The following is a 72,089-nucleotide window of genomic DNA, read 5'->3' as shown; positions in this document are numbered from 1 at the left end:
AATTTTATTTTATCCTTATATGTGCTATTAATAGTCCTGCTGGTATTTTTGAGATTTCAACAAAAGGTATTTCATGTTAGAACTATAAGCTTTGAAAGCATTTTTCCTAGAAGTGCTTCTAGTTCCATAGATGCCATCTCTTCCTGTCCAGTGGTGAGGGCTGAACACATATTCATATCCTAATAGGCCCTCTGGTCTTCCCATGCTGTGCTTCCTGGCCTGTGCAAAGCAGATGTAAGGGTTTTCTAGAAAGCTTGACTCTCTCCCAAAGGACAGCATGGCCCTAGAATGTGGGAAGAGTCTTAACTGATCAGGATAGACTTCTTACTCCAAATACACCAGTGTGGTGGACAGTGTTTGACCCTTCAGGAGCTCTGTCAAGGCCTTAGCCAGTGAGGGGATTACAATGTAAGCTTAGGCAGGGTGGCTGTAAACCTCTCCTTAGACTGTCCCCAGACACCTGCTCCCCACATTCTTATTTGGTCCTCATTTGTAGTCTGCATTTCTTAATTTGATATCACTTGGCCAAGAAGACCCTTCCTGAATGCCCAAGAACAGATTAGGTGGTCTCACCGGTTGTGGTGGCGCACGCCGGTAGGATTTGCTGAAGGAGGCAGATTAGGTGGTCTCCATGGCCCTCCAGCAGCACCCTGCCACCCTCTTTTGTGCCCTCATACTGCTTTGCCTCGCAGTACCTCTCTACTGGCCTCACTTCCCCAAATGAACTAGAAATAGCAGAAGGGACAAAGACTGAATTCCTTTATTATGGCATCTCCTGGCCTTACATCTTGCTTCAGGCAGCTCAGGTGGCAATGACATCCTGTCCCAGACAAGGTGGTTTGGACAACTCATATTTCTCACTGTTTTTGGGGCTGGGGATGTACAATCAGAGTGTGAGTATGGGTGACTTCCAGTGAGGGCTTTCTTTCTGGCTAGTGGATGGCCATTACAGCACTGTGTGTCACGTGGCCTTTTTGTGTGATGAGTGTGTGCCTGTGTGTCTTTGTATGAGTGTCTCAATGCATGTGTCTGTATTGTGTGCTTATCTGTGTACATGTGTATATTTGTGTATCTCGGTGTGCAAGTGTGTATGTCTATACATACGTATGTGTGTCTGTCTGTATGTGTGTATATGTGTGTATGCTTGTTCTGTGTGTCTATGTGCGTATGTGGATGTGTTGAGAAACAGAATGATGACAGTGAACACCAACTGTTGTATATTAAGGACATAAGGTCATACCTTCATCTAAACCCTCTTGTCTCCTGCTGTCTTTTGGCTGCCATTTGTTGCTACTGATATTCATGTTGACTGCTTTGTGAAAGGACTGTTCCTGGTCTCACTAGAGTGATTCATTTCCCACAAAAGCTAGTCATTTTGAAAGCATAAGCCAGCTTTGTCTTCTCTTTCTGCAGTGTGAATGATCAATAAAGGGGACTCTCTTAGGTTTCAACAACAAATGTTTGCAGTTGGTATCCACCAGAACAATGAGCCAAATATGCTCTTTTCTTTATACATGATACAACATTGCACATTCTATTATAGCAGCACAGAATAAACCGAGAGTAAATCCCTCCCTTCAAATGACTAACATTTGGGATTTGGGCTTTAATATGAATTTAAGGGCAGCATAAATCGAACTAAAATACGTGGTATCTGATATTCATACTAATTCTTAACTGTAAATTGAGTAAGAATGAGCAGATATTCTGATTATACCTAGAGCTCAGTCATCCCACTTGTTCTTCCTTTATATTCAGGCCTCCCTTTAACAAATATCTTGCAATAACCCCTCATTTAATTAAAATTTAATTTCTATCTTGGAAGTTTGTTCTTCCCAAACCTCTTAGTGTTTTAGCAGCTCCTCCCTGTCTTCTGCTGCCACGGCATCTTGAAGGCAGGCAGAGGCAATGGAATAAGGCCTTGTGTTCCACAAGGCTTCCTTCTAACCAAGACCCTTTGTTAGGATCTGCTTTAGAGTCCTCCTGGTATTTTCCCATATATGTCATTTGATCTTTCCCATAAAAGTTGACATGAAGCATTAGAGGAGTTATTTTGTACAACAGAATAGTGGGAGAGACATGTGTAAGAGGAGAAGAAAGGGGAGAAGAAAAAGAGGAGAAAGGAGAAAAATCCACTAAGTGAAAATGATTTAGCAAATGTCACACAAAAAAACCTAAGTAAAGTATGTGAACTTTTCAAATCACAGCTGGGAGTTTTCCATTAACCTATTCCTTTAAGGCAAGACAATGGGGTGCTACAATGGACACTATAGAATCTAATCTGCATTCTCAACTTGTCTAGATATGGAATCACCTAGGGCACATGTCTCTGGGGTTGACTGTGAGGGTGTTCCCAGAGAAGTCTAACTGAATCATGCATAAATATGATTGGTGCCATCCTGTGGGCTAAGTTCCCAAACTGAGTAAAAGGGGAAAAAAAGCTAGCTGAGTACCAACATGGACTGACCTATCTGCTTCCTGATGTACCATCTGCCTGATGCGCCTGTTACCATCAATAGATTCACTTACCCATACACGTTTCTGTCACAATGGGCCATACCCTAAAACTGAGTTGCAATAAACCTATCCTCCCTAAAGTTGCTTTTGTACTTTTGTTGGGTATTTTATTACAGCAACAAGGAAATCAAGTAATACAGCCATCATTTGTTTTCAGAATGGCTTAGAAATTGAAATGTCTGGTGAAGCTTTTTAGAGGAGGTAGGATTAGTTGAGCCCGAAGGTTTAGACAGGATTTGGATTTAGACAGGATTTTAGACAGGACACATTCCCTAGACAACAGGGAGAATCAAATCCTTGAAAGATGTTGGAATGCATGGTGAGCATACATGATCTGCCCCCTAAACCTTGCCTTTCCATATAGAGGAACACAAACGTGCCAAATTAGCAAACTACTCCATGCAAAACACGTACTTTCAAGTGAACAGATGTTCAAACTCTCTTCATCTTGTCTTTACCCCTCCCCCAAATGGCAAGTCCATGGTACAATACATTCTTATTGTTTTGTGGTGTATTCACAAATGGGGGAAGAGCAGACTGCTAACTCTGTACCCGAGCATAGCAGTGGCCTGCCCGCATTCCAAACAGAAGATGGAGCAACACAATCTGTAAGGATAGCTGAGGCTCCCAGTAGAGCTAAGAATTGCCTTGATGTTCCGGAGCATTTCCACCCCTTTGGGAAATCCTTCTAAGCCCCTGCCTCCCTGGTTTCCTGGTACAAGGTCTAATAAATCTGAACACTTGGCTGAAACTTAGTGCCAGGCCTCATAATGGAATGATTACATGTGCTTTGTGTGTCAGAGACCTGACAGAAAGATTATACAGCGCAGTGAAGCAATCTTTGGGGTTTTGGCAGTGGAAGAAGGAGATAAATATGTGTCCAGGGGAGAAAAAAAATGGTTGCTCATGGAATGTCACTCATTCATTCAGCACAAACATATTAAGTTTAGGTCAACAAACATTTATCAAGGGCTTCTGCTGTGGCAGGCATTGTGCTAGACACAGTGAGTATCGAAGCACGTGAGACACATCATTTTTCCTTGATGCTTACAGGAAAGCCCACTAGGAAGGACGGCTACATAAGGGATGCTCTCAACATAATTTGGCAAGTGCAATGATAGGGTTTGTGACAGAGGACAATGGTGGTACAGAAGAAGGACACTTGGCTCAGCCTTGTGTCTCAGAAGAGGGGCTTAAGAAGGATGATATAGAGGAACATTTAGTGTCAGTGGGGAGAGAAGTGAACTCCAAGATGAGAAAACAGCATGAACAACATAAAGAAGTAGAAGAGTGAGCTTCTGTGGTAGGGAAGAGAGGAAGAGGGCATGGATGTGAACTTGACGCAGCTTGGACATTTGAGTGAAAAAGAACTTTGATGTATTTGGAGAGGTATTAAAAGAATAAACATGTCTAGAAGGGACGCTATCATATAGTCAAATTCAAGCTGCCTTTAAAGGGATTGTAATATAAAATCTTTAGAAGACTCTAAGCCCAATCGATAAGTGACAAGTGTCAAAATGAGCTGGGGAAATGTTCAACACCCATTGGAAGTGAGGGGGTAGAAGTCAGCTTGTGACAGAAGCAAGTGATGCCTGAGGAGAAGTCAGTAGAGTGTGAGAAATTAAGAACAGCACAGAGTATTCTGTCAGTAAAAGAGAACTCTTTGATCAATGGCTCAGTGAGCGTGTGGACCCCAGTCACTGTCAGATTACATAGGAACTAAGACCATGTTATGAAAATTATTTTTTAAATATTTTAAAATATTATAAAAATGTTCAAAAGAAAAACTGGAGTCTTTGCATATGTGGTATTCTAGATTGGAGATGTATTTCCTTCAAAGGTCCATCTGGGAAAGGAACATGAATGCAGTGGTCACCTAATGACTGACTGAAAAATTACAAGGAAAATGTGATAGGTGATGTTCCTGTAACCCCAGCAGCAAGCCACAGTCAAAGATCAGCCCTTAAAAAAGGAGAGAAAACAACTGTGGCTCTGAATCTAAGAGGAACTAGAGAAATCTGCAACAAGAAGCCCAGTCACACATTAAAGTTCAGTGCAGCACCATTCACAACAGCTACATGTGGAACCAACCTAGATATCCAAAAACAGAGAATGGAGAAAGAACCCATAACTTTTATATACAATGGAAAGTTCCCCAGCCATAGAAAATAATGCAGCCGTGTCATTTACTAAAAAGTGGATGTAACTGGAGATAATTACATTAAGTGAATTAAACCAGTCTTGGTAAGACAAATATTATATGTGTTCTCTCATATGTGGTTCCTAGACTTTATATACATATATGTCATATATATATATATATATATATATATATATATATATATATATATATATATATATATATATATATATATATATGAAAGTAGAAATAACACTGTCTGGAAGAGCAGAGGACAAAGGGAGTAGGGGAGAAAGGGGAGGGTCCAGGAGAATGGGGAAATTGTGTTCAGTGTCTTTGGAAAAGTCTTTCTGAAGCCTAGTGCCCACTTAAAATGGAAATACTCAGTGAAAACTAAAATCTAAAAATGAAAACAATACAATTGGACATGTGTATGAAAATGTCACAGTGACACCTACTATGTTCTATGCCAACAGTTAATTTAAAATATGTAAAATGAAGCCTACTACATGCAGGCACATAAAGTTCTGCTTCTATAACCTATTCATTTGGAGCAATGTACTTTGAGTGGCTTTAAATTGATCATCAAAATCAGGAGAGTTTTGTCTGGGACAAATGCTAAATTAGACAAGATGCCAGGAAAACAAGGGTGAATGAGGACAATCACAGCAAACTGGGACATACAGTCCCTGTGACAGTCAGGATCTTGCCAGGAAAACAAGCCACACTGGGCATCTCAACAGAGAGAAATTGATCTACAAACTGACTTGATCAGATGATAGAGTTGTAGCACTGGGAAGGGGAGCAGGGAGGGCACCAATGTCAGCGTGAGGGAACAAAGGTATGGATTGGTGTTATCAGAACCTAAAAGGTGGAAGGTAGATACTGCAGAAACCATTAGACTGAGTCTTGTGGAGAGAAGAGGTTTTCAGAGCTTAGAGTAAAAAGTCTAGCAAGGTGGTGATGGCACACACCTGTAATCCCAGCACTCTGGGAGGCAGAGGCAGATGGATTTCTGAGTTTGAGGCTAGTCTGGTCTACAGAGTGAGTTCCAGGACAGCCAGAGCTATACAGAGAAACCCTGTCTCAAAAAAATCAAAAAGAAGGAGGAGGAGGAGGAGGAGGAGGAGGAGGAGGAGGAGGAGGAGGAGGAGGAGGAGGAGGAGGAGGAGGAGAAGGAGAAGGAGAAGGAGAAGGAGAAGGAGAAGGAGAAGGAGAAGGAGAAGGAGAAGGAGAAGGAGAAGGAGAAGGAGAAGGAGAAGGAGAAGGAGAAGGAGAAGGAGAAGGAGAAGGAGAAGGAGAAGAAGAAGAAGAAGAAGAAGAAGAAGAAGAAGAAGAAGAAGAAGAAGAAGAAGAAGAAGAAGAAGAAGAAGAAGAAGAAGAAGAAGAAGAAGAAGTCTATAGTGTCCAGAGCAAGGAATTGCCCACTAAGTGATAGTAATATAATGGGGCAAAGGAAGAAGTTGCAGACTGGAGCATGTTGTTGATGCTTGGTAAAGGCCCGTTGCTATAGCAACATGGACAGAAATGGGATCAAACTGCCTTCTAGTCTCCTCCTCATGCCCCCTTCTGCAAGTCTAAGAGTTTTCAGGACTCCAGTTATCAGAGAGCATATCTGAGCAGACTCGGTGTGCCTATATGTGTGTCTACAATATTTATCATCTATCTCTATCTCTATCTCTCTGTCTCTGTCTCTGTCTCTGTCTCTGTCCCTGTCCCTGTCCCTGTCCCTGTCCCTGTCCCTATCCTATCCCTATCCATATCCATATCATATCCATAACTGTGTGTCTGTGTGTGTGTATATATGTACACACGCACACACACACACACACACACACACGCACACACACACACACACACACACACATATATATATATACATATGTATATATATATATACGTATATATATATACATATGTATATATATATACGTATATATATATATATACATATGTGTATATATATATATGTACTAGCATCAGCCTTGGAAACAGTCCTGAATTTGAGAGTAAATTCCTCCCTAAACACTGGTTGAAGAGGTGAAGAAACTGGCATTGGAAGAAGCAGTCAATCTCTCTATACCAGAGGCTACAAATGCTGACTCATTTATTGCAACAAAACCATAGAACATGTGCATTTCCTATTTTGCAGATGGGAAATGGAAGTTTCAAATGGTTAACCAAGACCAAGCAGCAGAAAAAAGATGAGAATTTGTCCTACCCTGTGTCAAAGCCCAGTGTTTTCTACCACTTGTTGGTCTATAGGGAGGAAGTTGCCTCATCACATATGGAGGCTCTAGACAGAATGACTGTGTTTGGGCTAATCATGGAAGTCCAAGGCCAATGACTGCCTCTGACTAGTGGCCTCTTGAACACTTAGGTCTAGGAAGACATCCACCCTTTGTTTCCATGCAGCCAGATTCAATACCTAATGATTTATTTCTGTTGGAAATGGCTTCACTCCCATGGAAAAGAACCAGAACTTAGTCTGAATGAGCTCGCCATCTCTTGGAGGAAGCAGCTTGCTACAGCCACTCACAGCCCTGTTGTGCGAGGTGAAGGGTGTGTCTGTGTTTGTTTGTTCTTCCATGACTTCTGGTGTCTTTTAAAATCAACCTTTCTTGACAAGGTGACAATTTTTGGATAACAGGCCATTCAAAAGAAATTGCAAAGGCAAAAATGACTTTTTTTGGCTGAGTCAAGTCTCTGGGTTTAGCTGGAGATAGAAGCAAAATGTATTTTCTGGAAATGCTGACACTGAGATAGGACCTTATTGAGGAATTCTTCAAGGCCCAAGGGAGCTGAGAAGATAAATGCTACCAGGCGGCTGTGAGTTGAGTAGAATTCAAAAACAATACAATGTCAACTTGAGATCATAGGAGGCTGCGGTGAGTGTGACAGAAGGCAAGGGCAGCGACTTGGTCTCCAGACAAACGAGGATGTGGGTAATGGACGAAGGCAGTACAAATGCTTTGAACGAAGCCTGAAGGGAAGGAGTTGGCTCTCCCTGGCCTGCATCCCCAGCTCATCACCAAGGAAGATGCAAACACAGGCTTGGGTTTGGCAGTGTGCCCTCCCCAAACCTCTTGTACCCGACTTCACAAGGTTTCCAAAGAAGCTTGGGAGGGCCAGGTATGGGTTTCTTTTGCCATGTCAGTGTTCTTGAACAGACAGCTCTGGGGCCCTTTTGGTAAGTGACTTGGCTGGAGCCACACTCTTGCCAGCATGGCAGCTGTTACCACTTAGACCAAGAACATCTGGCCTGAAGATTGCAGTAAAAGCGACACTTGTCTACGGAAGAAAAATGTTGAAGTATACATTTTGGACATGAAGAAATAAGTAATGACATTTAATGTTTTCATAAAGCTGCTACAATGAACAGCAATCATCCAACCCCCAGGCGCAGGCATTCTTGCATCTGTGCATCCTTGGGTGCCTACAAGGAGCCCCTCACCAGAAGCACCAGTGCAGAACATGGTCTTGTCCTATACAAACAGAGTAAACAGAGGCCATTGGTGAGCCAGCCTCCCTTCAAGATTTAAATCACAAAGCTGGGGAGTATAATGAATTCAAAGACCACTCATCCATTTCAGGGAAAGCTGGTTTCCAGTTGCAGCTTTGTCATTGAATGAGTCATATTTTGGGCATCAAAATTCTCAACTTTGAAATGGGAATGTCAAAGATGATAAGTGTAAGCTTCCCCCTAACATTTTATATGCAGTGTTTTAATAGTGGGAATCCTACCATTTCTCTGTTTAAATGTGATTCTTTCCAGATACTCCTCTTAAAATGCGCAATCCCCTGATGTGTTGATGGTTGCCATCCCCACCACCCTCAATCTCCAAATAAGAAGGATGGTTAGAGAGAACCAGCTGAATACACCGGGCTCTCAGATGAGAAGATACACTCAGAGAAAGAGAGACAATGCCTTCTGGACTCTACCCAGCCCACAGTACCCTCAGACGCTTGCTTTGCATTGTTAGGCTCTCAGTTCTTTGCCCCAGTCTAGGCATCTTCTACATTTGATTGTAAAAATATGAGGTGAAAGAGATGGAATACACTCACTGTAACTGACTTCCTTTTTGTTGCTAGAACATCAACTGGCAGTGATATAATAAACACATTGAGTTTGACAGAGATCTGGAGCATCCAAGAGACAGCACATTTACAAACGTTGTGATTTCCAAGGCATCAATCCTTTGCATAATTTTAACACTGCTAATTACAATGCCTTTTAAATTTAAAAAATGGTACTATGCCAAGATTAGTATGATAGCCTTAACGATGCACAGGCATCATCAATGTCTTATATATAACTGCTAAGTGAGTGCTCCACCAAGAATCTATGAGCTGGTATGCTAGGATGCAGGAGGGTGAGGCAGGTCCCATTGCTACCCAGTACCACTGGGCTCAGGCTCCTCGTCTCTGGCCCCTACATTTGGGAATACAAGTTTAGAAGCCTACCCTTCCTCACATAGAAGCTTCTGGTCTTTCTCAGAGACTCTTTGCTCAGGCTACCTGAATTCCAGGTACCAGGGATGGGGACGGCCACTCATGAGAGCGCCAGTCAGGTTGATGGCCAATTGGCATTGACTTACGATAGGGTCAGAGTAGAAGTGTGAGAAGCTTTAGGAGTCGTGCTTCTCCAAGAACCTTTGCATTGTTTTTTCACAAGTGTTAATACTTTGCTTGATTTCTCCTTCTTACATTCTAGAAATGGACAGTAAAGCAGGACCCTGGGTCCGGTGAATGGAATGATGCGTACCGCAAATATCCGTGTGACTGCCTATGGCTACAACAGTTGTATTAGCATTCAGATTCTGGAAAAGTAGGTCTGAGATGAGGCTATGCTTATGCATTACTGCCATTCTGCCAGATAAAGCTAAATGTTCCTAGCCGACCACTGTGAGTCCAGGGTATTGCCACTAGGAACTTGGCTTTGGTATCAAACATACCTGGTTTGAGCCCTAACTGCAGATTTTCCTAGCTGTGGAACTGCAGGAAAAGCTGTATACTATCTCTTCTCAGATCCAAATGGAGAAGAACCACCATGCTGGCTTTCTTAATTTGTTTCAGAGAATTCATCAAGCTCATATAGGACTGGAGAGCCTGCCCAGCTCCTTAAAGGAGAGAGTAGGTGATAGCCCTATGTCTGGTTACTGCCCCCTAGTGCTTCACTCTACTTCCAGGAGCTGGCTTAGTCTTGGTCTAGACCTAGCTTCCACCACAGCCATAGCAGGAACCCTGATTCTCACTTGTTTGTCAGTAAGAAGGGGGTCACAGAAGGGTGACCTCCTGCTGCAAGCAACACACAGAAGAAACCTGTTTCCTCAAAGGACCTTGGCTCCTTTATGACCAAAGTCAGTCAGCAAGTGTTAAAGGCTGGACTCACAGGCATTTTCTGTTATACTGGGGTTCCTGGACAGCATCATCCAAGCCATCTTTGTAAACAGCACGATAAACACAGTGTGTGTGTGTGTGTGTTGTTGTTGTTGTTGTTGTTGTTGCTGTTGTTATCTATGTACACAACAGCTGACTAAAATTAAAAGCACAGAACAATTTATACTACTTGTAGAATTATAGGCATGGAAACTGTGATTTTTTCCCCAGATATTTGAATTTTATTTAATTCTAGATGGAATCAAGTTGACAGCCAAGAATAGCCATCACATACTGAAAATATGGAGGTATTCTCATAATATTATTCTCAATAACCAAGATGGGGAAAGAACTTTTCAACTTTTTGCTAAGGGAAACAATTAAAAACTATGATGTACTTGGGTGTCTTGAGAGCATATACCTTCCATCCCATCACAAGTTGCAAAGCATAAAGGCATCTGTTACAAAGTAAATGCTGCCCCTCAGAAAGCTGATGCAGGAAGATCATGGTCTGGGGTCATGTCTAGGCTAATTTTTAAGACTGTTTCAAAATTGAATTTTTTGTATAACTTTTTTCCTTTCTTTTATTCGATATATTTTTATTTACATTTCAAATGATTTCCCCTCTCATAGCCCCCCACTCCCCGAAAGTCCCATAGGCTCCCTTCACTCCCCCTGTTCTCCCACCCACCCCTTCCCACTTCCCCGTTCTGGTTTTGCTGAATACTGCTTCACTGAGTCTTTCCAGAACAAGGGGCCACTCTTCCTTTCTTCTTGTACCTCATTTGATGTGTAGATTATGTTTTGGGTATTTCAGGTTTCTAGGTTAATATCCACTGATTAGTGAGTGCATACCATGCATGATTCACCTTTTGAGTCTGGGTTACCTCACTTAGTATGATGTTCTCTAGCTCCATCCATTTGCCTAAGAATTTCATGAATTCATTGTTTCTGATGGCTGAATAGTACTCCATTGTGTAGATATACCATATTTTTTGCATCCACTCTTCTGTTGAGGGATACCTGGGTTCTTTCCAGCATCTGGCAATTATAAATAGGGCTGCTATGAACATAGTAGAGCATGTATCCTTATTACATGGTGGGGAATCCTCTGGGTATATGCCCAGGAGTGGTATAGCAGGATCTTCTGGAAGTGAGGTGCCCAGTTTTCTGAGGAACCGCCAGACTGATTTCCAGAGTGGTTGTACCAATTTGCAACCCCACCAGCAGTGGAGGAGTGTTCCTCTTTCTCCACATCCTCTCCAACACCTGCTGTCTCCTGAATTTTTAATCTTAGCCATTCTGACTGGTGTAAGATGAAATCTCAGGGTTGTTTTGGTTTGCATTTCCCTAATGACTAATAAAATTGAGCATTTTTTAAGATGCTTCTCTGCCATCCGAAGTTCTTCAGGTGAAAATTCTTTGTTTAACTCTGTACCCTATTTTTTAATAGGGTTATTTGGTTTTCTGGAGTCTAACTTCTTGAGTTCTTTATATATATTGGATATTAGCCCTCTATCTGATGTAGGGTTGGTGAAGATCTTTTCCCAATTTGTTGGCTGCCAATTTGTCCTTTTGATGGTGTTCTTTGCCTTACAGAAACTTTGTAATTTTATGAGGTCACATTTGTCAATTCTTGATCTTAGAGCATAAGCTATTGGTGTTCTGTTCAGGAACTTTCTCCCTGTACCGATGTCCTCAAGGGTCTTCCGGAAACTGGGATTTTATTAAAACAAAAATGGAAGCTACTATCAAAAGAAATGAGAAAGCTGGGTGGTGGTGGCACACACCTTTAATCCCAGCACTTGGGAGGCAGAGGCAGGCAGATTTCTGAGTTTGAGGCCAGCCTGGTCTACAAAGTGAGTTCCAGGACATCCAGGGCTACACAGAGAATCCCTGTCTTGAAAAATACCAAAAACCAAAAACCAAAAAAGAAAGAAAGAAAGAAAGAAAGAAAGAAGGAAAGAAAGAGAGAAAAAAGAAAGAAAGAAAAGAAAAAAATGAAAAATGAAAAATAAACAGATTTTAAAAGCAAAAAAATAAAAAATCTTTTTTTTAGTGCGTACCTTCCTGACTCCTGTTGACACAAGAGCATTAGCGAGCCCAGTGAGTCCGTTTGGCCGTACAGACTGTCTCTGTGCGGAGAGCTCTCTACCTATGAGAAAGTCTAAAATGTGCAGCATGAACGGACATATCTGCAGCTCCTCATTCAGCTGAAGGTAATTCCTCCATGCAGCTTCTGGGGATACACAGCAAGCTGCTAATAAAGGGGTGGGGGGGCGGGGAGGGGGAATACCTTTTGGATGATTTTAGAGATCAGAGTTTCTCTTGCAAACTGGGCATGCTTCCTGCTCGGAAAACTTGTATCTTCTGTCTCTTAGGTCACTATGTTTACCGCTAGTCTCCCGATTTTCTGAGATTCTAAGGGAGCTCCTTTACTCCTAGGGAAACGACTGTTCTGTTTTAAGCAGAGATGAGTATTTCTCTAAGACCTAAGAGAATGATGCATCCAGACAAACCCTACGTGTTGGCCACCAGGAGCCTTCTTTATTTGTTGTTTGTTTTATTTCGAGATAGGATTTCTCTGTGCAGAGAGTCTTCTTACGATGTGGCTAGAAACAAACCTGTGCATCTTCATCCTGCCTCTGAACAGCACTCTTCCACTAGTAGACAGTGGAGCTTTAGAGGTTAGGAACTTAAAACGCTTTTGGAGAAATCCATGTTCAACCTTTTTCCTTTATAGAGACAAGACCGAAGAGCCTTGCTTTGCTTTTGAATCGAGTTAACTTTTCAATCCTCAGGACTTTCTTTGGGAAGACCTGTGTGCCTGCAGAGATGTGGAGGACCAGTTCCAGGGACATTGCTGAGTGAGTGGGCAGTACTGTGCTTGGGTGCTTGGAAGTTGCTCTTCCTTTCTTTTTTTTTTTTAATTTTTTTTATTTTCATTATTCTTTGTTTACATTCAAAATGATTTTCCCTTTCCCGGTTCCCCCCTCCCCATAAGTTCCCTAAGCCATCTTCCCTCTGCCCATTCTCCTACCAACCCCCTCCTACTTCTCTGACCTGGTATTCCCCTATAATACTGGAACATGCATTTTCAGGACCAGGGACCTCTCTTTCCTCCTTCTTGGGAGTCATTTGATATGTGAATTGTGTCTTGGATATTCAGAGTTTCTGAGTTAATATCCACTTATCAGTGACTGTATTCCAAGTGTGTTCTTTTGTGATTGGGTTACCTCTTTCAATGTGTTTCCTCTAAAGACTTTTGTCAGAATCACCTGTGGTCTTTTTTCTTTTTTTAACGAGGCCGACTCCGGGCCTCTCTTAAATCAGAAGTGCTGAAGATGGCACTTGGGGATTTCATTTTGACAAATTCAGAGTGAGTGAGTTAGCAACATGAGATTCTGAGAAGCACTTTCACAAGTCTTTAACATTAGCTCTCAGTTACCACCCCAGATAAGTACTACTTCACTGAACTACTCTTGAGCTCAGAGGCCAGATGCTGGCCAATCACTCCTCATCCTTAGCTCATGCCTTTAGTGCCAGGTTAGTGAAGACTGGCACATCCTGTGTTAGACAGCATGTGCTGCGCACACCTCCAAACTGTGAGACTTTGCCACCAATGCAGTGTGAGCTCTTTTGACATCCATGTGAGCCTTGTGGTCTTTTACAACTCTCCCTGACTATGAGAAACATAAGATGAACAGTTCCCACTACAACACATGGTTATTTTTTGTTATATAAATCTCATAGGACATGTGTTATAGACTATCTAGAAAATGAAATTAACAATCCCATACCTCTTTTATCTCTAATATACCAGTTACAATAATTAGTTTTAAGTTTTTTCCCATTTCCTTCTTGTCAATCTATCACATGCAAGCTAATACTTAAATATACCCAAAAGAGCACAACTCATCCTTTTGGATTAAAGAAATAACACACGAGAGCATATTATCTTTCTTATATTTTGTATTTGCTCAAAGTGTTTGAGCAATGCTTTGCTCTCTAGTGAAAAGATTCTCTGTATGAAACTGGATTTATTATAAGCAAATGGATTTTCCTGGAGTCATCTGAGGAAAGAGGGCTGAGTTTGGAGCTGGTATTCTGGTACCAGTTTAAACCATAGAGAAAGGATGCTTGGTCTGTGTGGACGGTTAACATAATGGACTGTTTTTCTTGTTTGGTGCAGAAAGTCCACTGAGCTGTGAGATAACACATATTCATGTCCCTTCTTCGGATTTTATAGAAATCAGAAAGGCTATTCTTTTCTTCTAGCAGAGTGCTCCCCTCTCTGCAAGTTCTCTCTCTCTGGGTTAACCCCTTTATTCAGGGTTCACAGGTCTAACCTGATGCCCACAGCCACCCAAAGTTCATACTCAAGTCACATAGAAAGGATCATTTCCAAGTTTCAGAGGGCAGCAGCTTCTCTTTGTCCTGGGCCACCAAAGAGGCAGCCTGGCCCCTCCTGAATATGGCAGCATGGCCTACAGAAGTCTCCCTGTCACAAACACAAAGAAGACACAGACACGTGGCCCCCCTTCCATATTATTGAAGCACTTTGAGGCTTTGAATGACAGAGGCAAGAGCTGTGCATAGGATCATGTCCTGGGGGTGGAGAGATGGCTCAGCAGTTAAGAGCACTGACTGCTCTTCCAGGGGTTCTGAGTTCAAATCCCAGCAACCACATGGTGGCTCACAACCATCTGTAATGAGATCTGACTCCCTCTTCTGGAGTGTCTGAAGACAGCGACAGTGTACTTACATTTAATAAATAAAATAAATCTTTAAAAAAATAAAAATAAAAAAAAATAAAAAAGGATCATGTCCTGGACCATCTAGCTGAGGTCCATCCCCTCGACGCCCTTTACTGAGAGTTGAAGATGAGGATACATCCGACTCCTCAGTAGGGCAAAGGTAATGATAGATACCAGAAAGGATGGCATCTTCTTGGACTGGAGCAGGGTAGAACGTTGACCTTTTCCTTGTTAGAGACTTGTTCATCTCTGCAGTGTTGTTGTTGTTTCCATTGTTGATGTTGTTGTTGTTGGTGGTGGTGGTGTGTATCTCTCTCTCTCTCTCTCTCTCTCTCTCTCTCTCTCTCTCTCTGTGTGTGTGTGTGTGTGTGTGTGTGTGTGTGTGTGTGTGTGTGTGTGACTTTATGACTTTATCAATAATTTGCTCCAAGGAGTAAAGTGCTACCTGACTCTCGGCACCAGAGGACCAGAAGAAACAAATGAGTCTTTATCTAGAGATTTTGTTTTCGCATGTGGCTTGAAGCAAATTCAATCTATGTTTCTGTGGTCTGTCTAATTTCAACTGTGAACTTCCAAAAATACAGGAAAGTCCTGTTTTAAGGCCATGGATGGTGTCAAGGAGGAGAGAGAAGGGAGGAGGGAGGGAGGGAGGGAGGGAGAGAGAGAGAGAGAGAGAGAGAGAGAGAGAGAGAGAGAGAGAGAGAGAGAGAGAGAGAGAAGCCACTACCATGATCTCTTACACCTTAGACCTTTCATTTCTTTTGTAGCTTGGGGACTGTCCAGACAATTGTTTTCATGAAGAGTCTCAGAGTTTCTGTGTCCAGGTCTCTGTCAGAGATCCTGTGCACGGATAACAAGAAAAAGAGAAGGTCCCATAAAAATACTCTTAGAGAACTCAACAACAGAAAGGGAAGTGCAAATAGGAGAGACTAAAGCACAAGTAGCCTCAAGAATTTAGGGGAAATGGTTCACAGAAACAGATTCTCTTTCAATTCCTACGCTTCATCAGAGAGTCCAAAATGGATTTGTGAGGATAATGCGCTCCAGTGTGCACTGAGCCGTGAAGAGAGAGCAGGACCTCAGGGTGCCTGGACAGGAGACCTCAGGGTGCCTGGACAGGAGACCTCAGGGTGCCCGGCCAGTCCAGCCCTGAGAACCACAAACCTTCCCCCGGATCTTTGTTCATAGTGGCTCCCAAGATGAGAAGGCGCTGGAGGCAGAAAAATGCTAAGGACTTCAGATTATTAAAAAATAAAAAGTAAAATCAGAAATGTCTGATTTGATGCAAGGAAAACCACAAACCTTCAAAAGGGGTGGGGAAGAATTCTCCCTTCTTCTAGAAGAGTAAGAGTGCAAGTGCACGTGATTTGAAAGGAGTAATGGGAAATTCCTTAATTTAGTTAAGAAAAAAGAAAACATTTGAAAACCACTCGGGGAAAATAAAAAAAGGGATAGCTAGGTTCTTGGCTCTTCTAGGAAAGAATACTGAGAGATGCTGCTTCCTCTCCAGCAGGGGGCGCGTTTTCTTCATGATTGGGTCGGGGAACTTGGTTAAAAACTTCGCAGCCAGACGTGTTTAGAGCCCCTCAGCCGGAAATGGCTGTGCAGGTAACAGCTCTCCGGTGTCTGGAAATGTTTAATTTCCCCGAGCACTCCTTCCTTCGATGCCCCTTGCAGGTCCAGCACATAGCGCTGCGGGGTACGGTAGGTAATTCTAATCCAGGGTTCCATCCCAACTGCACACATTATAACAACTTTTTTCCATCTTCTCTTGCGTTATTAGACACTGGGTCTTTTCTGATGCGTTCTCTAGCTTCCCACCTTGGAGGAAAGAACATTTCAGTTCCACCAGTGCTCAGGTGGCTGTGTGTCAAAAATTGATTCTGGACACTCATTTTTTAAACCTCTACTGTGCCCTTCGCCCATATTTCGTACAAATCATTGTCTTTTCATTTTACTGAAGAGACTATGACCAGAGTTCGTGCAATCTCCTGTGTATATTCGTGTTTCCTTCAAACAGAAACAAAGACAACGGTACATACCCACGTAGATGTCATGTTATGTCATTTAATAGTTAGAAGATGCCCAGATGCTCACAAGGAACTTAGGATGCGGGAAAAGTCTGGGAAAATGGTCTTCACTTTCCCTTTCAGTTTGGGTATCGTAACTTGTCTGTCGCTGTCCCAACAATAAACATCTGCGGTAGCATGATCCACAGGCATCTATTCTCAGAACCCTGGCTAGCTTGTAGATTTTCAAAGGCATTAAGGTCCCAAACTTGTACATAGCTGTGTGTTGTCCACCTCTGAAATTTAACCCCTCCTCCTCCGAGCTGGATTTTGACCTGATTGACTAGAATGGTTCCAGAGGAACAATTGAGCCCTTACAATTCATCATCTCAATGAATACACAGGTAAAGCTTAATCCCCTCGATATTTGAAGGTTCCAATTTTGCATATGGAGGGAGTGTAAGGAGAAGACTCCCCCAAGATGTCCACAAAGTAGTTGTAGGAAAGTTTGCTGTAAAGCAATAGCTCGCAAATGTTAAGTAAATTCCACTTAGCAGGCAGAGATCACTTTTGTGTATCTGTGGAGAGGCAGAGGTTCAGGATTAAAATAAAAAAGCAGAGACCACCAAAATCATTTTTAACCCCAAGACAGGTTGAACCCTTTTCTTTCCTGATATGTAAAAAGGGGCTGGGGTTGGCTAAGCCTGGGGGGTGGGGGAAGGAGGGAGGGGAAGGCAGCAGGGACTCCAGCCGCTGCAGGGGGGAGGGGTGCTGAAAGGCTGCACTCCCTGTGGTCAAAGTTCAGAGAAGTCTCCCTGCAAGGCTGGGGATTCCGCTTGAGCTGCACTCTAACAGGACTGGGATGCAGTTTAGAAGCTGGGGGCAGGGGGGTGGGTCAGGGCTAGAACACTTCTGGAATGGGGATCCTTTCTCCAGGTGCTCAACTCCATAGAATCTGGAACCTCTTGGGCCTAGCATCAGGCAGTGGGCCAAAGGGAGAGAGTCAGAGAGGAGCCTTAGCTGCTGAATCTGGTCACCTGCTGCAGGCTCTGTGCGAGCCTAAACTATAGTCTCAGTCAGTGAAAGTTCTGAAAGGCAGAGTTTGTGGACCCCAGGAATGAGGCATGGGTGGCATAGGAGTTTCCTCATCTTCACTGGGCTCTTGGTCTGATGTGACCAACAGCACCTCTGGGTACAGACCATTTATGTCATGATATAGGTTTGAAACATGACATCCTAGAGACTTTTAAACGAATCCTGCCCTCTGTCCACTAGCTCCTGGCCAATTTAGGCTGGCCAATTTTCTCTTAAACAGATGGGAGAAAGATCCCAGCAGTTGCTCCCCTTAGCACAGAGTACTGAATGGTCCACAGCTTCTGGGGCTACTGGTACTTCTTCTCCCAAGTCACACCTAGAAGAAAACAGACACTGGATGGCCTCTAGTTTGTCTGGGGGCTACCTTTTGAGGTTGGGGAGTCTCTCACCAAGGAACTTAGAGTGGTAGAGAGCACTTCTCCTGGCTGACCTGAGAAACAGTCCCTTAGTAGCCAGGAATCTAAGCCCACCGTGGTAAGCTCTGTACTCAAGTACATAGTCATGCACAGTCCTGTCCTACTTTGTTAACCAACTCCCTGAAAAGATGTGAGAGCCAAAGCCTGTGGTCCCAACCTTGCTTAGTATGCCTTCCAAGTCCTCTCATTGGCAGGGCTTGCTTGAAGGCCAGGTCAGTTTTTCCAGGTAAAAGCAGAATTGAAATAAACCTGCTTGCATGTTCTTTGCCTAGAATCAGGGTACTGCTTCACCAATGCAGGTAACCTACTCTCTCTGTCTCTTTCTGTCTGTCTGTCTCTTTTACACACACACACACACACACACACACACACACACACACACACACACACACACACACACACCATGCCTGGTGGAGGAGATGGGCAGCAGTAAGTCTCCTTTTTTTGAGAAAGACAAAAAGAATGCTGAAATAGAAAACTGAGTTGTAATGACTCCCCAGGGAGGAAGGGGATGCCTGTATGTCTCAGGAGAGTCTCTACTTTTGATGTAGAGTTGCTCTTCTCAAGTGTGTATTAGCTAATAGCCAGAGGTTTTTATTTTGTTTAACTCTTTTGGGCAACTTTGGCCCTTAGTATGGAAATTCTCCAAGCTTTGCCTACTATGGGAACTGAGACTGGCACCTACAAACCCAGTCAGCCTAAGTGGAAGGAAGTCTGTCAAGTCCTGGAATGCCTGACTGGATTTTGTTTCTCCATTATCCTCAGCTCTTGGAAGAGGGTGATCTCAGCTCCCTCTGCTTCGAAGGTCAGCACTTTGGTGAGGATTCCGTTAGGACTGACAGCTGCTAAGATTCCAGGCACACTTATGTGGGTCTCCTTCTTGGACAGTAACCAGTGGCATACTGCTATGAGTAAAGTATAGCCCCTCTCTGCGCTAGCCAAAGTTAGCCAGAGTCTGGGAGCTATGTTCTGTTCTAAAAGCTTGTGAATGCCAATTCTGTTTCAGTTATGAAGGTGGGAGGAAGAATGTGGCTCATCCTCCATAATCTTGTCCTATGTTAGGAATCAAACTCCTGCTACCTCAAGACATTGCATTGGCTCAGTCCTGCAGAGTAAAGCTGGAGAGTGGGCGACTCTTCTAAAAGGATTGTTTCAATGTGTTAGAGTGGTACCCGGTCCCCAGGAAGCCGGATGTGTGCCTGTGCGTGTACGTGCATGCATGCGTGCGTGTGTGCGTGTGCGTGTGTGCGTGTGCGTGTGTGTGTGTGTGTGTGTGTGTAGCGTGCTTGCCACTCTGCAATAGTAACTCTGGGGCAAAGTCAGGAAGTCAGAAAACCTCACCATCTTCCATGAAGAAGCCAGGTCAGGCATTCCAGAAAGGTGGTAGGGAGGGATGACAGCCGACTAGGACCAGCTGTAGGTCAGTGTTAGGGATCAATACTAGAGAGGTGGTTGGGTCTTAAAGGGGTGCACATAAGGTACAGACTGCAAGGATGTAGTTGTTCTAGGCCAGAGTCCTGCCTCCTTTTACAAACTCCACCCAAGCCATCTCCCCAGGCCCAGGGGTCCCAGTGCCTCTAGCTGCTCTTTAAACTCCCATCCACTCTAAAAGGAATATATGACTAGAGAGTCAGAAAGGAATTCCAGGAAGGTCTGAGTTTCCGGAAACTAGTTCTTGTTCTCCCCATATACTCCGCCACGGATGTTTCTGTGGAACGCCACACCCCAGGGTCTGTGGTCAGCCATAGGCACTCAGATGTGTTATGGCTCACAGCAGTCAGTAATCTCTGTCCTTCCGCACCAGGAACTAGCCAGCTCTGCTAGAATCGCCGCCCAGGTCCCAAGCGCTGTTTGGTGTCAGAGAGCCGCTCCACACCAGGAGTCTGCCACTTCTAGGAGGACATTCTAAGAAGAGCAGCGACTTTGTCTGATTACATATTGCGTGTATGCCTAAGGTGCTGGTGTAGGGACACCCTGGGCTCCTCCCTGCTTTCATAGGCACCACCTTAGGTCCCAAAGTGTTCCAACAGAGCTCCGAAAAGCTTGGTTCTAGCCCTCTCTTGTCCGGTAGGATCTGTTTCTTCTACTGTTTGCCCTTATGTGTCTCAGAAAAAAAAATACAGAAAGTGTCGAGTGGGACTGTTTCGGAGGGGACACCGGTCAGGAGAAGCAGAGGGCAGGCTAGCACAGCTGCCAAAGTCGGCTGCCCGGGTCAGCAAAACTTTCTTTCCCAATGCGCAGGCGCAGGCAGAGTTGGGGGGCAGGGGAGGGAGGGGAGGAATCGCGAGGCAAGGGGAGGGGGGTTAGGGGGAGGTGGATTAAAATAAGTAGGCGGCTCGGTGCTAAGGGATGAGTGAGACGTAGCTCGGCCTCTCCCCAGCAAGTTCTCACCGGCTCGGGTCAGATTCAGAAAGGGAGCCAGGAGCGAAGCTCACCAGACCCCGGCGGGCAGGACTCCGGGGCTGCGGAGCGCTCCCGCGTGCCGGGCTCTTGGAGTCACCGCAGCTAGAGAAGCATCAGGACTCTAGTTCGCCAGGGGTGCCAGTGGGCTCCAGAGTCTCTGGTCACTCAAGTCCAGCGCAGCGACCCTCACAAACGCGCTCTGCCCGGGGACTGCGGCGGAACAAGGTAACTGCTGTCCCGGGGCGCCTGGGCTCAGCGAGGCGAATGCCGGCAAGACTGACTTCTGGTTCCTTGTTGTAGTTGGTGCCTCCTCTTTTCAGTGTCCTCAAGGGACGTTCTTTTGGCCAAAAGAAGGCTGCAAGATCTTTGTGAAAGTGAGAGCAGTTGCAACTTGGGGTTGTTGGGGATGCTGGTTGAGGGACTTCTAACTCTGGGTCCTTCTTGGCCTCTGACCTCAGGAGGAAGGAAGGGACAGAAGGGCCTGGGCCATTGAATACTGCCGTGCTTGACTAGCTAGAATTCCAGTATTCCAGTAGGGTGCCCACAGATTTTTATAAGGCACTCTGCAAGCTTCCTTTAAGAAACTAGAGCAACTTGAGAGCACAAACTTTTTTGCAGGGTGCCCTTCTTTAGACTGATCTGGTCCTTAGCTGAGAACGAGGGGAGAAAGTGTGGACAGTCATAACCTAAGCCTACAGCATCCGGGACAGGTGCACTGCCCCGACTCTGTTGCGCTTTAAGGCGAATTCTTCTTTTGCGGAGTTGTGCTTTAAACTGGAAGCCTTCAAACCCCACGACCACAGGGCTGCTGCGAGTCTGACATCCGCCTCACAGTTGGACTCTGTTTGGGATGATCTCTATTGGAGGGCTTCAGTGTGTCCTTGGGCCTGCAAATCATAACCTTCGATTGTGTCTGGTGTAGGGGGAGAGCTATGCTTGGGGGGGTGGGTTGAAGGGAGGCACAAACGAACTTTGTTTTCTAACTGTTGAACCAGGCAACACACACGCCAGAAGGAGAAGAATCTTGAGACTGCTGATACCTCTGGCATGGGGATTCTTTTTTGCTCCTTTGGTAGTCGCCTAACTCGGGTTTAAGGGGGGAAAGATGAGAGGTCAAAATGAGAGAGGTGAGGGCAGCTGCTTGCTGAAGGAATCCTACCATCCACCATCGTATCCTTGATAAAAATAAAAATTCTCCCGCGCTGCCCTCTCTCAGCAGTGCTGCACAAGCCGGGTGGGCTCCGGAGCAGAGTTTAGCGGCAAAGGTTTCTTTGTCGCAATAATTCGATACATTTCATTCCGGATGGGACTTGTAAGTTGGCTTCTTTGAAAGAGAGCCACGTGCAAAGCTATTCTCTTCGTTTCACAGCCTCCCAGGGAAGGAGTAGGCTGGCTGGCAGGGAAGGGGAACTAACGCGGACTGGTGGATAGATGGTCTATCACAGGCTCTCTCTCGAAAGCGATTGCGGTTTCATTAAGATGGGGAAGCCGGCTCCTGGGGACACAGCAGGCATCCCAGTATAGCAGAACGGGGAACGAAAGTGGGTTCCTTCGATCTCGTTTGTTGGGAAAAAAGAAGTGCAGTTAAAGTATCCTGTGTTGGTCAGTCCTCTGGACCTGGATTTAGAAATCTGTCACCACTCAAATAGGGATTCGATGTCAAGGATGATATTGGGGTGGGGTGCTGGGCTCCTTCAGGAACAAGCTGGTGGGGTTCGCTCTGTCCTCATTAATGCAAGCAGTTAACTTACTCACGCTCAATTAGCCCCGAATAAACCACTTTAATAGACTGCACACTTCATTAATGGCCTCCATAGGGATGGATGGCGGCAGACGCGGGATTGGCATTCTACTGCAAGAGGGACACGAATGACTGTGCTGCGCATGGACCCCTGCTCTGAGGCACGAATTGAGTTCACTGTAGCGAGTCCAGACATTTACTAGTGCTTACCAAGTCTTCAGTCCTGAGCTCCACGTGGAGTAGATACTAGGCCTTAGAAGAGGTAGTCTCTACCCGATTAAAAGGTGAAAAAGCTCAGGATGGAGTGTGGGTGGGGGTGGGGGTACTGCAGCTGGAGAGACCAGGGTTCCTCCCGTCTTCTCAGGCCGCAGTGGCTTTAGCTGGTCCCTTGAAACCAGATTTTGCATGAGGTCCATTTTTAGTACCGATGTAACGATCCACGTTTCCAACGAAATTCGTCCACGGGGAAGGTCGGTGGCATGACCCTTGGAACCCCACGCCTAGGAAAGCTACAGAAAATAAACTGCTTGGCCCACTGAGACAAATAAATGACGTGTTGGGCGAAAGAAGATGGAAATAAGATCAGGCAGAGAGGCTGCAAGTACCTCCCCTCCAGGGTCCCAAGGCTTCTTCACACTTTTTGGCTTCTGGGGGTGGGGTGGGATGGGGAGACAAAGAAGAGACAGGAGAAATTTGTGGACTATGCCAAGCCTAGCAGTTCATGCTGCACCATCTCTGACATCCCACAGACCTAGTAGAAGAGGGTCTAGTGTGGCCTCCCCACTGCCCAGGCTGGCTCTAATAGAGTGTAAGGTACGGATCTAATTTCCAGAGCCTGGAAGAGAGAGAAACAGGGGTGGCAAATCAAAGAGCCATTCCAGTAGCCTGTGTCCTGCAGAGCTTTGAAATGGGAGGCCTTCTTTTCTCCCACCGGGGTCCAAAGGGGTCCCGGGGTCTCCTGCTTCCTCTTCAGCCCAAACTCAACTGTACTTTTCCTGTTTTTCTCCCCTTGTCCCAGAAATCTGAGATGACCCTCAGATTGTCTGGCCCAGGTTTTGTGAGAAGGCTGGTGGGTGACTGCTATCCTAGACAGGTTGGATCTCAGCAGACTTTCGTGCTCCTTACCTGGGAAACCAAATTAATCGCAGGCACAACATCTCAGCCAGCCTGCTCTTGTGTTTAGACCTTCAGGGGCTGAGCTGTGAAGACAGGAGTCAGAAAAGTAGCTTGTACCCGGGAAAGAGAACACTCTAGACAGAGGAGAGATGTGAGAAAGAGAGGCAAGGAAGAAATCAGAAGCCAGAGACTGAAAGAGGAAGGACCTTACAGAGATTCTGCTCTGACAATTACTCCGGTATTGCCAGTGAACCCCAAGCTTAGAGGTTTCCCCAGGGTCCCTAGTGTTTTTGGCTTTCCTATATTTCCCCCTCTTCTACCACAGAGACCTAAATTAGAAATATCTGGAAGGACAGAGGAGCACCCCACTTTCTCATGTATCCTGAGGAACCTGACCAAAGTAGCCAGAAGATACCAGCTCTAGTGTACCCTGTTACTTTTGGCATGGCAGCCCTTTGATCTTATTCAAGGACCCTGATCTTCTAGTCAGGGTAAACAACTCAGCAGGGGAAGTCTGGCATTAGTGCTACAGGCTGACCTTGCCCAAAGTTCTCATCCTATGGAAGAAGTCTGAACATCCTGCTCCTCTTTGCTAGGAGCCCAGGAATTCCCTCATGTGGAAGTGCGATTGTATGACAGAGCCAATGAAGGTAACATAGATGTCAGTCCCTTTCTTGAAATGAGGGTGACCAACCATCAAAGGTTAGGGAGTCAGTCAGCAAGCAGCTACCAAGAGGACAAACTCCACAGGATTCACCCACCAATCAGTCTTAAGGTACTTTGCAAACTTAGGTCCAAGTGAGAGTTTTAAAGATGATGACCTGATTCTTTTGGCTTCTGGAAACCAAACCAGTGACCCGATGAAGTAGGAATTTCTGGCTTAACATGCAGGAACTGGGCGGCATACATATTTGAAGCCTCCTGCATTTTGTACATGGTTGTCCTATAAAAACACTGGCTGGTCTTTGTCCCTGGACCTCCTTGTTGATTCTACTTCAGAACAAGATAATCTGAATGTGTAAGTGTGCTTCCCCAGGTTCTGTTACTGTTTCAGGACAGTGTAATTCTGTGTGGCTCCAGGTTTGCCCGAATGTGGATATCTGGTGTCTGCATGGATGCAGTGTTTGCATCTTTCACAGCTGACAGCAGGCTTTTGTTCGAAGTTGGTTGTGTCTGTCTTTAAGGACTTCGTTTCCCATTGATGGCTCTGTCAACATGTGTGTCTTTGCCAGACAGCATTTGGATGGAGTCTGACCATCATGGAGAGTTCTGATCAGACAGCTCTCCTAAATCTTATATTCTTGTCTCTTCTCAGAAGGTAGTGGATTCATGGGTGGGGTCTTTGAGTCGTACTTCCTGCCTGTCCTAAGGGAGGGAGAGGGGATAACTGGACTGGAATTCTGGAGGAAGGTGACCTATTCTGAACATCTCTTTGGTTTTCTCCCTTCCCCTTCCTTTCTTTGCAGATAATCGAAATCATTGCGGTTACCAGCGACAGAAATGGGCAGCAAAACCTTGCCAGCACCGGTGCCCATCCACCCGTCCCTGCAGCTCACCAACTACTCTTTCCTTCAGGCAGTGAATGGCCTGCCCACAGTGCCCTCGGACCACCTGCCCAACCTGTATGGTTTCAGCGCTCTTCACGCGGTGCATCTGCATCAATGGACGCTGGGCTACCCAGCCATGCACTTGCCTCGTTCCTCTTTTTCTAAAGTGCCAGGTGCAGTGTCCAGCCTGATGGACGCTCGCTTCCAGCTGCCAGCCTTTCCCTGGTTTCCACACGTCATTCACCCTAAGCCAGAGATCACCGCGGGAGGCAGCGGCGCGGCGCTTAAGACCAAGCCGCGCTTTGATTTCGCTAACCTGGCCTTGGCTGCCACACAAGAGGATCCCACCAAGCTCGGCCGGGGGGAGGGCCCTGGCTCCCCTGCTGGTGGGCTGGGCGCCCTCCTGGACGTGACCAAGCTATCCCCAGAAAAGAAGCCAACAAGGGGACGCCTGCCTTCCAAGACTAAGAAGGAATTCGTCTGCAAGTTCTGTGGCCGCCACTTCACTAAGTCCTATAACCTGCTTATCCACGAGCGGACACACACCGATGAGCGGCCTTACACCTGTGACATCTGCCACAAAGCTTTCCGGAGACAAGACCACCTACGGGACCACAGGTGCGACACTGCAGCACCCCGGGTGGCCCCAGAGAGATCTGTTTCAGATGCTTTGGCTTGAGGCTTCCCCCCCTTCCCTTTAAGGTTCCCAAGAGACTCTAGTGGCTGTAAGCGTGCCCATACCTCTAGGGAGTCTCTAAAACCAAAAACTTCCTTCCCCTGCCCCCGCTCCAGGAAAGGTTTTAAAGCACGGGTGGGAGAAATAAGGTGATGGATAGGACCAGAGATCGAGTCTCCACAAGTTCGGGTCTGCTTGTCTGTTCTCAGTCCCTGAACATTGTCCATATGAGTTCCTGCAAAGACGGAGAGATTTAGGAACCGGCACTTGAAATAGGAATTCAGAAACGTTTTCGTTTTAGTTAATTTTGTGAAGTTTTAGTTTTTAAGAATCTCTTGGGTAGTGCATATCTAGAAACCCTCTGAAGCCTCTTCTGTTGACTGACCTCCAGGGTTGACTCAGCCTTTAGGAGGAGGTGCTTACAACTTATCCCTGGGAAGGCTGGTGGTCTATTTGCTCCCTCCCTCCCTCCCTCCCTCCCTCCCTCCCTCCCTCCCTCCCTCCCTCCCTTCCCCCCCTCCTCTCCCCACTCCCACTCACTGCCTCTGCAAGTTGCTCGATCTTGCTTTGCCTGTACCCACAAACACCTTAACAGCCAGGGGAGGGGATCTCGGACAGCCATTCATAAACAACATTGCATTATGTTGTCTGTCTCTACCCTTAGGTATATTCACTCCAAAGAGAAGCCTTTCAAGTGTCAGGAGTGTGGGAAAGGATTCTGCCAGTCCCGGACTCTCGCTGTCCACAAGACGCTACACTCACAAGTGAAGGAGCTCAAAACCTCCAAGATCAAATGCTAAATAAACAGAGCCTGCGGGGCACCGGGAACCTGGAGCCTGCCGCCGCCTTCTCGACCAGGGGGACCCAAGCTGAAGGCAACTCTGCGGGCAGCGGGAGGGGCTTTCGGGATCTTCCTTCCACAGCAACAAAGTCTCCTGGGTCCCTAGCGCTTGCGGCGCTTCTGAGCCTTGGCCCGGGCCATGACTCCTACAGCCTGGGCGGCTCCCCCAGGACAGGACGCGGCTAAAACTCTTGGCCAAAAGGCGGTACTCAACTCACATGGCGGAAGGAAAACTGCATTAAAAAAAAAAAAAAAAGACAAAAAAAACCGAAATCTCCGCTGAGCCGCAGCGGCGCCTCTCACAGAAGTATTACTTTTTCTATTGTTATTTTATACATTTTCTTTATCCACCCTCCCTCCCCTGACCATGTAAGCTTGTAAAGTCTAGACTGCGGAGAGGGGGAAAGAAAAGATCTGCGCACCCTGGCAATTTTTAAGTCCCCCTTCCTTTCCCTATCCCCACACCGGGGAGCCTGCGAAAATGTAATCCTTGTATTTGCTTCTGCCATCCGGCCCCTGGGGCCGCTGGCTCCGCGCTACTCCCGGGCGCTCCCGCTGACCTTCAGCTGCGGGCGCGGAAGCCCGGCTGAGAACCAGGCGCCCGGGGTAGGGGGGCCGGGCCTCCGCTCCCCTGTTCCAACGCTGCGCGCGCGCGAGGGAGCAGCCGGCCAGGAGCCGGGCGTTGTATTGCGACTGGCACTTTATGCTGACCATCGGTAACGGACATTTATCACTGGAGTTTTTTTTTTAAAACTATTAAATAAACGGTTATTTTACAGGCACGTCAGAATGGATATACCCTCTCGGGTCCCGAGGGGAAAGCTCTTTTATTGATAGAGGAACAGATTTCTCCGTTCAGCTCAGTTTTCACCTGTCAGCTTCTCTCACCTGGTCCTGTTAGGGTGACAGGGATGGTATGACAGAGGAGCCCGTGGGGTTGGTCGGTCTCTGTACTTAAGTTTTTACTTCTCAGAGTCAGGACTCCAGTCTCCTAAGTCCCCAAATCCAAAAAGCTGTGAGTTGCAGAGGACAGAATCTGCTATTATACTAAACTGTGAGAAATCCCACCTTCTCGGGGGCAGGGTCGTGTTGGGCCCACCAGGGAACAGAGTATCTCTCCCAAGTTCCACCCACACCACCACAGTAGCACCTTTCCCAGACCAGCCTGTCTCCTTCCTTCCTTCCTTCCTTCCTTCCTTCCTTCCTTCCTTCCTTCCTTCCTTCCTTCCTTCCTTCCTTCCTTCTTTTGTTGCTGTTGCGTTTTTGTTTGTTTGCTTGCTTTTGCTTTGGAGTGCGATTTTCTTTCACAGGGCCTCTAAGCCATACAGGCTGTCCTCTGCCCCTGCGCCTCAGCGGGCATTCACAGTGTACGATCACATCAGCCTTCAGTCGAGGTCGCTGCTTCCTCGGGGTACCCCTTATCCCAGGCTTCTCCTGAAGCTTGTTCCCCAGACAGATCACAGCTCCAAACCCACGAAGATTCTTAGCAATTTGAAAATCTTGTAAGGGATGGAAGTGGATGCCCTAAGATCCACCTCCCCACCCCACCCCACCCCACCCCCAGGCTTAGAAAGAGAAATAAGAGTTCACCTCTGGCAAACTGAACCAACCCTTGGGCGCATAGTTTTCCCACAATTAGAGATCTGGCTCTCCAGGCTCTCCTGTTCAGGGGCGGGGCCGGGCTCCCCCAGCTCCAGAGCCCAGACTGCAGGACCGCGCAGACGGTGGCGCCCTTGGCCTTTTTCAAACCAAGCTTAGCTTTCCCAAGGCTTCAGCTCCTGACGGGAAGACCTAGAGGTGGGGACCGCTGGATTGAGCTTCCCTGTATCAATGACCCCAAATCCAGCTTCAAGCAGTGTCCCGTGGACTGAGAAACCAAGTTTAGTGTGCAGTAGTTAAAAAATGCTCTCCTCTTTCATGGCCCGTCTTGCCCCAACCTTTTCCTGGGAATGATACCAAGCCCGGTGGAGACGAACCTCAGGAACTTAATTTAAAGGGGACCTAGGCCTGGCCCAGGGCAGATGGGCTCCATTTACAACGTTAGAGGCCGTGTTGCCCCCTGCTGGATCCATATGGTCTACTCAAGACTGGGGAACTTGCATGGGGTGCTTCCATAACCACAAGAAACTTTGCCACAGGGCGCCCTTACGCCTGTTCGTTATTCATCAGCTTACAAGGTGTCTCCCCCTCAAAAACTTCTTGACTGGTTTCAGGACCTGCATGCTAATGAACAGTGTGCCAGGTCAAGGGTGCTGGTCTGTGGGGTCTCCCCTTGACTGGCAAGTACCCAATGCCTTCCACCAGGGTCCACGAGAACAAGGCGTCAAAGGGAATCAAGCCCTTCTCTGAGAGTCTTGGGGCCTTTGGGTTCCTGGAAGGGCCCTTGAATTAAGGTTTGGAACCCAGGGTCAACCAGGTTGCAGTGACAGGGGGTTCTTGTCTATGATCCAATTAGGATAGTATTATTTAGAGGAAGATAATGAGCTAATGAGTGAGCGGTGTACACACACACACACACACACACACACACACACACACACACAGAGAGAGAGAGAGAGAGAGAGAGAGAGAGAGAGAGAGAGAGAGAGAGCGATCTGAGAACTTTCTGGAGATATTTTCACTTCTTTCTGGGAGCCTGTCCTCCCAGGGCTGACTACCACAGCTGTCCCCTTACTCCTTTGTTTCAGGACACTCAGAACCTCTGCAGTTAGCCAGGCCCCCGGGACATCATTAATGCTGTGGAATGTTCCAGAGGTTTGCTTGGGATGTTTTCCTTTTTGGCACATTCCGCTTGCTTCTGGCATGGTGAATCCCAAGCCCCACCCCGGGTCCAGAGGCCTAGAGCCTTTCAATATCAAACATCCATCCACAGAAGAATGGACTCCCTGGGGCAGACGTTGTAACATGGTGTAAGGGAATGGGGCACCAGTCTAGACAAAAAATATCCAGACTACTGAGGATACCACATGTTGCCCTCATGGGGTAAAACCAGAGCCCAGGTTTTAGTAGCATTTACTCCAAGGAAGGACAAGATTATGCAGCAGCAGAGAATGCAAGTGACTGCTCAACAGTTCACAAGCCAGGAGCAATGCAGCAATGTGATTGGGGTCAGTTTTTCCTCTGGCACCCAGTATAAATGTGTGTGTGTGTTTATACATACAAATGCATATATATATGTATATATATACATATATATATATATTAGAGACAGATTTTTTCTTGTCTTCTTCAACTTTCCCCCTACACTTCTATAAGACCCCAGCTTCCCCTCTCCTCACCAAAGTAAGTTTGTAAGCTTTTCTAGATCCTCTCTCTCTCTCTCTCTCTCTCTCTCTCTCTCTCTCTCTCTCTCTCTCTCTCTCTCTCTCTCTCTCTCTCGTGCATGTAGAGGTTGAGTCCAGTCTGAGAGCTGGAAGAGTTGAAGGTCTCCTGTGGGAGGTAAAGGACCTACTTGGCCCCCAGTGATCACTTCGGAGGGTTGAAACCGGCAGCAGCATAGGGTTCCTATCTAGGAAGAGATCAGAAGCAGAAGCGTACTGGGAGACAGTTTTCGGACTTCTTAGAAGGAAAACACGTTCAGGTCCTTATAGTTTCAGAATTTCGGAACTTCAGGGTTTGCAGCCTCATAGAAAGCTTTTTCTAAGGCGCTGGTAAGGCACTGGGTTCACGGTGCACAGGGGAGAGGAAAGGTTTGGCTAGAAGATTCAGGGACTCTTGTCCTCAATGTCAAGAATGCTAGACCTGTGATATTATAAACCCCCTTAAATCTGTCTCTTTCCAAGATATTCTCTTCCCACCGGCCAAGAGTGTTATGTCACTATCTTTTCTTTTAGGCACAGTGACATCGCACCGGTCTCTGGCCGGAACCCAAAGGCACCATAGCATCTACCACTGCAATGCATTAAAGTAACTTTATGAAATCACAGACCAGTTCGGCTTGGATCTGTGATGCCCTCTTATCCCAGCCTCGCCCCGAGAATAGTGTTCTTGGAGACTTCAGGGATAGTTCCGACTCCACCAACAGGATCCACAGACCCAAGACTCTGGCAGGTGCCCTGTGTGAGGAGCCGTGGCGGCAGTATTCTCTTTGAGATTCCACCATGGTGGTTTCAGCAGTTTCAGACCACACCGGTTCCAGCGCCAGCTACCGCTGCGCGCCCGCCCAGCCCACGCAGACCCCGCCCACATTGGCAGCCAGCTCCCTCCCACCGCGCAAGCTCTGCCTGCGCAAGCGCAGGAGCAACTCTACAGCTAAGCGGGACTGTGCAGATGAGCTGAGCAAGGGAGGTTCGGGGAGTTGCTGCATTTTTTGGTTACCACCTTTAGAGATGCGCAGGATCTTGCATCGGTATCCCGCCTTAGTCCTGCGCAACAGAGGTGTCGATTTAGTTCACCGTTAACACAGCTTGAAGACTCTTGAATCCGTTCGTCGCCTATGGAAGTGCTACAGATCCAAGCTTCAGGGAGGGTGTGGCAGGGCTGCGGTACCGCAGAATGTGCGTTGCGGTTCCAGCCCTTCCTTCCGGGTAGGGTGTCTGAGGCAGAGGGCTCTTCTACCTGAGCCATGGGAGACTTTTAGAAGTAAGGCAAGACCTGCCTGGGTCTTCTACCTACTTAGCCCGGCTTTCTTTACAGCCAAACAGGCCCAGTTTTCACATTTCATATGAAAAATTCACTAGGGACACTAAATATTAGTTGGGGTCAAACCTCATGTCAGTGCAGAGGAAGAATTAGAAGCTCTGTTTTCTTTGAGACACTGGGCCAGGAGACTTTTCTTTTCTTAAAATGCACAAGCTTGGGGCAAGTTCTTGAAAACCTGAGCTTCAGCTATTGTCCCATTCAGTAGAGAGAGGAATAAAGGTTCTACATATTTAATAGCAAGGTTCTTGCTTTAACTAAAAATTGCGCCCTAATACGATGCAGATCAACTTCAGCACTTATGAGCCAAGGAGATGTAGTGCGAGAAATACATTGTCATTTCCCTGTAGTTGCTTTCCTTTAAAGCAACATCGCTGCTAGGAGAGCTCACAGCCCCTCCCCACTTAATCACTTTTCAGAGGAAATTTCTGTGTGTGTGTGTGTGTGTGTGTGTATGTGTGTGTGTGGTATGTATGTGTGTGTGGTGTGTTTGTATGTGTGTGTGGTGTGTGTATGTGTGTGGTGTGTGTATGTGAGGTGTGTGTATGTGTGTGTGTGTGTGTGTGTACATGTGCACTGTAAATGCGTGCCCCTGTGCCTCCACTTGGGAGGTGTGTGGTGTGGTGTGGTATGTATGTGTATGTGGTGTGTGTGTATGTGTGTGTGTGTGTATACATGTGCACTGTGAATGTGTGCCCCTGTGCCTCCACTTGGGAGGTGAGAGAACATTGGCTCTCCTCCTGTAACACACTCCTTAGTTTGGAGACAGGATTTCTCACTGAACTTGGACCTTGCTGTTTCTGCGGGTCAGGCTGGCTACTGAGCTCCTTGCCTGAGCAAAGGGAGCTCATAGGATGCTATGGACAGACAGCACGGTAATACCATACTGGCATGTGTCTTCATTCCTTATTCATAACCTTAGTCCTAGCTAGTTATGGTCATTCTAGGACAGTGCTAATTTCAGTCCCAGAGCTAAGAAGAGAGGGTGGACTGTGGCATGGATAAGTGAATAGTTGAGGGGTGTGTGTGTGTGTGTGTGCATGTGTGTATGTGTGTGCATTATACTGTACTAGCTCTCAGCAGCATTGCTATCATTGGGAATATATAAAGGACAATTAATTCATTTTAAATAATAGGCTTCATTGAACTGAGATAAGTTTTTGTTGCCTGTTTTTTTTCTCCTTCCATGAAATAGTATGGGTGCATTGCTTTCTGACACTTGTAGGATTGGGTACCACTGGGAGGCAAGGTGCCTAACTTTGCTGCTTCTCTGGACCACCCTGGGTAAAAAATTATCCTAGGCTCCACATTGTAGGGGTTTCCAATCTGCATTCTTGTGTTGTGGAAACATACCATTTTACTTTGCTTTTCACCATGATAGGCCATTACCATCCATACAATTTATACTCTAGAACCATGCAATTACATTACAAAAATAACCACAAGGTCTCGTGTTTTAAGTAAGCTTAGAATTTATATATTCGGTCACATTCATAGATACCCTGGGACACTTTTGGCTCATAGCCTTTGGGGTTAGGCACCCCTGACTGGGAGTTTGCTGTGGTGACAGGGTTTCAACATTATGGGGACTTGGGTGGGAAGGATGGCTGGCTAGAAGTTAATTTTACAATGACCAGAGAGGTAAAGGAATTCCAGAGGATGTGATCCTTATGTAAGTAAATTTACTTGTGCAGTTGTTTCTCATCCTGTTAACCTGAATAGAGAGCCAAATGTATCCATAAGACACATATGTTTTATAGACATGTGTATGGATATTTGCCTGCATATATGTATGTGCACCAAATGCACACTAATATTCATGGAGGCAAGGAGAGGTCATGAAATCCCCTGGAACTGGAGTTGCAGGGGCTATAAGCTGCCCTGTGGTTGCTTGGAACTGAACCCAGGTCCTCTGCAAGAGCGACAAGTGCCCTTAACTGCTAAGCCATTTCTTCAGCCCAAGATCCATACTTTTAGTGAGGTCCCTTTCTTTCATACAGAGCATACTTTTTAAGTTTTCCTTAATTCCTTTGGTGCTTTAACCACCACACACATACATAAGCCACAACGTCACCATAAGAAAGCTACTTTGATTCCCTTTTCTTGAATTCTGAAAATCATGCATGTCAGCTATTGGAGCGCCCACTTTCAATGCCTTAAGTGAGCTGATGATGCCATGTACCTTTGGAATGCCACGATGAGTCCCTTACTGTCCGACAGGATTCCAGTTGATGCTCCCTGAAACATGTTTACTCCTGCTTATTTCACCAGTCCTTGTCCAGGGATGATCAGAAGAGGGCCATAAGCACTTGGTCGTTTAGATGAAAAACAACATAGCCCTCAGGGTAGCTCAGGTTTGCCTCTCCTTTGACAGTAGCACTCATGGGGACTCTAGTGTGGTGGCTGGGACAATGACATGTTTTCCTGTGGGATAAACAAGAGGCAGTGGTAGGGTGGCTATCCAGGGGGGTCAGGCAAGTTTTTAAGCTGTAGAAATGGGTAATTTTAATTTTTATTGTTGTAACTAGGCATTTAAGTGTGATAGCTGGGACCAAAAGGCTGAGAGAGGCACTGTAGCGACATATATTTTCCAGCATGGTTCTCCCTGTAATTTAATTTAAGCATTTCTAAACACAGAGAAATTGAATTTCATAGTGAATACCCAATTACCCACCACTTAGGCTTTACAATCAACATTTTCCTATTCTTGATTTGTTACATGCATCTACCAATCTATCCTTCAAACCATTAAGGTAACAACTTGGACTGTTAAGATGGCTTGACAGTCCAGGTGTCTGCTTGATACCATGAGTTCCATCCCTAGGGTGCACACGGCAGGAAGAGAGACCTCACTCCCACAAGTTGTCCTCTGACCTCTTACAGTTACACACTGTGGCACATTCCCAGTGCACACATGCACACACACAAGATAAACAACTGTAATAATAAAAACTTAGGAGCTGGAGAGATGGCTCAGTGGTTAAGAGTACACAGTTTGCACAAAAGAGTTTGATTCCTAGCATCCACCCTGGAGAGCTCACAAGTGCCTGTAACTACAGCTCCTGGGAATCCAAAGCTGCTGATCTGTATAGGTACCTGGTCTCATATTTTTATGCCTCCCTCCATATATAATAATTAAAAATAAAATAACTTTGAAATATTTTAGGTGAAAACATGCAAATGTACATGATCGCTAATTATTAATGGGATGTTCTGTGGGAGCTTGGGAGTAAAAGCTCTTGAAAGAAGTGCAGAAAATAGAGGGGTAGCATGTGAAGTTTCAGAGGGAAGTTGAGAGGCCCTGGAAGATGGTATCAGGGCTGTTTGTGTGATATATTTGAATTAAGAGTCTGTGGTTTATGGTGAGCTGTGGCTCAAGAGTCAGCTGTGATTAACAAGAGGCCAGCATCACTGAAGGGAAAAATTTGCTTTTCTTGGACAACTGATTCTAGTTGTCCAAGTGGGGCTGAAATATCAGCTGTGATTAATAAGAGCCCAGCATCGTTGAGGTGAAGTCTTCTGGGAAGTGTTTCTTCAGGGTCAGCACACAGAAGCTGTGGTCCACTGGGAGAGAAATAGGCTGCACGTGGGAGACTGGCATCAGAGCCTGGCAAACAATGTGTAAGTCTCCCACCTGGTACTGGTTTTGAAGTCATGAAGAGGTCATGGAGAGCAGCTGACGCTTGGCACTATGTGGCAGGATCTGGGTCTCCCTGAACAGGCAAGGAGAGGACCACTGGTGAAGTTGAGGTCTCAGTTGCATCAGAAGTGCTGAGATGCAAAACACCACAGAGAGATCTTGACCCCATGTAATAATTTCAAGGTCCCTGAAGAGAGGCTGGGAAGGCCACCTGTGAGGAACAGTTGCAATGGAGACCCCAGTGTATTTGAGATGGTTCCTGCTTTTCTGTGATGCAATGACTCAGCCTGTGGATTCCTGCACCAAACCAAAACAAATGGGATTGCATGACCTTGGCTTCAGAATGGTAACAAAATAAAACTTCTTTCTTTGTAAAATAGTCAGCTTTCAACATTTTGTTAGGACAGTGTAATGCAGACCAACACATTTGAGCATTAAAGGTATTATCCTACTGTATTGTTACCCTAAATAAAGTCAATACATTTTTTTATCATCTATCATGATGTTCATTCAGCTTCAATTTTCCCAGAATTTGGGATTTTTCACATCAGTGTATTAAAGTGTGTGACACAGACTAGTTAGGAAGCAAGGATAGATTTATTGTTGCTTACGCATCTGAGGGATGACAGTTGCTGGGATTGATGTTATGGTAACATAATCATTTTTATTTGTGTCTCAAACAACCACAGGACCTTTAACTAGACCCCATACAGTAGAGATTCACAGCTCCTCTCAATACCACTGCCATGGGACAACCAAGTGTTTACACAGGTTCAACTGAGTCATGTGATCACATTCCGTACTCTGGTAATTCTTGGGTTATAACACAATGTTAAAATCAGAAGGGTGATATTGGTACAGCATGCATGCATGTATTTATATACCCTATCATGTAAAAATTACTGTGATTGCAACCATGTTCAAAACTTCAAATTATTTCATCAACATTAAAAGATGCCAACTTTTTATCAATTTGGTTATGAAAATTATGTCCCTTTAAGTCCGATTATCTTCCTGCTTCTGGCATTGTTATCTTAACGGCTTCCTATGCATGTTTGAGATCCACCCATGTAAAATAACGCTTTATGTATGGCCTTAACAATTAAGTATGATTTAGACAACCACAGGCCACTAAATCTTCCCTGCAGTTGGGCATGATTTTTCTTTTTCCCTTGTTCATTGGTCCCTGGTGTTCTAAATTTCCTCATTTCATTTCCGTTCTAGCTGAGATTCTTTAAAGTTAATTTATTGGGACAGGTCCTGCTGGCATAAAATTTAATTTTCCTTCATCTCTCTGTCATCCCTGCAGGATAATGTCGCCAGGTGCAAATTCTGGGCTGATGGATGGTTATTTGATTTCAGCACTTGGAAAACAATGCTGTGTCTTTTAAAGTCACATGGTTTCTAATGAGAAACCCACTGTGGCTTAAATTATTCTTCCCCACTATATATATAAAATGCACTTTCTTGGGCTGGGGTGTTGGCTCAGAGGGTGAAAGCATTTGGCATGCAGATTCAATGACCTGAATTCTCATTCCCAGAACTCAGCCTTATATGTTAACACAAAGGACTCTGGAATGATCTTCTTCTAACATAAAATGTTTACCAGTTCACAGCTATTGGTATTTAAGGTCTTGTGAATAAAAGCAAAAATTGATGTAAGTTTTGTTTTGGTTTGTTTTTATTTAAAAAAAAAACAACTTGTTTTCAATACATCCCAACCGCAGGTCCCCCTCCTTCCATCCCTCCTGTCCTCTACACCTCCCCTTTGCCCCTGGTCCACTTCTCTGTTTCCCTTCAGAAATGAGCAGGCCTCCCAGGAATAGCCACCGCACATGGAGTAACAAGACTGGATAAGTCTAGGCATAAACCCCTCATATCAAGGCTGTGTGAGCCAACCCAGCAGGAGGAAAAGCATCTTAAGAGCAGGCAAAGGAGTCAGAGACACTTCCACTGCCACTGTTAGGAGCCTCACAAAAAAATTAAGCTAATAACCACCGCATAGTATGCATAGGACCCAGTGCAGATCCATGCAGTCTCTGTGAGCCCCTGTGAGTTGATTCTGTGGACTGTGTCTTCCTGGTGCCCTTGACTCCTCAGGTTCCTTCAGTTCTTCTTCTATATTTTTAGGTTAGCTGTAACCTCTTTAGGTTTAAGTCATTAAGTGTGTCGACTAATATTTTCTTTATGAAAGGAGAATCTAACCCACTGGTAGGGAGATTGGCTCTCTTTTATGATCTGGTCCATTGTCTCTTACTCAGATATAATTTTAAACATAAATTTGTGTATAGAGTTTTAGACCTCATTACAGTTTTTGGCAATGGGATTTTTTAGGAATCACTTCAAAGTTGTCTAGAGTATTAGATTAGTTTTCTTTAGCATCAAAATATTTCCTAAAGGGATAAATTCTTTCCTAAAATTGTGCCATATGTACTTCTCAGCATTGTTTTTCTTAGGAAGAGAAAAAGTTATTGAAACAAAGCTTCCCTTCAGTCAATATTACTTACTGGTTAGGATCTGCTTGTGGAAGAAGTGCCTGGCTTCTCCATATATATCTTAGCACAGCATAGAGTATTCTGCAGACAGTTTGTGCATACTGAAGTGCACATCAGGAGAGAAACTGGGACATAGCAGTGGAAGACCACAGAACATTGTGGGGTCATCTTTGCCAAATTTTGTCCTCTCTCAAAGTCTCCATTCTTACCTGTCAATGAGAATTAAAAATACTAATGTCTACTAATCCCAACACTTTTCTTTTCCATAAAGTGAAGTTTGTAGCATAAACATAGGTAATATTGTTAAATCTATATCTACTTATTTTTATTTAGCTTTCCTTGAACATGCTAAACTTTGAAGGTAATTTGGACTTCAAAACTTGAAATTATAGAATTATTTCAGAACTAATTTACAGGATTGACTAAGTTCATATTTTGTCACTAGTAATAAAATTTTTTTTCCTAGACAGTTCAATTTTGAGTCTGGTGAGGTGGATAATGACTATAATCCCAGAACTCAAGAGAAAGAGGTAGAAAAAATCACAGTGTGCTTAAAGCCAGTAGGCTATGCAGAGACTTCTATTCCAGTGAGAATAATATGCATAAAACAAACAAACAAACAAACCCCAAAATAAATCAAGTAAGAACAAAACAAACAAATGTAAATTAACATCACCCAAACCCCTGACTCTGACTTTTTAATATAATTTATTTTTATTTTATATGTATTGGTGTTTTGCCTGCCTGTATGTTTGTGTGAGGGTGTCAGAACCTGGAGTTATAAACAGTTGTGAGATGGCATGTGGGTGCTTGGAATTGAATCCAGGGCCTCTGGAAGAGTATCATGATTCCTAACTGATGAACCATCTCCAGTCCCTTCTCACCCAAACCCTGAATCTTTAAGTCTTTCAGGAATAGATACAACACTTCTGTGGATGTATGCATTCAGTCAGAAAGAAAGAAGCCTTAACATGAACCGTGTGCCAGACAGACATGGATTAAAATAGCTGTAATTAGTAAATCAATTTCATATTTAGACAGCACACTGAAGCATGTGTCTCTTCTCACTGGTCTCATAAGCACAGCAAAGCCAAAGCAACTGCTTTCAAAGCGAGAACAATGACAAAAAAAAATTGAAATAATTAGCATAAAGGTTTGAGCTCTAAATATTTGTTTCTAGAGAAACAGATGAAGTCAAACTCATTTCAAATTTCAAAGGCTCCTGGTCGTTAGGCCAGGCTGACCATACTGCTGTGTTGAAATAGAAATGCTTGCAGGCACCCCAGCTACATTCCCAGGGTGGGGAGGGACTCTCTCTCTCTTTGACTCTAGACTGGATGTTAGATGTGGTGAGGGATTCTCCAGGAATGCATGCATAGTTTGACTCCTATTTATATTCTTCAAATTGTGAAGTTGGAGATGAGCCTAAGCCAAGTATTACATGGTTTCCAGCTATGGGTACTGGAGGCATCTCGTTGGTTACTAGACAGACTTCTGACTGAAAACTAAAGGTGATGTCTAGAGTTATTGTGTGTAATGTGGCTATCTGTTGGCCAAAGAAGGAAGGTATCTATCTCCAGAGCTGTCCAAGTAGCCATCAGGGAACCAGGGGAAAAGCCCATTGGCTCCTACCGGCTTGTTGATTTCACTGTTTCCCACAATTGGTGTTTATTTTTCCCTGTCAGGTGGATATCAGGCTCTCTGAAGTGCAACAGCCATCCTCGGGAGCGCAGGCCCAGAAGCATGGGTACACAGCTGATCATGCATCTCACATAGCCTTTCAAGCACGCGCTTCTCTCGCCCACAAAGGCATCTCTGATCAGGACCAGAAATGTCTTATTTTAGTCTCTTGTCAGCACGATGATATCACAGACACTGTGAGATTCTTCTTCTCTTTGAAAAGCCAACTAACCAATGAACTGGCCGATCAACATTCACCCACCCTCCTGGCACATAGAACTTGCTTTCAAATGAGTCTTTCCTTTCTTAGTGAGAGGCGCTGCTGAGAATAGAAGTTATAGAGAGGGGATATTTTATGTATCCAAAATTCGCTGTGATATTTACAACCACAAACTGCATTTTCCTTTTATTTTGATGAGTGTGTGGAGGCTCAGCGGTACATACTTCCCTCCAAGGTGACGAATGTACTTGCTTTGGATTAAATAGTATGTTGGTTTTTCAAATACAGTTTGGTAACATGAAGACAGTATGTTTTACTTTCACTTTACTGTATATTTAAGATGAAGCATTTCAAGTGTTCCTGTTGAAAATTTGAGAGGCAAATAAGAGCAATCCATCTAATGAACAAGGATGGGCTGTAGATATGGCTTTCGTGGACTGTCAGCCACTCACCAAGGAACTGGGTAGAAATGGGAAGTCAGGGGCAGGGAGGAGCCTAAATCAGCAATCCTCAACTCCAGGGTTGCAGCCCCTACAGGAATCACACATCAGAGATCCTGCATATCAGATATTTATATCAGGACTCATAACAGTAGCAAAATTAAAGTTATGAGGCAGAAACAAAAATAATTTTATGGTGGGGGGGGTCACCATAACATGGATTCTATTAAAGAGTGGCAAAGATTAGGAAGGTTGAGAACCACTCACATAAAGACCTTTTCTCAGAGTCATGAACCTTTTCATTGTCTAGAGGTAAATCGGGCTTTCAGAGGGCAAGGGTGCTCTGCTATGAGGAAGTAACCCCCAAGCCCTCCGGACTTCTCTCTTAACTTGCTTTCTTTTTCATGGTGAGATTGGAAGAGTGGCCCGGCCTGCCTTTACAGTGGGTGGCCTTCTCCCTCAGTTACCTCTATGCTGAGAGGTTGGTGTGAAGGACAAACCTCTGCTGGTGCCCTCTGTGGTATGCAGCATATTTGTGAAGCTGGAGTAGGGAGGGCTCTGTCCTCCTAGGCGTCCTTTCAGTAATCCTCCCATCACAGTCACCTCTCAAGGCTTTTGCCCCGACATGGGGCTATGATGGGCAACCTGTCAAGGGGATTGCGAGTGCATTAGTAGGATTAACACAGACGGCTGATATTGTAGTGTTTCCATAGTTCATCTGCAGTGGCAGGGAATGGGGCTGTTTGCCTGCCAGACTGGGTAGGCATAGGCTTCAGAATTGATGTCACACCTGGGACTGGCCCCATAGTGGCCAGAGGCATAATGGCCCCATTGTGTTTGACTAGTGTTTATGTATTTTTCTTCCTTAACGGAGTTTATTATAAAATTTTAGTCTGAAGATGATAAGTGTTCTTTCCTATCTTATTGATGAAGTAACTGACATACATTAACAGCCCTCAAAGCTAGATTCTTATCCTGGTGGTTGTATAAATATGGCCAGCCTTGTCTCTAGTTGTTAATTTTGGAAACGAATGGATCAGAAAAAGCATGTGATTTTAGCTATCCAAACCTTTCGTCTGATATTGCATCTGAGGCCATTTTGATGTATTTCCATGCTTTCTTTCATGTAGCATACATATTTAATGAAATTGTGGTCAGACATATATTTGGTTTTGTTTCCTTTTAAAATCTTATATTTTAAACATTCATTCATTTTCTTTCAGTGTAATGAAAATATAATTTTTAATCACCAGGAATTTATATGTGACTGTGTTTACATTAGTGTATTATCGATGTACAATAAGCTGCCACAGAATGTGGCACTTTAGGGGTATGCCTTAGTTAGGGTTTCATTGCTGTGAAGGGACAACAAGACCAAGGCAACTCTTATAAAAGCAAACCTCTAATTGGAGCTGGATTACAGTTTCATCATGGTGGGAAACATCATGCAGTCAGATGTGTTGCTGGAGGAGACAAGAATTTTACATCTTGATCCAATGGCAGCCAGGAGGGGAGTGGAATTCCATACAGGCCAAGGCTTGAACACAGAGACCTCAAAACCCACGGTGAAACACTTCTTCCAACAAGGCCATACCTCCTAATAGTACCAGTGCCTATGGGCCAAGCATGGGGGCTAAACCTATTCAAACCACCACTGGGTACTTCTAATAGCTGAATACCAGCTATATTTCTTGCAATGTCCTCTTTATCCTCACATCAGCAATGGGGCACTGAGTATTGGATTTTTGGCTTCACTCCTGTAATCTGCAGTAGAGAGCTTTCTGCTTTAAAGAGCACACATGATTAGATCAGGTCCAGAGAAGAGTCTCTGGCTTAGTGTAGCTGTAGCTGTGGGAGATGAAACCACATAATCAGGAAAGTAAAAAGCTACCATAGCTTGTCCCCAGAATTCCATGTGGCACATATATGAGGGACAAGGCATCATGAAAATTATCCTGTATTTTTGTGTACCGCAATACCATCATTTCTTTGACAGCTTTTAGATTTTAAATTCTGAGTTTTATCAGTAGTATATAATTCTGAGATTTTTTTTAATTAGCAGTATAAGAAATTTTGTTGGATGGGTATGTAATCTGTATTAATTTGATAGATGAACATAATGTGATAATTTATGCTTTATTTTTAATGAATTACATCATAGATTTTTATAATTGAACAACAATTAGAATTTTATTTTATATGGGTGGTTCCTTGCTGTGTATTTTGTAAGTGTATTTTTTCTGTATGTTTGTACAACACTAAGAATGTGCTATTTTCACATCCTTTTGATAACGATGTTTGTGAAAACAAAGTAAGCAGAATTTATTTTGGCTCATGGGTTCGGAGGGCTTAGTAAATGGTTATTTGGCCCCGTTTCCTGGGCCAGGATTGAGCCAGTTTATCATGATGGCAAGATTCTATGGGGCTTCTTTAGTTCATGGCAGTTAGGAAGTAGAAAACAATACAGCAAGGGCCCAGGGAAGAATGTACCTTTAAGGCAATCCCCAGTGACTTACTTCCTCCAACCACTGCCCACATCATGTTATATCATCACTTAATACTCAGTTCACAGTTTCGATTTAAACAGTGCATTGATGCATGTATTATGTTAGAGTTGTCATTATCTAAGTATCTCTAGAAATATCTACGCAAAACAAACTGGAAGTGTGTTTTTCAATCTCCTAGGTGGATTTTTTTTAAGTACAAAATTAAAACTAATCGCTACAGGGCAATAACACCATTCTGATTTTCTACAAATACCTCACTTGCACAATTATTGACACAAAAATGCTTTGGATGCACATGCACAACTAATTGCCCCTATGAATTTTTGTCTATGCCATTGGGTCCATATTTAGAATGACCTTCTGTACCTCAAGGTTTCTGAAGTATTGATGTACATATTTCTGGGTTTTCAAAAATGGATTCACCATTTATACTTAGACAATAATCTACATAGAAATTTACTCGATGTTGTGATGGTGAATTTTGATTTTCTAATTGATAGGATTTATAATTACCATGGAAAGAAATCTCTGAGTAAGCCTATGATTGGTTATCTAGACTAGGTATTTGAAATAGAGTAATCTACCTTAAATGGGAATGGTACCATCCCATGGGTTGGGGTCCTGGACTGAAAAAATAGGAAGTGAGCTGAGCCTGGATTTTCTTTGATTTTTTGCTTCCTGCCTGAGGATGCAGTGCTCCTATTTGCCTCTTGCTCTTGATGTCATATCCTCCCTGCCATAACTTATTGTATTATTGGAACTGAGAGCTAAAGTAAACTCTTCCTCCCTCAAATTGCGTTTACCAGGTATTTTATCAAAGCAACAAGATTAATAACCAGTACAGTAATATAGTATAATGTAGTCAATTTTCTCTCCAAAGTATTCATCATTAACCTAATGATTAAATTACTCATTTTTTGCCCTACAATTCAAATGTGAATTTTCTACTTGGCTCTTTCAGACAGACATTTTATTCTATTCACCTCCTGTGCTCTGCAGGCTGGTAGTAGTATTTTATTCCTATGATTATTATGACTTTGAAACACATTGAAATAGACCACACTTCAAACTTCTCTTTGTACCTCTTTTTTCTCAGTATTTTATTGGTTATTTTTTTCTTATACTCATGAATTTAGAAAGAATTGAAATTTCTGATGGAATTTTATTTGAATCTAGTTAACATTTTAAAATTGAATCTGAAGTAGTAGTGGCATTTTAAAATAAAACATAATTAATTTATTTACTTTACAGCCTGATCACAGTCTGTCCTCCCTCCTCTTCTCTCAGTTCCTCTCTCTCCTCCTCCCCTCTCTCCATCCTCCAGGTTTCCCTTTCTCTTCCAAAAAAAGGGAGACCTCTCATGGATATCAACATATCCAAGGATATCAGCCTTGGCATATCAAGTTGGATAGACAAGGCAGACTGGTTAGGGGAAAGGGACCAAAGGCAGGCAACAGAGTTAGAGGTAGCCTGTGCTGCTGCTATTATGAGTCCAACATGAAGACAGAGCTGGACAACTGTTATATATATGCAGATAGCCCAGGTCCATCTCATACATGCTCTCTGATTGGTGATTCAATATTTGTGGGCCCCTAAGATGCCAGGTTACTTGATTCTGTACGTTTCCTTTTCTTATGGTGTTCTTCAATCATTCCTTCCCATTTTCCACTCTGCATCTGTTTCCATCAGTTGCTGGGTGAACTCTCTCGGATGACAGTTATGCTAGGTATCTGTCTGTAAGTATAGTAGAATATCATTAATTGTGTCAGGGGTTGTCTGTCTCTCTCATGGCATGGGCCTCAAGCTGGGCCAGCCATTGGCTAGCCTTTCCCTCAATTTCTGTTCTATCTGTACCCTGCATCTCTTATGAACAGGATAAATAGTCAGTCGAAGGGTTTGTGTCTGAGTTGGTTCCTCAATCCCTCCGTTAAAAGAGATAGTTTCTTGTTATTGGAGATGAATGTTTCTGGTTCCATATCCTTCATTGCTAAGGTCACCCTCATAGATTCCTGGCAGTTTCCTCGTACTAGGTTTTCAGCTAGTCCAAGAGATGCCCACCCACCCTAGATTTCCAGTTCTACCTCCCTGTACTCTCTCTCCATTATCCCCACATTCTATCCTGCCTGTTCCTCTCCTCAACTCCTCCCCCACCAATTCTCTCTCTTCTATTTCCCCTACTCAAGTGACCCCCTTGGGCCCTCCTTGCTACTTAGCTTCTTTGGGTCTGCTGATTGTAGCATGGCTATCCTGTACTTTATGGTTAACATCCCCTTATAAGAAAGTACATACAATGTTTGTCTTTCTAGGTCTTATTCAATCTATAGATTCAGTGCAATTCCTTACAAAATTTCAATACAATTCTTTACAGACTTTGAAAGATCAATACTTTATATGAAAAAACAAGCAAATGAACAAAAAACTCAGGATAGCTAGAACAATCCTGTACAATAAAAGATTGCTATGAATATCACCAGCCCTGATTTCAAGCTGCACTAGAGAGCAATAGTAATAAAAACCACATGGTATTGGCTTAAAAACCAGACAGGTTTATCAATGAAATTGAATTGAAGACCCAAAGTAAACCCACATACCTATGGATATTTTATGTTTGACAAAAAAGCCAAAACTGTACAATAGAAAAAAAAAAAGCATCTTCAACAAATGCTGCTGGTTCAACTCGATGTATGCATGTAGAAGAATGCAAATAAATCCATATCTATAACTCTGCATAAAACTCAAGTCCAAGTGGATCAAAGACCTCAACATAAAACTGGATACAATATATCTGATAGAAGAGAAAGTGCAGAACAGCCTTAAGCACATTAACACAGGAGAAAACTTCCTGAACAGAACATCAATAGCTCACACACAAAGATCAACAAGAAATAAATGGGACCTCATGAAACTGAAAATATTCTGTAAAGGATACTGTCAATAGGACAAAATGGAAGTCTATGGAATGGAAAAAGATCTTCACCAACTGGACATCTGACAGAGGGTTAATATTCAAAATTTATAAAGAACACAAGAAACTAGACATCAAGAAACCAAATAACCCAATTCAAAAATGGGTTACTGAGCTAAACAGAGGAAGCTGAGAAGCACTTAAAGATTCAACAACCTTATCCATAAGATAAATGCAAATCAAAATAACTGAGATTCAACCTTACACCAATCAGAAAGGCTAAGATCAAAACCACAAGTGACAGCACATACTAGTGAGGATGTGGAACAAAGAGAAAATTCCTTTGTTGCTGTTGGGAGTGTAAGTTGTACAATCACTTTGGAAATTAATCTGAAAGTTTCTCAGAAAACTGGGAATAGTTTTATCTCAAGACTCAGCTATACCATTCCTGGTCGTATACCCAACAAGATGCTCCACTATACCACAAGGACACTTGTTCAAATATGTTCATAACAGCTTTATTCATAATAGCCAGAAACTGGAAACAACCTATATGTCTCTTAACTGAAGAATGGATAAAGAAAAAGTGGTTCATTTATATAATGGAACAGTACTCAGCTATCAAAAACAATGATAGTATAAAATTTGTAGGCAAATAGATATAACTAGAAAAGGTCATCCTGGGCAAAGTAATGGTACTTTTTGACTGTAGATTTCATATTTTAGAAGTATATAGTATGGTCTCCAGTCATTAAAATTTCTCTATACAATTATCAGTAAACATTTAAAATATTCCAATTTCAATAAAAATTTAAGCTTACATAAGGGTTGTCTTCATTTTATCTGAGCCATTTGAGAATGATTTGCTAGTTGCAATATGATAATTGCAATATAATATGTAGCAATGTGATAACTACATGTCATTGGGCATTTGATGTAGAGAAGGCACTACAGTATATGTAGGCACCTTACATACTGTAGTTTTTATGTCAGTAGAAGTACACTCAAACTGGATACTATTCTCATTTGTAAAGAAAGAAACTGAAGATAAGAGAAGTTAATTATCTAGGCTAGTGTTGCACAGTAATCTACAAAACTGAGGCCAGAAGCAGGTCTACTTTTTTCTCAACCTTGCATGTTTTTCCCAAGACAGCATTGTCTGAACCATTCATTACCTTCATATTCTTCCAGAAAGTCATCACGAAAAGTCTCATTTTAAAAACTGGTGTTTGGGCTAGGCATGTGTGACTCAGTGGTAAAGCATTTGTGTAGCTTGGTCAACATTCTGTGTTTGATCCTCAAGCCCATAGATAAATATAACAATTCAAAACATAAACCTTGTATTTTTCAGGGTTCTCTAGAGGGACATATCTGACAGAATGAATACATATTAAAAGGAGATTTATGAGGTTGGGTAGCCCAACAATGGCTGTCTCACACCAGAGAAGCTGAGAATCTGGTAGTTGCTCTGACACCAAGCTCGATGTCTCAGTAGTTCCAATCCTGTGCTTAAGGCATGGAAGTTTCCAGGAGAGCTGCTGATTTTCAGCTGGTTTTCGAATCCTGAAGATCCTGGTTCAAATATCCATGAGTGACTCACATATTGGTAGGCACAAAATAAATGAATTTAGCAGCAGGAGTGTAAGCAAGCAGGCAAAGAGCAAAATCTCCATTTCTCAGCTCCCTTAATCTGAGTTGCCTCTGAAAGGTGCTATTTATATTTAGCATGAGTCTTCCCATGTTAAAGAATCTGACCAATGCAAAGTTCACACCTCCTAGAACTTGAGAGACAGTGGTAGGTTGATCATAAACTTCATTTTGTCCTGATGTTGGAGATACCTCCTTATGTGGGGTTTCTTGTCTTTGATTGATAATCTACATAGAGAGATAGCTATAGTCCACGTTTTGGTGAAAGAAAGTAGAACCATATATATGTTATATGGGTAAAAATAGGATCCAGTTAAAGTCTCACTGTCTAGATCTGTTAGAGACAAGGAATGGAAGGGAGAGTGAGGAGGAATCCTGTGTAGAGAAGGAACTGGGAGGAAGGAACATAGAATCTGGAAGGATATTGTCCAAAGGCCTGGCCACAACCTTGTCCAAGTGAGGAGATCAAAGAGCCTCTGCTATATTTAAGATGAGGCCCACATCCTTGAAAGCCAGGTGCTGCTGTGGCCAAGGACTTTGTTGCTTGTCTGGCTGGCTTTCAGATACATAGCCGAGAACAGACATATGGGACTGATTAGGTACTGGGATGCTTGGGAAAGATGTAGACATCAGAGACATGAAAACAAAAACACATTCAAGTATTTATAGGTAGAATGTGCCTAATACTGAGATTTATGTTGCTACAATACCTCATGGGGAGCTACCTGAACATCTTTCTGGGGAGAAGACTTCTCTTCAGAGTCTCTTCTCTCCCTCCCTCACACAGTGATGGCTTTCCTTGTTCATACCTAATGGTTATCACATTTCCAAAATGACCGTGAGCTACAGGCTCCCTTAGCTGATTATATCACAGGACTTTCTGAAGGCAGGCTTGTGGAGTGTGTGCGTGTGTGCGTGCGTACATGTGTGTGTGTGTGTGTGTGTGTGTGTGTGTGTGCCTGCGTGTGCATAGATTTAAATACAGGGATGAAGGATATGTCTTGAGCTTCATTAGTTATCAGTGTTTGGCAAGCTACATAATTTCTCAAGAGCCAGGTGGATTGACCTTTTCCCAACATCGGAACAAATAAATTAGGGTGGTGCTCAGTATATATATATATAGTATTCAGTGTGTCTCACGTGTTATTACTACTACTATATGTTAGGAATGTGCTAATGGAATATAGATGTAGAGGTAATTTAGAATATTTTTAGGGGGGTACATGAACCCACGGACACATGCATTGCTGTCCACAGTGCTGAACTATCATTGCACAGGGCTTGGCTTTGGCTTCTAACCCCACAGACGTAACCGTTCCCCCAGGGAATTCTGAGCCAGGAATGATGGATAAAGGAGATATATACTAGGATGGCAGAGAAAGCAGCTAGCAGGGGATTTGAGCAAATCTCAAAATGACTAGTGAGAAAGAATGAGACTTTTCAATCTCTTTCAGGTATTTGTGTTATCCAAACTCTTAACACATGATGAATAAAAAATAAAGGTAAAGTGCATTTCATGAAAGAGGGCTGGTCAAATGATTTTACAGGATACACATGTGGAGAGTTAGAAGAGCCTAGAGGAACAGGAATCATGTAAAATAGGTGTTAGTATTAGTTGAGTTACAGTGATCTTTAGTGTTAAATATAGTCTATATTATATATTTATATATATTCAATGTTTCTCACATAATATTATATATATTATAAAATGTATAATATAGTAAAGTATTTAATCTTTTAGTTTGTAACAGAACAAGCAAAACAATTATGCTAAAGTATGTGGACAATCTTATGAAGTATGAATGTGTGCATGTGTGTCTGTGTGTGTGTGCATGAACATGTGTGCATGCATTTGTTTGGAGACTTTGAGTGCAAGGTGTCTTTGTCATATCCTTTTGTTGTACTTTGGTGAGGATTCTGCTAGAATGTTGGCTCCTCATTATTCATAACCTTTTTTTTTTTACTAGCATGTCTTCCAGTTTTTTATCTATAGATCTGTATGTCTTGTTCATCTCTTCATATATCCAGCAATCCAATTGACCAATTAGATTTTTTTTATAATATAAAATAGAGTTTATTCAGGGCATGAGGAGGGCAGTCAAAAGGGTAGTAGAGGCAGAGAAAGGCAAAAAGAGTAGAGAAGTAGAAGAGTAGAGGCTGGCCATGAGCATGTGGAGAGAGGGGGAAGGGTTTGGTGAAAGGACGAGGGGACAAAAAGGGAAGAGCAAGAGACCAAGAGGGCAAGAGCCCAATTAGACATTTTAACGTATATTCCACATATTTATGTGTTGGTACTCAGTTGGATAGTTTTCACTAAGGTAGTATCTTATTCAGTTTATCTTCTATCATGATAAACTGCCATTTCTCCCTGCTCTTTCTAAGTCTGTGGGTTCTGTACCGATTCTCTAACTCAGTGTTTATAGAGTCCTTATTACAGGCCACTTATGTCATAGGTACAAGGGAAACAGAGGCAAGTGTTGCCATCAAGTGTATGGATTACTGAAGTAGGTTTGTGGTTGGCTTCCTGCCATTTCATTCAACCTTTTATAGCTCATTATCAATAAAGCCAGAGTTACTATCATATACCATATATCATATCATATTATGATTGTTGGAAGAGGTTTCCATTTCACTAAGTTGAAGAAGAGTGATGGAGGTGATGAGAAGTTATGTTTTGAAAGTTATGTTTTGAAAGCCCATTGAATGTGATAAAATATGAGATATGTGAAATAAGAGAAAAGGAGGCAATATTATCTGCAGTGATGTATGTTTTTCACAAGTGAATACTACAGCTAATCAGTGAGTGAGGAAAGACTAAGAAGAGCAGATTTAGGGATAAAAATTTAAAATCTAGTATGAGCAGTACATACTTCACATTCTCATTTAAAAGTTAGACAGAAATTCTGAGCAAGCAGTTGGATATGAAAATAGAGTTCAGCTGGAAATGCATATTTTAGAGTAATTTGTCTGTAGATTTAAAATCGCAAGTTTATAAATGTTGTCAATATAGAGAAAATAAAAGATCCAAGGGATGAGCCCTGGACAGCCTATTATTTAGATGTTTAGATGGTGATGGGATTCTCCTAAAAGAGATGAAATAAAAGATAAAATTGCAGACAAATTAAAGGTGTTATATTATGGGAAAATGTATTTCTACAAGAAAGGACAAATGAAGGTTGAAGTATGATTCTGGATAGCCCAGAAGCACTTGATGAATGCTGTCTATATGTAATCATGAAGTCAAAGGCACAAGTATGTTTCAAAGGAAAAAAATAGCTGAAGTAGGATAATAAGTAATGAAGACACTTTTAAGGTAAAAATCACCCTCATCATTAGCAAAGGGCTGATTATACATAAACCATTAATATTTTAGTACTGTTACATGGTTCCCACATGAAGTGCTTTGAAATATTTCATTGGTTTATTCAGAGCTGTGTTTTAGACTCTGCCTTTCAAAATTAGGCAAGATATTGGATCTGCAAACAGCTGTGTGCACCATATAGCTTCTTTAGAAGCAGCCCAAGACTTGGGAAGGGCTACTTAACATGCTATGACTATTAAAAACTAGTAAAAAACTAGGTAATAGTTTTAATTCTGTGTCAAATATTCATCATTTTTGAAAAGCATGTTCTTTTATTGAAAAAGGAAGTAAAAATATTTTATGATTAAATTGAAGATTTACATGGAAAATATTTCTGATAAAATAGAAGATATATAGAAAAAACATGTTAAAATTGAAGAGTAAAGTGGTAAATATAAAAAAACATTGCTAAATTATTTGAAAAAGGAAGTAGAAACATTTTATGATAGAATTGAAGATTTATGTGGAAAATATTTCTGATAAAATTGTAAAAAATTATAGAGAAACTTTAAAATTGAAGATTATCATGGAAAATTACACAGATAAAATGGTAGGCATAAAAATAATTCTAAGTTTCCTGAGGCCTCTGGCAGTAGCCCTCGGACCTCTCCGCTTCCGGATCTAGATTGGCCTGAGCAGCAGCACCACATCTCCAGGTCCTGAAAGAGGCAGGTGGGGCTTCCCAGCGGCCAGCGGGAGGGGAGAGGTCGGTGTGCTCCGGTGAATCCAGCGGGCCCCAGCAGGAGCCTTCAGATGCCTGCTTTGGGATATGAACAGCCTAGGCCACAGCACTAGGTCTCCAGGAAGTGCGGGGGACCTGGTATGCGCCCAGAGGCAGTCTGGGAGCTCACAGCACAGCTCATTCCCTGTGGCACAGAGCTTAGGCTCCAGTCCTGAGTCCTCTGGCAGTAGCCCTCAGACCTCTATGCTTCCGGATCCAGATCAGCCTGAGCAGCAACACCACATCTCCAAGTCCTGAAAGAGGCAAGTGGGACTTCCAGGCAGCCAGCAGGAGAAGTCTGTGTGCTCCAGTGAATCCAGCAGACCCCAGCAGGAGCCTTCAGGTGTCTGCTTCAGGGTCTGAACAGCCTGGACAGCAACACCCTGTCTCCAGGCAGTGCAGGAGGTAAGCTGTGCACCAGAGGCCACCTGGGAAGGGGCAGCTTGCAGTGGTGAGTCCAGCATTGACAACACCAACTAACACCAGTGAGAACTAGATGGCAAAAGGCAGACGCAGGAACGTCACTAACAGAAATCAAGGCAATATGGTAACATCTGAACCCAATTCTCCTTTACCAGCATGTCCTGGATACCCCATCACACCACTAAAACAAGATTTGGATTTAAAATCACTGGTCATGATGCTGGTACAGGAACACATGAAGGACATACTTAATGAAATTCAGGAGAAAATGGATCAAAAGTTAGAAGTCCTTGCAAGGGAAACACAAAAATCATTGAAAGAAATCCAGGAGAATACAAAAGCCAATAATGAGGAAACACAAAAAACACTTAAAGAAATACAGGAGAACTTTGGTCAACAGGCTGCGGTCATGAAAGAGGAAACACAAAAATCTCTTAAAGAATTACAGGAAAGCACAAACAAGCTAGTGAAGGAGCTAAGCAAAACAATCCAGGATCTAAAATCAGAAGTAGAAACAATTAAGAAAACTCAAAGGGAGACAACTTTGGAGATAGAAAGCCTTGGGAAGAAATCAGTGGACATAGATGCAAATATCAACAACAGAATACAAGAGATAGAAGAAAGAATCTCAGACGCTGAAGATACCATTGAAACCATGGACTCAACAGTTAAAGAAAATGCAAAATGCAAAAAGCTTGTAACCCAAAATATCCAGGAAATCCAGGACACAATGAGAAGACCAAACCTAAGGATTATAGGCATAGATGAGAGTGAAGATTTACAGCTTAATGGGCCAGCAAATATCTTCAATAAAATTATGGAAGAAAACTTCCCTAACCTAAAGAGAGATATGCCCATGAATATACAAGAAGCCTACAGAACTCCAAACAGACTGGACCAGAACAGAAATACTTCCCGTCACATAATAATCAAAACACCAAATGTACTAAACAAAGAAAGGATATTAAAGGCAGTAAGAGAAAAAGGCCAAGTAACATATAAAGGAAGACCTATCAGAATCACAGCAGACTTTTCACCTGAGACTATCAAGGCTAGAAGATCCTGGGCTGATCTCATGCAGACTCTAAGAGAACACAAATGCCAACCAAAACTACTATATCCAGCAAAACTCTCAATCACCATAGATGGAGAAACTAAGATATTCCATGACAAAACCAAGTTTACCCAATATCTATCCACAAACCCAGCCCTACAAAGGATAATAGGAGGAAAACACCAATACAGGGAGGGAAACTTCGCCCTGGAAAAAGCAAGATAGTAACCTTTCATCAAACCCAAAAGAAGTTAAACAATCAAATTTAAAAAATAACGTCAAAAATGACAGGAAGTAACAATCACTATTCCTTAGTATCTCTTAACATCAATGGACTCAATGCCCCAATAAAAAGACATCAACTAATTGACTGGATATGTAAACAGGACCCTACATTTTGCTGCTTACAGGAAACACACCTAAGGGTCAAAGACAAACACTACCTTTGAGTAAAAGGCTGGAAGACAATTTTACAAGCAAATCGTCTCAGGAAACAAGCTGGAGTAGCCATTTTAATATCAGATAAAATTGACTTTCAACCCAAAGTCATCAAAAGAGACCCTGAGGGACACTTCTTGCTGGTCAAAGGAAAAATACAACAAGAAGAACGCTCAATCCTGAACATCTATGGTCCAAATGCAAGGGCACCCTCATTCGTAAAAGAAATTTTATTAAAGCTCAAAGCATACATTGTACCTAACACAATAATTGTGGGTGACTTCAACACTGCACTTTCCTCAATGGACCGATCAGGAAAACAGAAACTAAGCAGGGACATAATGAAATTAACTGAAGCTTTGGACCAATTAGATTTAACAGATATATATAGAACATTCTATCCTAAAGCAAAAGAATATATCTTTTTCTCAGCACTTCATGGTACCTTCTCCAAAATCGACCATATAATTGGTCACAAGACAGACCTCAACAAACATAAGAAGATCGAACTAATCCCATGCCTCCTATCAGATCACTATGGAGTAAAAGTAGTCTTCAATAGTAACAAAAACAACAGAAAACCCACATACACGTGGAAATTGAACAATATTCTACTCAATGATAACTTGGTCAAGGAAGAAATAAAGAAAGAAATTAAAGACTTTTTAGAACACAATGAAACTGAAGACACAACATACCCAAATCTATGGGACACAATGAAAGCAGTGCTAAGAGGAAAACTCATAGCCCTGAGTGACTCCAAAAAGAAAATGGAGAGAGCATACATTACCAGCTTAATGACACACCTGAAAGCCCTGGAACAAAAAGAAGCTATTTCACCCAGGAGGAGTAGAAGACAGGAAATCATCAAACGCAGGGCTGAAATCAATCAAGTAGAAACAAAGAGAACCATACAAAGAATCAACAAAACCAGGAGCTGGTTCTTCAAGAAAATCAACAAGATAGATAAACCGTTAGCCAGACTGACCAAAGGGCACAGAGAAAGTATCCAAATTAACAAACTTAGAAATAAAAAGGGAGATATAACAACAGAAACTGAGGAAATCCAAAAAATCATCAGATCCTACTACAAGAGCCTGTACTCAACACAACTGGAGAACCTGGAGGAAATGGACAATTTCCTTGACAGATACCAAATACCAAAATTAAATCAGGACCAAATAGATCATCTAAACAGTCCCATAATGCCTAAAGAAATTGAAGGAGTCATAGAAAGTCTTCCAACCAAAAAAAAAAAAAAAAAACCACAGGACCAGATGGTTTCAGTGCAGAATTCTATCAGACCTTCAAAGAAGAGTTAACACCAATACTCTTCAAATTATTCCACAAAATAGAAACAGAAGGAACACTACCCAATTCCTTCTATGAAGCCACAATTACGCTGATACCAAAACCACACAAAGATCCAACAAAGAAAGAGAACTTCAGACCAATTTCCCTTATGAACATCGATGCAAAAATACTCAATAAAATTCTTGCCAACCGAATCCAAGAACACATCAAAACGATCATCCACCATGAAAAAGTAGGCTTTATCCCGGGAATGCAGGGTTGGTTCAATATACGGAAATCCATCAATACAATCCACTACATAAACAAACTCAAAGAAAAAAACCACATGGTCATTTCATTGGATGCTGAAAAAGAATTTGACAAAATTCAGCATCCTTTCATGCTTAAAGTCTTGGAGAGAACAGGAATTCAAGGCCCATACCTAAAAATAGTAAAAGCAATATACAGCAAACCGGTAGCCAGCATCAAACTAAATGAAGAGAAACTTGAAGCAATCCCACGAAAATCAGGGACTAGACAGGGCTGCCCCCTTTCTCCTTATCTTTTGAATATTGTACTTGAAGTACTAGCTCAGGCAATTCGACAACATAAGGAGGTCAATGGGATACAAATTGGAAAGGAAGAAGTCAAACTATCATTATTTGCAGATGACATGATAGTCTACCTAAGTGACCCAAAAAACTCTACTAGAGAACTCCTACAGCTGATAAACAACTTCAGCAAAGTGGCAGCTTATAAAATCAACTCAAGCAAATCAGTGGCCTTCCTATACTCAAAGGATAAGCAGACTGAGAAAGAAATTAGGGAAATGACGCCCTTCACAATAGCCACAAATAGTATAAAGTATCTTGGGGTGACAAACATGTGAAAGATCTGTATGACAAGAACTTCAAGACGCTGAAGAAGGAAATGGAAGAAGACTTCAAAAAATGGGAAAACCTCCCATGCTCATGGATCAGTAGAATCAATATAGTTAAAATGGCCATTTTGCCAAAAGTAATCTACAGATTCAATGCAATACCCATCAAAATCCCAACTCAATTCTTCACAGAGTTAGAAAGAGCAATTATCAAATTCATCTGGAATAATAAAAAACCGAGGATAGCTAAAACTATTCTCAGCAACAAAAGAAATTCTGGGGAATCAGTATCCCTGACCTCAAGCAATACTACAGAGCAATAGTGTTAAAAACTGCATGGTATTGGTACAGTGACAGGCAGGAGGATCAATGGAACAGGACTGAAGATCCAGAAATGAACCCACACACCTATGGCCACTTGATCCTCGACAAAGAGGCTGAAAACATCCAATGGAAAAAAGATAGCCTTTTCAACAAATGGTGCTGGTTCAACTGGAGGTCAGCATGCAGAAGAATGCGAATTGATCCATCCTTGTCTCCTTGTACTAAGCTCAAATCCAAATGGATCAAGGACCTCCACATAAAGCCAGACACTCTGAAGCTAATAGAAAAGAAACTGGGGAAGACCCTTGAGGACATCGGTACAGGGAGAAAGTTTCTGAACAGAACACCAATAGCGTATGCTCTAAGAGCAAGAATTGACAAATGGGACCTCATAAAATTACAAAGTTTCTGTAAGGCAAAGGACACCATCAAGAGGACAAATCGGCAACCAACAAATTGGGAAAAGATCTTCACCAATCCTACATCAGATAGAGGGCTAATATCCAATATATATAAAGAACTCAAGAAGTTAGACTCCAGAAAACCAAACAACCCTATTAAAAAATGGGGTACAGAGTTAAACAAAGAATTCTCACCTGGGGAACATCGGATGGCGGAGAAGCATCTTAAAAAATGCTCAACTTCATTGGTCATTAGGGAAATGCAAATCAAAACAACCCTGAGATTTCACCTTACACCAGTCAGAATGGCTAAGATTAAAAATTCCGGAGATAGCAGGTGTTGGAGAGGGTGCGGAGAAAGAGGAACCCTCCTCCACTGCTTGTGGAGTCGCACATTGGTACAACCACTCTGGAAATCAGTCTGGCGGTTCCTCAGAAAACTGGGCACCTCACTTCCAGAAGATCCTGCTATACCACTCCTGGGCATATACCCAGAGGATTCCCCACCATGTAATAAGGATACATGCTCTACTATGTTCATAGCAGCCCTATTTATAATTGCCAGATGCTGGAAAGAACCCAGGTATCCCTCAACAGAAGAGTGGATGCAAAAAATGTGGTATATCTACACAATGGAGTACTATTCATCCATTAGAAACAATGAATTCATGAAATTCTTAGGCAAATGGTTGGAGCTAGAAAACATCATACTAAGTGAGGTAACCCAGACTCAAAAGATGAATCATGGTATGCACTCACTAATAAATGGATATTAACCTAGAAACCTGGATTACCCAAAACATAATCTACACATCAAATTAGGTACAAGAAGAAAGGAAGAGTGGCCCCTTATTCTGGAAAGACTCAGTAAAGCAGTATTCAGCAAAACCAGAACGGGGAAGTGGGAAGGGGTGGGTGGGAGGACAGGGGGAGAGAAGGGGGCTTACGGGACTTTTTTGGGAGTGGGGGGGGGCTATGAGAGGGAAAATCATTTGAAATGTTAATAAAAAATATACTGAATAAAAAAATTAAAAAAAATAATTCTAAGTTGATTGAAAGTGGAAGTATAAACATTTTCAGGTAAAACAGAAAATTTACACAGAAAACATTTCTGAAAAAAATCAGGAAATAGAAAAACAAGTTAAAATTGATCATTCCTTGGAAAATTATACAGATAAAATGGTAGACATAAAAACCCTTTCTAAATTAATTGAAGGTGGAATTAAAAACATTTTGTGATAAATTCAGAGATTTACATGAAAAAATTTCTGATAAAATAGAAGAAATATATAGAAAAACATGCTAAAATTTGAGGTTATCACAAAAAATACTATAGATAAAATGGTAGACCTAAAAAACCCCATTACTAAATTAATCAAAAAATAAATTACAAACATTTTCTGATAAAACTGAAGATTAACATGAAAAAATATTTCTCTTAGTCTATGTCTTTTTATTGGGGAATTGAGTTCATTGATGTTAAGATCTAGATATTAAGTAATAGTGATTGCTTCTTCTTATTATTTTTGATGTTAATTTTATGTGCTTATCTTCTTTTGGGTTTATTTGAAGATTACTTTTGCTTCTTTTAGGATGTAGTTTCCCTCCTTGTGTTGGGATTGTCCATCTATTATCCTTCGTAGGGCTGGATTTGTGGGAAAATACTTTGTAAATTTGGTTTTATCATGGAATATCTTGGTTTCTCCATCTATGGTGATTGAGAGTTTTGCTGGGTTTAGTAGTCTGGGCTGACATTTGTATCCTCTTAGGATCTGTATGAGATCTGCCCAGGATCTTCTAGCTTTCTTGTCTCTGGTGAGAAGTCTGGTGTGATTCTGATAGTTCTGCCTTTATAAGTTACTTTGCCTTTTTCCTTTACTGCTTTTAATATTCTTTCGTTGTTTAGTGGATTTGGTGTTTTGATTATTATGTGACAGGAGGACTTTCTGTTCTGGTCCAGTCAGTTTGGAGTTCTGAAGGCTTCTTGTATGTTCATGGCCATCTCTTTCTTTAGGTTAGGGAAGTTTTCTTCTTTAATTTTGTTGAAGAGATTTAGTGGCCCTTTAAGTTGTAAATCTTTGCTCTCTTCTATACCTATAATCCTAGGTTTGGTCTTCTCATTGTGTCCTGGATTTCCTGGATGTTTTGGGTTACAAGATTCTGCATTTTCTTTGACTGTTGAGTCAATGTTTTCTGTGGTATCTTGAGCACCTGAGATTCTTTCTTATATCTCTTGTATTCTGTTGTTGATGCTTGTATCTATGACCTCTGGACTCTTCAAGGTTTTCTATCTCCAGAGATGTCTCACTTTGTGATTTCTTTATTGTTTATACTTCTACTTTTAGATCCTGGATGGTTTTGTTCAGTTCCTTCACTTGATTGTTTGTGCTTTCCTATAATTCCTTAAAGGATTTTTTTGTTTCCTATTTAAGATCTTCTGCCTATTGACCCATGTTCCCCTGTATTTCTTTAAGACATTTTTGTGTTTCCTCTTTAAGGACTTTTACCTGTTGACCCATGTTCTCTTGTATTGCTTTAAGGGAGTTATTTAAGTCCTTTTTAAAGCCCTCTATCAGCACCATGAGATACAATTTTAAATCCAACTCTTGCTTTTCTGGTGTGTTGGGGTGTCTGGGACTTGCTATGGTGGAAGAAGTGGATTCTGATGTTGCCAAGTAGCCTTGGTTTCTGTTGGTAGGGTTCTTGTGCTTGCCTTTTGCCATCTGGTTATCTCTGGTGCTGGTTTGTCTTGTTGACTATTGTGCTGGTTAATGTTTGCTGAGTTGACACATACTTGATCACCTATTACAAAGAAGGCAAGTTAGCTGATTTGCCCCCAACAGTTTGGCCTCTGGGGCATTGTCTCTGTTGATAATTGATGTGAGAAGACTTTAGCTGCTCTGTGTGGTGCCTTGTCTGGCCAGTTGTTCCTGGGTTGTATAAGAAAGCTTGTGGAGCAGGAGCAGAGCAGGGATTCAGTGTAGCAGTTGTGGTTTCTGTTTCAGTCATTGCTCTGACTTCCTTCAGTGTTGAACTATAAGTATGTATTGAACAACATCCCCTTTTTTATCCTAGGTTGATTTTTGACTATAACATTTAGCACAGCAACAGAAAGCACCCCAAAAGAGAAAGCACTCCCTGTCATGAGTCAGGGAGGTTGGGACTTGGATTTTCATCTGATAGACACTGTAACTTAGAAAAGTCTGCAGTCCTTCTGAAAACTGGTAAGACCATGGGAATTTCAAACTTTCATGCAAGGTCAAGGATATGAAATGACTTTTCAGACAAGATGTCCTGAGAAGACTAAAGGGCTTCTTTCTTCAAGGGCGTCTAGATAATCCAAGATTCTGTTCTCCCATGTACTCTCATTTCTTGTTCAATCTGGGAAACCAAGCTTGGTATCTGAAGGACCTGTGTAGTTATGAGAAGCTTGCTATCATCATTGTGATCTGTCTCTCCTGACTTTCCCATTGAATGCTGGTGGCTTTTCCTCCCTGTCCCTTCTAGAGTTGGGGACTTAGTTCATTCAGATGGAAGCAAGGTGCAGTGGGAGGTCACTCTTTGGTTCCTGCTAAATCTTAAAATTTAATTCTCAGAAACATTTCAGGGATGTTTCCTAAACATTTACAAGAAACAAGAGGTATTTTGATAGGCTTATAAACTTTATTCAGTTTTCACAAATACTGAAGTTACTGGTTTATTATACTAATAGGAATTACATGTTGTGCTATAAAGGCAAAGGCCAAAATATTTCAGGGATAGCTGTGGCTCTAATTAGGACTTCAGAGCACATAGGAGTGGAGCGAGAGGAACACTGTACAACCTATGCTTCATTCTTTTAAAATCTGTTGAGCTACTCGAGTTCCATTTCATTTAATAAAAAGCCCTTTATGGAAAATTTAGAGAATGTTGAATTCATTAACAGCAGTTGTAGGTTTCCATGAGGAGCAGATGGATCCACTGGGAAGGCCAAAGAGCAAACACGAGTGGATGATGTGCTCCGGAATTAAGGGTCTGCTTGAAACCTGTTAGCATGACAGCATTTTATCTATCAGCGTTAACCTTGGTTGGAACCTTTTTACCTAGTCACTCTGTCTTCCTTTGCTTTTCTTGTAATACACATCTTTACATGTAATTTCACACCCTATCTTACTATGACATTTTCTGTACTAGTGTTTGAATGCATTCTTTAGTTTGCTCACATTTTATTTTGATGCTGATGATGCTGAGGATGTTGATGATGGTGATGGTGACAACAATGATGACATTGATTTTAAATAGAACCACATTGCATGTCATTATTTCTCTCATTTCTCTAAATGGTTATCGTGGACTTCTGACTTCCAGCTAGCCCCAGTTAATATAATCTCAAAAGTTGGCTAAGATTTATAATGAGTCTATTTATACTCATATTGCAAATAACTTATGCATATGAATATTTGGCTTAAGTGTATATATGTGTTCTCTATGTATTCCTGGTGCAGAGGCAACAGGGGACCAGATACCTCGGATATGGAATTACACATGCTTCTAAGTTGCCATGTGGGTGCTGGGCCCTGGACATAGGTTTTCTGCTAGAGCAGCAAGTATTCTTAAGTACTGAGCCATCTCTTCAGGATCATGAAAAACATTTGTTTTTGAAATTAATTTAAAACAAGACCTTTTGAACCATAAACTTGCTATCCAATTATTACAGAGGCATATATACACCCAATAACAGGGCAGCAACTAAGCAAATGAGAGTAATAACAGCAATGCACTGTCAGGAATGAATCACTTCTTTTGGAGCTCTTGGACAATGAGGTCACAGAGACTCTATGCATTACAAATCATTTCTCTTGGTTGTCCTTGAGAACTTGACACTAAGACTGTATTTTCTGAAGACATCACATACTTGAATTATAGACCATGGTGAAATCAAGCTGTTGTGGGTCTGGAAGCTTTATTCCTCCTAGCTAGCTTTCATGGTGCTGGTAAGTGGTATGCAAGCTTCTGGAGGGGAAATAATTATCAATAATTCCCTCTTTTTACCTCTACAAGCTTTAATAATGACTGGCCTGGAAAGACATGTCTCTTTGTACAGTAGTGGCACAAACACCATGAGAGTATTCATTCACTTTCTGATTAGACTTAAGCCCTGCTTTGCAAGATGAAACACGCACCTGATACCATTATCAGGCCTATTTTAGGTTTGATAATGGCCTATACATATGGCAAGAGCAAGGAAAACTGACCACTATTATGCTGCTAAGCTGACTTTTAATGGAATCATAATTCTCAGAAATCAATACATCTCTCAAACCTCGTCTGAGAAGCTTCTATTTGTCAAGAATGGTGATTAACACGGGCCTGCCCACACCTGGCAGAGGAGCAAAGAATAAGATACCATAGACTGTTCAGACCTAAAGGGAACATATATACTTCTCCCTCTCTCCCAAAGGTCAGGAATTATTGTAGAAGAGAGGGTGTAGAAGGTTTAAGAGCCTGAAATAGTGGATGACTATAACATTATCTCTTGAACACAACAGGAAAGAAAGCACCTATAAATCTGGAGAGTTTGTAACTGCATACATAAAATTCATGCAGGCCATGCTAAACCAAATAGAAGCATAGATAGGAGAGGTGGGCACACCGTTGCACCCTTAGTGGTGGAGCTATTGGCAATTATTAGTGTCTGGAAGGGAAAGGGGCAGTTTTCTGTAGGAGTTTAGCCCCCAGTAAGTTGACAATTCTCCAGTAGAAGATCATATGTTCAAGGATACTATGGCAGCACAAATTGGTCTTGAAGCATTTAAAAAACAGGGCACAAAATTGGTTGTCTAGGGAAGGGTATATATCTGTGAAGAGTTGGTGGGTCAATACAAGCGAAACATGTAGGAAACTCTCAAAGAGCTAACTCTTAAAAATTAATCTAAAAATCAAGAATGTAAATAAAAGTATAGCTTGGACTTCCCATTGTGTGATTCTTAAGGGATTTTCAGTCATGAGGTGCTTCTGAAAATTATGATTTAAATGTACTTTTTTTGATCTTTTTTTTTCCTACCAGATTTTACTCCTCTCCTTTTATGCATCTTTTCTTCCACATCCTCCTTGCTTTCCTCCTCTCATTATCATTTATTTGATTTTAGGCCCAGGTAATTGATTATTTTTAATTTATTTAAGTGAGAGACAAGCACTCCACCACTGTGCTACAGGCTTCAGCCTACACACTCTTGACATGAAAAGTTCCCGTGCAAAAAACCTTTCTTAGAGGTGAAAATCTGTTTTGTTACGTTTAAACCATGACATATACTCCAAAGTTCCATATGTTTAAGTCTCAGTTCCTGGCTGGGGAGTCTCATTACTGGGGACTGATTGGTTCATGAACTTGCCTATCTACCAGTGAATTACTGCACTGGTTCATTCATAACTGATAGTAGGATTTAGAGATGTTGAAAACTGGGTGAGGTCCAGTTGGAAGAAGTAGGTCACAGAGTCTGTTTTCTGTGGGTTGTGTCACCCACAATGTTATAAGTTTTCTTCCATTTCCTTTATTTTCTGCTCACCCTCTACTTTCACATCATTTTCTTTCCTCCCAAGTTTTGTGTAGATAGCCACTTCTGCTCTTGTGTTTATGACTATAGTAATTATGCCATATACAACAGCAAGAGTGTTCCTCCCCATCTGGCTCTGTTCCTTCTTCCATAATGTTTTCTGGGTATTTTAGTGGGTAATCTTGATGTTCTGTTTAGGACCAGGCACTCAGTAGTAAAATGGTAGAACTAAGAATAAATGATTCTTAGTTCTATGACCATCTGTGAATTACCACATGTATCACTTGGGGATTATTTCCTGCCCCGAGTCCTTTTTTTATTCTCCCAGGCTTTGGTGAGATGAGGTGAGGTGAGGTGTTTCACTTGAACCTTACCTGCTCTTCTGTCAATTATTCTGCTTCACCATAGGCCCAGAAGGGAGGGAGTCAACCAATCATGGACTGAAACCTTTCAAAGCATGAGACACCTTGTGTCAAAAGGTCCAACTGCCCCACTTTCACTTCAATCACTGTACCTTTGGTGATCTCACCCATGATTGTATATAATGCGATGGTGGGTTCTTTTACACACAGAGTATTGGCAGGCAAAAGGTAGCTTTCAGCTCAGGGTGTGTGGCATGGACTTTTTTTGAAACATAGACCCATGGGCCTAATGAACCTTTCATATTTAGGTGGTTTTCTTGTAAAGCCATTACCGACAAAGCACACTTTAGTACCATTCTCTTCCGTGCCTTCTTTTTTCTTCATCCTGTTCGAATAACTTTTATTTATTTATTTATTGAAAAGGGAAGTAAAGAGAAGTAAAAACACGTCATGATAAGATTAAAAATCTACATGGAAAAATATTTCCGATAAACATGTTAAAATTGACAATTTTAATGGAAAAATAAAGAGTAAAGTGATAGACATGTAAAACATAGCTAAATTAATTGAAATATGGGTTAGAAAAATTTTATGATAGAATTGAAGATTTACATGGAAAATATTTTTGATTAAATTGTAGAAAAATGTAGAAAAACATCTTATAAATAAAGATTATCATGGAACATTTTATATAGACATAATAATGGTATATACAAAAGTATTTCTAAGTTGATTGAAAGTGGAATTATAAATATTTTCTGATAAACTTGAAGATTTACATGGAAAATATTTCTGATAAAATTGAAGAAATATATAGAAAAACATGTTAAAATTAAAGGTTATCATGGAACTTATACAGACAAAATGATAGGCATAAAGATAATTCTAAGTTGATTGAAGGTGAAATTAAAAACATTTTCAGATAAAATTGAAGATTTACAAGGAAAATGTTTCTGGTAAAATTCAAGGAACATATAGACAAACATCTTAAAACTGACTATTTCATGGAAAATTTTACATATAAAATGGTAGATATAAAAACTCTTTCTAAATTAATTGATGGTGGAATTATAAACATTTGTGATAAAAGCAAAGATTTACATTGAAAACATTTCTGATAATATAGAGGAAGTATATAGAAAGACATATTAAAATTGAAGATTATCATGAAAAATAATGCACATAAAATGGTAGACATAAAAAATTACTAAATTATTAAAAGGGGAATTACAAAAATTTTCTGATAAAATTGAAGACTTACATGACAAATATTTCATTCGTCTATGTCTTTTTATTGGGGAGTTGAGTCTATTGTTGTTAAGAGATATTAGGGAATAGTGATTGTTGCTTCCTGTTATTTTTGATGTTATTTTTATGTTTGTGTGGGTATCTTCTTTTGGGTTTGTTGGAAGATTACTTTCTTGCTTTTTCTAGGGTGTAGTTTCCCTCCTTGTGTTGGCATTTTCCATCAATTATCCTTTGTAGGGCTGGATTTGTGGACAGATATTGTGTAAATTTGGTTTTATCATGGAATATCTTGGTTTCTCCATCTATGATGATTGAGAGTTTTGCTGGGCATAGTAGCCTGGGAAGGCACTTGTGTTCTCTTAGGGTCTGTATGAGGTCTGCCCAGGATCTTCTAGCTTTCACCATCTCTGGTGAGAAGTCTGGTGTGATTCTGATAGGTCTGCCTTTATAAGTTACTTGCCCTTTTCCCCTTACTGCTTTTAATATTTTTTCATTGTTTAGTGAATTTGGTATTTTGATTTTTATGTGCCAGGAGGACTTTCTGTTCTGATCCTGTCTGTTTGGAGTTCTGAAGGCTTCTTGTATGTTCATGGGCATCTCTTTCTCTAGGTTAGGGAAGTTTTCTTCTACAATTTTATTGAAGATATTTACTGGGCCTTCAACATGTAAATCCTACCTCTTGTCTATATCTATAATGCTTAGGTTTGGTCTTATTGTGTCCTTTAGTTGTTGGATGTTTTGGGTTACCAGATTTATGCATTTTGCATTTTCGTTGACTGTTGAGTCAGTGTTTTTTTATGGTATCATCAGCAACTGGGTTCTTTCTTCTATCTTTTGTATTCTGTTGTTGATGCTGCATTTATGATTCCTGAATTCTTTCCAAGGTCTTCTAACTCCAGAAATGTCTCACTTTGTGATTTCTTTATTGTTTCTACTTCTACTTTTAGATCTTGGATGCTTTTGTTCAGTTACTTCACTTGATTGTTTGTGTTTTCCTATAATTCTTCATGGGATTTTTGTGTTTCTTCTTTAAGGGCTTCTGCTTATTGACCCATGTTCTCCTGTATTTCTTTAAGTAATTTTTGTGTTTCCTCTTTAAGGACTTTTACCTGTTGACCCATGGTCTCCTGTATTGCTTTAAGGAACTTATTTAAGTCCTTCTTGAAGCACTCTATCAGCATCATGAGATACAATTTTAAATCCAAGTCTTACTTTTCCAGTGTGTTGGGGTATCCGGAAGACCCCACAGCCTTCTATGATCAGTGGAGCAGCTGAGGTGGAAGTCTAAGGGCTGCCATTTGTACCAGGGAGACGGGAGACTCCACAGCCTTCTGTGCATAGCCTGCCAGGAGAGAGTGATCTCCCAGCAGTGGTTTCACTTCTGAGCACAGAGGTGAGATTTTTACCTTCTCTCTGGAGGGGACCCACCTAGGAGCACACAAGGCCTAAGATCAGAGGAGCAGCTGGGACAGAATGCTCATGCTGCTATTTATACCAGGAATCCAGAAGACTCCACAGCCTTCTGTGCATAGCCCACCAGGAGGGAGTAATCTCCCAGCAGGCTTTCACTTCTGAGAGCAGAGGTGTGATCTCCACCTTCTCTCTAGAGGGGACCCAGCTAGGAGCACACAGGCCTAAGATCAGTGGAGCAGCTGGGACAGAAGTCTTCCTGCAGCCATTTACACCAGGGATCTGGGAGACTCCACAGCCTTCTGTGCATAGCCTTCCAGGAGAGAGAGAGAGAAAGAGAGAGAGAGAGAGAGAGGGAGAGAGAGAGAGAGAGAGAGAGAGAGAGAGAGAGAGAGAGAGAGAGAGAGAGAGAGAGAGATCTCCCAGTAGTGATCTCACTTTTGAGCTCAGAAGAGTAAGGACACAGGCTTATAGACCAACAGGAAGAATAAACTCCAGCCAGAAAGAAGAATACCAATTAGCACCATATGGGGAAAGGCAAGCACAAGAACCCTACCAACAGAAACCATGGCAACATTAGAACTCAGTTCTCCTACCACAGCAAGTCCCGGATACCCTAACACACCAGAAAAGCAAGAGTTAGATTTAAAATTGTATCTCATGATGCTGATAGAGGGATTTGAATAGCTTTCAATACTTTTTCTCCTTGGGCACAGACTTAGGGCAGAGGGATCTATCTCCTGCCAAAAGGCGGGAGCCTTTTTGTTTCTGCTCAACCATGTTGGAAAGTACTTTTGCTCTCAATTGCCCCTCTCTGTCTAGCAGATTTTCAGGGACTATCTGTGGAGTCTTCTCATCATCCTTCTGCTTCTTGGGGACAGTGTGCCCAAGTTACCAACAATCCTGAAAATGATGGGGCCATAAATGCTGTCTTGCTAGTTTGACAGTGTGACTTCATACAAGTCATTCCACTCACTACCGAAGACTACACACTGTTAGGAAAACACCAACTACCAAGCAGCCTTAGCCCCATGTTCTGTCATCAAGAAGTATTCACTAAAATGTAAAGGAAAATTAAATTCACCCCCCCCCTTTTTTTAAAAAAAAAGAAAGCACGAGACAGAACAATCTATCAACTTGCTTATGGTAGTTTGTATGAGGAATGGCCACCATTGGCTCAGGTATTTGAGCCCCAGTTGGTGATGCTGTTTGGATAATGTTATGGAACCTTTAGCAAGTGCAGCCTTATTGGAAGAACTCTATCACTAGGGGTAGTCTTTGGGAGTTTATAGGATTGCCCAACTTTTACTGTACTCTCTGCTGCATATTTGACTTTGAAGTTGATGGTGAATATCTCATCTTCCTGCATTGGCTTCCACCATCCTGCCTCCCCTGATGAGGTTGGCCTGTAGGCATGCTTGTGTGGTAGTCTGTCTCTTGATTATGTAAATTGACATGAGAAGATCAGTCTAAAAGTAGTTATCATTCCCTGGTCACATATTTCTCTTGTTTCTCCCTCTGTCTCTCTGTTTCTCGGTCTCTCTGTCTCTGTCTCTGTCTATCTCTCTCTGTCTCTTTGTCTCTGTCTCTGTCTCTCTGTATCTCTCTCTCTCTCTGTCTCACTCTCTCTCTGCATCGAGGGGTTTAAGTGTAAGTTAGCTGAGTACAGGCATATAAGGATTCATTCTCTTTCTACTTTTGATTGTGGATTTAATTTCCTGCCCCCTTGACTTCCCCACAGAGATAGACTGATAGGTAAAATTGTGAGCCTAGTAAGTCTTTCTCCCTTAAGTAAGGTGTTTTTGTCAGTACATTTTATCAAAGCACCAGGAGATAAAAGTAAGACAGATAGTAACAGGGATAACCATTTAGGTGGAAAAAAATCCTCTTGTTGGGCTCTAGAGATTTTTTTGGTGGTCTAACAAATTGAGATTATATTGTTTGACCACACTTTTTAGAATATCTAAATTTAGGCATTTTAATTGTTTTAAGCTTTTAGTCTATAAGTAGCATTGTAATAGCATACTTCTATAAGAATTATTCACCTCCATTTTTGAATACTACTTTGGAGTTTGTCTTCTGAAGCATCACCACTTTGTTACAGAAACTTCAACTGCTCCCTACTCTTTCAGGCCTGCTCCACAGTTGTTTGGAGAGCTGTTTCTCTTTGTCTTTGTTTTGGGTTAAAGAAAGTTCTTCACAAAGATACTAGGGAAGAAGTTTCAGGGTATTGATTGGATGGCAAAACAGGACTAATGACATCTGCCCTGGGAGACCTTGATATAGGAAAATAGTAGGCTCTGTTTGTGGCTTGGATGGGTAAAGCAGAGGCTAGAGCCTTTGTGTCTTGAATACTGCTCCTTCCTTGCTCCCCATGGCTTTCTGTGCTGGGCTTTATAGGATTACAGTTGAGTTCATAGCTCAAGCCCAGCCAGAAACAATCCCGCCTGTATCCCCTTGAGCCACAATGTTGTCTCAAAGTGAAGAGTGGGGGCAGCAACCCTCCTGGCTGTTAGCAGCTCTGACTTTGAGTGGATGGCCTGTGAAATGTTCGGGAAGACCTGAAACCCTCCTCCCAGGGCGGATATCACCTTCTTCCTTTGGATTTTATATAGAACCTGATCCTCTTTGCCCAAATGGAGCCAAATAAACAGGAGTCTCAGAGGAGCCCCATGGCTCAGCTGTGTGAGTCCCACAGTGAGGTCTGGTTTTGATGTATTGCTGAAGGATACGATCATGGTTAGAGAGCTAGATCACTTTTGCCAGTTTGAGAGAGAGGTCATGTTTTTAATTTAACTTAATTTCCTACACCAAAGAAAATGTTCAATAGGATATTCGACTTTTGCACCTTTAATGAGACCAGATGCTCTGGGGCCTGCAGCAACGAAGAGAAAACAGATTTTCTCGTTTACACTTCTACTTCGTGCATTTTCCAAATTGGGCACGTGCAGTTCCTAAAGGATGCTGCTCTAATTTGGAGATGATCTTTCTCCTTCTCTGTCCTCTCTCCCTTCCCTCTTTCCTTCAGTCCCAGCTTCCTTCTCCCTCTCCTCCTTTTCTTCCTAGTCCCTTCTCACCTTCAGAGTGTTAGCATTTCTTTATTCTTTGAAAGCTTCATTATATATACAATGCATCTTAATCATATCCATCCCCTTTAGCGCTCTTTGATGGTGCTTTTACAAGCCAATCAGTATGCTTGGAGATTTACAATCACATATTTAATTTCCCTTTTATAGCTGATATAATATTTGGTGAGATGAAGAAGTTTAATACATATTGTTCTGTAAAATGATACACCAAAGCACATCATGATTATAACTCTGATATCAAAAGTAGGTTTTCTGAGTTCAAGTCCAGGTTTTGGATATTCAAGTGGAGCGATCTGGAAAAGGTTACTGAACTTTTCAATTAATGGTCTGTGTTGGTTGTTTTTGAAGTCGAAGTTTTAATTCTAGTTCTAGTGATGACCATATGCAAAGGGAAATAGTAAGGTATACTTTATTAAATAATAAATTCATGGTTGCCAAACTTGTTTGATTATGTGTACTCTCAAATTCTTGTTTTGAAATTTTTACCACAAAATGACTATCAGAAGGTAAGGTCTGGTGGGGACACTATGAAAATGGAACACTTGAGGATGGTCAGGAGTCTTTCTAAAAGGCAACCTCTAGAGCTATCTTGTCATTTTCTGGCCTGCAACTTTGAAGAGAGTTCTTACTGGAGCTGACTGTGTTGGTTTTCTTCTCCCTAGCCTTGGTTCTGTGAGGGAGTTCCTTTGTTGTAAGTATATCACATTTTCTGAACGCAATCTGAACATTCTGTTAGGTCTCAGACATACAGACCTAGAAATGGGATGATGAGAGTATACATGCTCAACTTTATGCCCAACTGCTCTTGAAGCCCACTGTAACCCATCTGTTCCTGACTGATAGAAGAGAGAGAGCTTCCATTTCTGTGCTTTTCCATCAATACTTTGCTTCAAATTTTTCCCAAAGTACTGAGTGTGAAATATCATATATTTTTATAAACATATGGGTTTTTCATTTTTGTTGACATTGGGCAACTTTATCTAAGTTTATAGTTTTGAGATTTTTTTTAGGAAAAGTGCTTGCTTATTTATCATCCACTTACTTCCTCCAGTTATTAATTGTTAAAGTCATCTTTAAAGGTTCATGCTATATAATTCAAAGACTGATATTTTGATGGGAACAGCTCTATGTTTTACTATGTTGTTTTTATTTTTTTCACAATTGGTTTCTGTGATTTAGAAATTGGTCCTTCAAATGGATGGAGCTGGAGAACATCATACTAAGTGAGGTAACCCAGTCTCAAAAGATCAATCATGGTATGCACTCACTGATAAGTGGATATTAGCCTAGAAACTTTGAATACCCAAGCCATAATCCACATATCAAATGATGTCCAAAAAGAATGGAAGAGTGGACCCTGGTTCTGGAAAGACTCAGTGCAACAGTATAGGGGAATTCCAAAACAGGGAAGCGGGAAGGGATAGATGGAGGACCGGGGGGAGGGAAGAGGGCTTATGGGACTTTTGGGGAGTGGGGACCCAGAAAAGGGGAAATCATTTGAAATATAAATAAAAAATATATCAATAAATAAAAAAAAGAAATTGGTCCTTTAGTTACTGTCCTTCGAGTTAACATTCATGATAGTTAAGAGCCCTTCCCAAAGCACTCAAGAGATTTTTTTTTTCTGATTTTACTTAATTATTTTAAAAATTCACTGACAATTAAAGTGACTTTTTTTTAATAAACATCCAAATATTTTTGGAATATTTGGCCTGGGGAAATATTTATGATTTTAGTTAGAAATAAGATTGTTCAATTAAAGATATATGAGCATAGCTTTGTACGCTCTTTGCCTACTATGTTTCCTTACAGGAAACAAGGACAAAGCATATCAGATACATCTTTCCTGTTTCTCCATGTCAAATATATGATCACAAAGGATTTTCAGAATTAATTGAGTACTATTTTCTGTGTTTCTATGTCATAATTTTATTCACTTCAATGGTAAAAAACAAAAATAATAAAATCCAAACAAAACCATTCCAAACCAAATGAAGCAAACATCCAACATCCAGCTGTCCAATTACCCGTGACAATCTTCCACAAGTAAAGTCTAACCTTAGTGTCAGGAACTATCATAGGACTTACTAAAGGTTTCGTACAATTGCAATGTCTCTTCTCTTTTTAAATACCTTTCCTACCCCCCCCCCTTAAACAGAGCGATGATTTCTGGATCACAAAGGAAAACCAGGGGAACAATGGGGGATCAAAAGGCTTGGAGTATGTCAGTTGATTAAACATCCAATAATGCTCTGACATTTTCCAGGAATCGACTTTTAAGATTTACAAGCAATCATGATTAGAACTTAGCATCAGAGACACAGTAGAGGTTGTTGACACCACTTCACAGACCTTATGGAGTCTCCATCCTGCATCAGAGAGACCTTTATTACACACTGATCATCTTTCCTCAGTTCTCTTCAGACTTCAGAGCAAAGCCGGGAGTCAGATTAGAAATCTGTACCCAGTCTTCAGAAGAATGTGTCATTTGTTTCTCCAGGGTGACTAGGATACTGTAGAATAAACAGAATATATGAGAGGGTTAGTTGAAGACTGAATCAAATGCTTGAGGAGCACATGCCTGTGCCTTTAAATTCCCCTTCTATTTATTTTACTGTACTTCAAATTGAACTAGTATCCACATGAATGCTAGGTACTAAATTCCCTAACACTTAGCTACCCCGCTTAACCTTCTTTATCTGCATAGCATTGTCTCAGAGCTGTATTGAACACTCTCAAAGCTTCAAATAGATACTGACTTACTTCTTGTGTTAACTACTTGTTTCTTTGTGAAAAAGTACCTGACAGAGGCAGCTGGAGAAAGGAAGGGGTTATTTTCACCTACAGTTGTGAGAGATGTAGTTCATTATAGAAAAGGGAGAGTGGCAGGGACAGGAGATGGGTGTTCACAGTGAACCCACAGTGAAGAAGCAAATTAATAAAAGATTGCTGGTGTTCAGCTCATCTTCTCCTTTTTATTCAGTCCAGGATCTTATCCCTTGAATGGTGCTACCCATATTTAGAGTAAGGATTCCTACCTTAATTAATCTAGTATATAGTTTATCCCTCAGAAATATACAAAATTAACCATCATACTTTTCTGATACACAATTTTGCCTCCAGATAAAATGTCATTTAAGCATACAGCTTCAACATTTAAAAGAGAAAAAGTAAAAGTAGTATCATAGCATAAATAGGCAAATGCACACACAGACATACATACAGACACACAGAGACACATACACATATATTTCCCATGATTGGTCAGTGTTCTCACTGTGCAGGCATTGGCTAAAATGTGTAAGCATAAAAAGACTTTGTTCTTTAATTGTTTGGAGGTATTTGCAAGATATGTAAGATAATCAAGGTAGAAGCATTAAAAGAAAATATCTGTATATGGAACGTCCATGATTTAGTTCTTGTCAAATTTTGTGTCAATGTCTCCAGCCACTCTTTTCTTTACCTACTGTCTCTTCCATCTGAACTCCCTCATGTCCAGTCCCATTCTCAGCTGCTCATGACCCTCTGTTGTATGGTAATACTGAGTCTAACTCCGTGCTCAGCTTTCCTGACGTTCCTGTAGATAAAGTCAGGTACTTGGTTTTGGGTAAATTGACTAGGATATATATATATCCTATTTGGTCTATATGCTGTGTGAATGGTGAATGCTTCTGACCTTAAAAATGAGCAACACCTGGAGAACTTTAGTACGTGCAGATGCCAGGTCCCCGTTTTTAGTGATT

The 72,089-nt window shown here is 42.1% G+C and overlaps 1 protein-coding gene and 1 pseudogene across 1 annotated transcript; one reads left to right on the top strand and one right to left on the bottom strand.

The window, feature by feature from the left end:
* Nucleotides 1-20,678: 20,678 nt before the first annotated feature.
* Nucleotides 20,679-26,910, top strand: Osr1 (odd-skipped related transcription factor 1). The gene is made up of 3 exons (XM_052184762.1): nucleotides 20,679-20,941; nucleotides 25,040-25,738; nucleotides 26,461-26,910. Exons 2-3 carry the CDS (start codon nucleotides 25,074-25,076, stop codon nucleotides 26,594-26,596), a joined length of 801 nt encoding a protein of 266 aa, XP_052040722.1. The 5' UTR covers nucleotides 20,679-20,941; nucleotides 25,040-25,073; the 3' UTR covers nucleotides 26,597-26,910.
* Nucleotides 26,911-62,662: 35,752 nt separating this feature from the next.
* LOC127687972 (ribosome biogenesis protein NSA2 homolog) lies at nucleotides 62,663-66,626 on the bottom strand (annotated as a pseudogene).
* Nucleotides 66,627-72,089: the final 5,463 nt, after the last annotated feature.

Source organism: Apodemus sylvaticus, chromosome 6 (assembly GCF_947179515.1).
Source record: "Apodemus sylvaticus chromosome 6, mApoSyl1.1, whole genome shotgun sequence".
NCBI lineage: Eukaryota > Metazoa > Chordata > Mammalia > Rodentia > Muridae > Apodemus > Apodemus sylvaticus.
Note: the sequence above shows the minus strand (reverse complement) of the source record. Positions and strands in the feature narration are given on the sequence as shown.

What these genes read in the sequence shown, in the direction of transcription:
- Osr1 (XM_052184762.1), top strand. Translation starts at nt 25,074, where the DNA reads ATGGGCAGCAAAACCTTGCCAGCACCGGTGCCCATCCACCCGTCCCTG. An exon ending in GACCACCTACGGGACCACAG is followed by an intron (nt 25,739 to 26,460) that starts GTGCGACACTGC and finishes CTCTACCCTTAG; the next exon opens with GTATATTCACTCCAAAGAGA.